This window comes from Melozone crissalis, unplaced genomic scaffold, assembly GCF_028551555.1.
Source record: "Melozone crissalis strain CALT ecotype California unplaced genomic scaffold, PUWL_Pcris_2 ptg000088l_1, whole genome shotgun sequence".
NCBI classification, from domain to species: domain Eukaryota; kingdom Metazoa; phylum Chordata; class Aves; order Passeriformes; family Passerellidae; genus Melozone; species Melozone crissalis.
The window spans coordinates 450,077-520,644 of NW_026535865.1; the positions used below are offsets into that span (position 1 = coordinate 450,077).

General features: G+C 50.0%; 3 protein-coding genes across 3 annotated transcripts in view; all 3 read right to left on the minus strand.

The window, feature by feature from the left end:
• Positions 1-1,590: 1,590 nt before the first annotated feature.
• MARCHF2 (membrane associated ring-CH-type finger 2) lies at positions 1,591-34,204 on the minus strand. Its single transcript, XM_054291075.1, has 5 exons — positions 34,161-34,204; positions 21,559-21,778; positions 17,879-18,074; positions 4,952-5,161; positions 1,591-1,859 (listed from the first exon to the last, which is right to left on the minus strand). The coding sequence occupies exons 2-5, from the start codon at positions 21,732-21,734 to the stop codon at positions 1,701-1,703; spliced, it is 741 nt and encodes a 246-aa protein (XP_054147050.1). The 5' UTR covers positions 21,735-21,778; positions 34,161-34,204; the 3' UTR covers positions 1,591-1,700.
• Positions 34,205-37,622: 3,418 nt separating this feature from the next.
• RAB11B (RAB11B, member RAS oncogene family) lies at positions 37,623-54,105 on the minus strand. The gene is made up of 5 exons (XM_054290972.1): positions 53,999-54,105; positions 48,378-48,573; positions 45,730-45,923; positions 43,728-43,808; positions 37,623-39,438 (listed from the first exon to the last, which is right to left on the minus strand). The coding sequence occupies exons 1-5, from the start codon at positions 54,036-54,038 to the stop codon at positions 39,293-39,295; spliced, it is 657 nt and encodes a 218-aa protein (XP_054146947.1). The 5' UTR covers positions 54,039-54,105; the 3' UTR covers positions 37,623-39,292.
• An 11,777-nt stretch (positions 54,106-65,882) lies between these two features.
• The window catches only part of ANGPTL4 (angiopoietin like 4), a 7,994-nt gene continuing 3,308 nt past the window's right edge, over positions 65,883-70,568 (minus strand). The window contains exons 4-7 of the mRNA XM_054291041.1: positions 68,106-68,219; positions 67,929-68,024; positions 67,366-67,641; positions 65,883-66,826 (exon numbers count right to left, since the gene is read on the minus strand). Coding sequence (XP_054147016.1) covers positions 66,645-66,826; positions 67,366-67,641; positions 67,929-68,024; positions 68,106-68,219 — 668 coding nt within the window. The 3' untranslated portion in view covers positions 65,883-66,644. The remainder of the gene's footprint in view (positions 66,827-67,365; positions 67,642-67,928; positions 68,025-68,105; positions 68,220-70,568) is intronic.

Sequence of the window (70,568 nt, forward strand, 5' to 3'; positions counted from 1 at the left end):
GGCCACCAGCAACTTCCAGCTCAGGCTGAGGGAACACACAAGGAAACACATCCTGCTTTGCAGCTAGAGAGGAGGAGGAGGAGGAGGAAGTGCACATGGTGCTTTGAATTCAGGAAATTACAGATGTCCATCTCACAGGGCATTGCACTGACCCACTTGCTTTCAGCAAAGGGGCAGAGGGACATAGTGCATGACCACCACCACCCAGTGCAAGGACACAGGCCCTCAGAGCCTGCCTCTTGCCTGCTCTCTACCCTCACCACCACAGAGCCAGAGCCCAGGCTCCAGCAAAGCAGCTGCACACACCTCTGGAGCACCTGGCAGGGCAGCATCACAGCCAGTGTCCTCACAGCCTGTGCCACTCAAGGCTCAGGAGAGATCAGCACCAGGCACTGTCTGGCAGGGTGAGGTGGCAGAGGCAAGGACCAAAGCCAAACCAGGGGGACTCTTGGCAAAGGGGGCACTCTGTGACAGAGGGCTTTGAGAACTGCAGGTGCTGGAAACACAGGTAAAAGGAGGAGGAGACGGAGGAACACTGGCCCCACTGGACAAGGGACCCAGAGCCTGTTCTCTGGGACCAGCAAACTGGGGGGTTTCACTAGAGGACACAACAGGCAGGCAGCGCTACCAGGGATGAACCCAATGCCAGCAGCTCCTCTGGAATGTGCAAATAAAGCGCAGAGACAGCCAAGAGCACCTGCGTCCTGCCAGGGCACGGCCTGTCCCCTAAGGTACGTGTGAAACTGATGCTACAGGAGGTCCAGCCTCAAGCTGGCAAAAGGACATCGGCAAACAGAGACTCCAACTCCCGCCTTCTGGGGTCAGGAAAGCTCCTTTCTCACTCTTTGCAAAGCAAAAGGCAGTGGTGGGTTTAGCTAGTACGGAGCCATCTCTTCCCACCCTCGGATCCTCCATCCACCTTTGCCAGACAGACCAAGGGCTGAGTGCATCCGAGTCCTGGGGATAAGCCAGGATCTCAAGGAAAGCATTTTGTGAGATCATGTCTGCGCCGGAAAAGATTCTCTCACTCTGAAACTGATTTTGAAATTCTCAAAATTACAGTACTTTACAATACAAAATGTCTCCATTCAGTATTATGTCATTTTACTCCTTCTAGGATTATAATAATTATTAAAAACACTCAACTTTCTAGAAAGGACAGAACACCACAAAAGAGACCAAAGAGTAACGGGAAGGCTGCTGTAGTATATCAAAACCAATTTAGTGCAAAGGAGAAGGGGACTTTCAAGAATGGTTGATGAAAAGTGTTCCTCATACGCTCATTTGGAGAAAAGGCATCGATTTAACCTCTGAATGAGATCAGATTGCCAGCTTCTATCCTGAAGCTTAGAACATCAACACAAAAGGACTGTAACACAATATGCATGGCCATTAAAAAATAATATTATATATAGATATATATATATATATATGGAGAGAGAGAGAGGGAGATGTTTTCCATGTATGGTATGTCATTATAGGAAAGTGTCCCTGCAGACAGGCATTTTCTGCCATCAGGCTCTTTTGGGCCATTTCCCCCACAGATGTTTTTAATGTGTCTCTTTGCGAAGGCCTAAAGCACGTGCTGAGGGCAGAGTGCCTTTGGGTGGGATGATTGTTTTCCAGTGCCCCCACAGCTGCCACGGTCCCTGGGCCTGTGGGGATGCCCGACCCTGCGCCGTGGCCGCCCGTGGCACGGCTCAGACCGTGGTCTCATCCGCGGCCTTCTTCATGAGCTTGGCGGAGAGCAGGGAGTGGGGCACGGGGTGGGGGCTCCGCGAGGCCGGGAGCATCAGCCGGACTTTCTGGTTGGTCCTTCGCCACTCCGAGTACAGCTGGCAGTGGTAGCGGAACGAGACCTGGCGGGTGAGAACGCAGCACTGTCACAACCCTGCCTGTGCTGTCACCAACCCCTGCCGTGCTGTCACCAACCCCGGCCACACTGTCACCAACCCTGCCTGCACTGTCACAACCCTGCCTGTGCTGTCACCAACCCCTGCAGCGCTGTCACCAACCCCAGCCGTGCTGTCACCAACCCTGCCTGCACTGTCACAACCCTGCCTGTGCTGTCACCAACCCCTGCAGCGCTGTCACCAACCCCGGCCACGCTGTCACCAACCCCGGCCACGCTGTCACCAACCCCAGCCATGCTGTCACCAACCCTGCCTGCACTGTCACCAACCCTGGCCACGCTGTCACCAACCCCAGTCACACTGTCACCAACCCCAGCCACACTGTCACCAAGCCCGGAAGTACTGTCACAACCCTGGCTATGTTGTCACAACCCCAGCCACGCTGTCACAATCCCAGTCACGCTGTCACCAACCCTGGCTGTGCTGTCACCAACCCCAGCCCTGCCTCGGAGCACACACAGGGACGCTTGATGCCCACACCCCTCTGCCTCCGAGGACCCTTTATCCCGAGGCAGGGACACAGCAGTGACCCCGGCACGGTGTGGGGCGCTCCGTGTCCCAAGCCTGACAATCGGTCCCTGCCTGGGGACACCAGGCTGAGTGGGCACAGCCAAAGGGGCCCTCGGGGCAGCACCAGCAGAGTTTGGGGTTTGCTCAGCTGCGTTTGGGTCCGGGCTGGTGCAGGGTGTGGGGATGAGCTGCACCTCACGCCTTCATCCAGCCCCGGGCTCCAGCAGCACCTTCAGTGAGCAACACAAAGCTCTGAACCCAACCAGCCTCCTCCCATCTCACAGACCCTGGGGACCTTCTTCGTCCTGCACAAAAACCTTCCCTCCTCTGTCTGCAACAACAGCACAGCAGCTGGACTCATTTTTTCCTGACAGCACCGTGGCCTGGGAGATTTGTCTACCCGGAGGGAGACAGGGGAGGATGCAAAGGCTGGAGGGACCCAGAGCAGCCCAGCAGAGGCCCGAGATGGCCCTGCAGTTTCAGAGCAGCCCTGCGAGGGGAGCTTTGAGCTTGGCCTAAACACTGAATGCAGTCAGGCACTGACCTAAACCAGGCCTTCTTAAGGGAAGCATTTAGCTGGCAACTGGGACGTAGCAGGAAGTGCATCTGACACAGAAAACTCAGTAAAACTGAGTTCTAGATGGGTCTACGAGACATCTTATGAGAAATGAAGCTGTGCCACTGTGGCACTGAGGTAACTGAGCTTACTGATCTGTGCACACTCCTCCTTCCTGTGGCAGAGGGATTGTGGCAATAAGACATTTTGCTGACAAATTCATGTCCCAGTTTTCAGAGAATAGGAAGTTAATGATGGGAACCTCAAAGAAGGCTCCTGTTCCTCACAAAGGAGCTGCAGCCTTGGCTACAGCCTCTCTCACAACCCTCACACTGGTTACAGCCATGAACTCCCTCCCACATGTTGTCCTCTTGGACTGCACCGCCCAGGGCTGAACAAGCTGAATATAAATAAAAGGCCTTCACCTAATGTCCTCCTCTGCTCAAGGAAATGTGAAACACAGCAGAATTAGAGCCATTTTAGTCAGGACTTGTTACTGCACAAACATTTTTCCATTTCCTCCAGGTTTCCAGCTCCTCCCCACCAGTCCTGAGATAGAGGAGACGGAGACACTTCCTCTTAAGGTTTCCAATTTTAGCTTGGCTTCCTACAGAAACAAGCTTCATGCAGGAACATGCAGCATGGAAACTTTCCTGCATGGCTCCCATGCAAGGAGTGCCTCCAGCTTTGCCCCCAGGCACTCTCACCCTCAGAGCAGGGGCTGCTGCAGCACCAGCTCATCCTGCCCTGGTTCCCAGGTCTGTGAGAGAGATTGTAAGGAGTGTCCAGCCCCAGAGGAAGGGGTTACTCTGTGAAATTGGAAAATGGCATGACAAGGAAATGGACTGGGGAATTTCTATTGCCCACAGGACTCCCAGCTTTTTGGAGTCCCACTATTTCTCCTGCATCAAGTGCACTTTTTCCCTTCCCAAAATGATGTTTCCCTGCAAGGAGTTGGAAAAGGGCATTGACAGGGCACGAGCACACAAAGGGCTTGCTTGGAATAGGAGAGCCAAAATCAAGATCCAAACCCAGAAATCCACTCAGCATCACAAGACAAAAGAAGTGAATGGGAAACAGAGGGAAGTCCCTGGCCCAGCAGCCCCTAGAGAGAGCAGCCCTGGGGCCCTGGGGAGGGACCAGGCAGCCCCACTGAGCCTCCACTTGTGCCACATGCAAACCTGCATTCACTGTCCTGCCCTTCTCTGCTCCCTGCAAAGATGCAAGCTCCTCGCCCCCTAATTCAGCACGCCCAGAAAAGGCATCTGCATGAAGCTCTCTCCCGGCAGGGACCAGTTCAACCCCAGACTGGCTCAAATGCAGGTTCCCAGCAATGCCCAGTGCCCCCCATGCAGCAGTGTGCCAGGGCCACACTGGCTACCAAGCCTTGACTTGGGGCCGACCACACAACCCAGCATCAGAGCAGCCACGGGTTTCCCCAGGGCCAGAGAGTTCCTTCCACACACCTTAAAAATACTGTGCAGGAATTTGTTTAGTTGTGGCCAGAGACCCCCAAGGCCAGTCTGCACCCCAGCTGGGCACAGCTGGTCTGCTCTGAGCAGCAAATCACAGAGGAACATGGTGGTAAATTATTTAGGCATCAAATGTGTACCATATTTTACTTTTCCCCTGCACTGCCCAGGTACCAAGTCTGTGCTTTTTCTTGAACCACAGATGGACCACTGCCTGACCCAGCCCCAAGCCCTTCCCTTCCCACCCAGCCTCAGCCCCATGCCAGCTCTGGCACATCTGTGGCTGGTTGGGCTCTGACACTTGGGGAACACAGTCTGGAAAGCAGATGAATGACCAGCAGGTGATTTTCCATTCTCAGCTCGCACATGAAGATAACTAAATGGACGTCAAGTGGAAGAGCCCAAGGTGTTCTCACACAGGGAGGTAGAAATAGCACTGAAGAGCTGTGAGCCAGTGCTCCCAGCTCCTCGGGAGCAGGACGCTGGCAGCTGCCACTTACCAGTGTCCAGAGGACGTAGATGGTGAAAAGTGCTATAGTGAGTGCTATGAGTCCGATGGCCTCCAGGCGGCTGTTGAACTGCAGGTGGTCCTGGGCGCCGCGCAGGCACAGCCAGCCCGAGATGGCCGCCAGGGGAGTGATGAACAGGAAACACACCATGTCACAGAACAGCGTCCTCTTCTCATTGCGGGGCCCGGGGTCCTTCAGCCACTGCGGGAAGGAGGAGAGGGATCAGCCTGGGACAGGCAGGAGAGCCGGGAGCTCTGGCTGCACTGTGCAGTCTGACTCACACCAACCTTCTCCTAAAGGGAACCAGAGAGTGGCAAGTCTAGGTGTTGGGAATTTAGCTGCTAGAGAATGGAAAAGTACAAAGCCGTGGCTAATTCCAAGTCCTGCACCTGTGAGATAGTGTGTCCTTGGGCCTAGCTGTAGTAGGATAACAAACAGTGAAAGAGACATGAGGAAAGAGAGATGTAACCCCTAAAGAATGAAGAAGAGTTCATGGTATAGTTTAACCAATAGATTGCTTAACTTACAGAATATTCATAAGCTTATTATTTGCTGTATAAGTGTTTGATACTTTCTTCAATAAACTAGACCTGTGATGAACCACCTGGTGTCCTAGTCCCCTTCCTACGACATCTAGGTTCAACAATTAACAAGGGAAATGGAAGAAACAGTTAATGAACATGTACAGGGAAAGGCAGTCATGAATACAGAAGCTCCTGGACTCTCCTCTGGAGTAGTGAGGAGCAGGCACTGCAGGACATCAGTTCAGTAAAACCTGGCTTAATATGGATCTGACAGGTCTTGGACTAAACTTCAACAGAAACAGACCCAGGACTCTCAGTGGTGAAGGGGCTGTGGGAAACAAGGGCACTGGGTCTGCAGCAAGGCCAAGCTATAACAGCATCTGTCCCAAATCTAGCCTTGGGCTCCTGTGGGAGAATCACAGCATTTTAGAGTTTCACAGGCAATCTCCAAATGTTTCTTTCTTTTGGGCGTCCTGACTTGCTTCCAGTGTGGGTTCATTTTAGATACTTCAGCAACAGCAATTGTTCTATGTTCCTAGAATTATGCTATTTTCAGCCTTTCCTTTCCTTTTTTAGAATAGCAAGAAGCTGTGGTTCCTACAGATACCAAATTGTTACAGCACATCTTTACTGGGATCTGTGTGTGCTGGCCTGCAGATTCTTCCTTCTTCTCCTCACAAACATGACTGCCTCATTCAGGATTTTTTGAATTTTATTTTTAGATAAGACTTGGAGAATATTATTGAAAAGGCACAGGCAGAGCAGGGAGGAGACTATCAGGGTCTGGGCTGTCAGGCCAATCCTGCTGTATGGTACCTGCTTTGGAACAGACAGCTTGGGCAGGGACTCATCTGGGAATTCTGCACACAAAGCTCCTTTCCTACTCAGAATCCACCCTTCAAGGAGCAACACAGAAGTGGTGGTGACAGGTCTGCAAGAAATGATGGGATCTCAGCAGAGGTGACCTGAGGTCATGGCTGGCCAGAGGCATGCAGGCCAAGAGGGAAGCAAGACAGGGGGTACAGAGGTGAGGGCAGATTTAACTGCAGCAGGGATGTTCAGTGAGACAGAGCAAAAGGGCAAGAATGGGACTGGAAGCACAGCCAACTTTTGTGGAAATGGGAAAGAGAAGGGGCAGCTGGCAAACCTGGGCATGGAACAGGGGGGTAGCTAGGCTGGTTAGAGCCACAGGAACAGCAGGTTCTGCAGCACCTGGGACAGGACACTGAGCTGGCCATGAGCAGAGGAGAGGATGCTGCAGTGACAGGAATGAGCCTGGCCTGGAACTCCAGCTGGGAGGACTCATAACCACAGTATTTTAGAGATGTGACCTGAATCATTTGAACACTTCACTGGTAACAGTCAAGGAGCATTCATTGATTCTAAAGCCATTTGGAGCATGACTTGATGGGCAGACAGCCAGGAGAAAACCTCAAAGAATCACAGAATCACTAAGGCTGGAAAAGACTTCAAGATCATCAAGTCCAACCATCAACCCAGAGCCACCCCCAAACCATGTCCTCAAGTCATCCACACACTTTTTGAACACTTCAAGGGATGGTGGCTCCACCACTGTCCTGGCAGCCAGTTCTAATGCCTGACAACCCTTTCTGTGAAGAAATGTCCCCAGTATCCAACCTAAACCTCTTCTGGCACACCTTGAGGTTGTTCACTCTCATCCTGTCGCTTCTTCCCTGGGAGCAGAGCTCAACCCCACCTGGCAGCATCTTCTTATCTGTCAGGGACAGACAACAGAAGGTCTCCCCTGAGCCTCCTTTCCTCCAGGCCGAGCCCCCCAGCTGCTCCTGGTACTCCAGACCCTTCCCCAGCTCTGCTGCCCTTCTCTGGACACACTCCAGTGCCTCAGTGTCTTTCTTGGACCAGACAGCCACCCTGGGACTTGAGGGGGGGGCTCAGCAGTGCCCAGCACAGGCAGATGGCCACAGCCCTGCTCCTGCAGCCACACTGTGGCTGGTACAGGCCAGGTGCCATTGGCCTTTGTTCAGTGTGTTGCAATTTCCTGGTTTAGATTTCCCAGTCCCTTCCCAGGTGTGGCAATACCTCTCTCCCTTCCCCCTCGCCCCCTTGCTGAGTGAGTTCTGTCAATCAGTCAAAATTCCAGCAAGGCCTCGTGTGGTTGGTCAGGTTCAAAGGATGCAATTCACGCCTGGGGTCATTGGCCTGTCTGGGTGTCCCTCGTCCCCTGAGACCCTCCTCCTCCCACCTGGTTGCTGCTCACCTGTCCCTTCCCCTCCCCCTGTCCCTGGGCTTCAATTGATCCAGAACCATGTGCTAGGGATTCTGTTGGAGCTGTTACCAAGATTCAGACATCTGTGACCACGGAATAAAACTCTGGATATAAACCCTCCGACAGAATCCGTCTTCTTTTCCTCCTCACCCTAGCCTGAAGCCTTCCCACCTGAGGTAAAGTAAGTTTCTACAAGCCTGGGTTTGTTTCAGTGCCCAGCTGCAACACCCAGCCAGCCAAAAGTGTCTCTGAGGTGAAACACCACAGCTGCCGCCTTTGGCCCAGCAGCAAGGGTCAGACGGGCACGGGCACAATCTACCTGGTAATATTGGGATCATATTAAAATACAGACCTTCTTGGCCATCTGGCTCACATTCAGCCACTGCTGACCAGCACTACCAGGTCTTTTCCAGTGGGCAGCTTTCAGAGCAGGCAGAACTGTCATTTGGACAGCACTGGGAGAAGGGAGGCAGACCTGCAGCTCCCCCCTGTATGGCTCTGCAGAGCAATCAGTGTGAGCAGCTGCATGGGGACAATCAACACCACACATGCAGTCTGAGCAGGTCTGGGGGGAAGTGAGGGTGGACAGCAACTCACTGGCACAGGAAAGCTGCTCCCATACACAGGGCTCAAACCCAGCCCTGTGTCAGGCTCCCCCCAGTCCAGGGCCAGGACACAGCACTCAGGTGAGTGCCACATCACCCTGTCTGGACCAAGCCCCCTCCAGCAGCAAGCCCAGAGCACCCCATTCTATGCAACAGGACATGTTGGAGCACTTCTGACCCTTGTACAGTAAGAAGCTCAGGCAGATAAGTATTTCACTGCATCTTAATTCTATTTATATTCCTTGTGACTTTTGAAACCCCTTCCTCCTTCCCAAGATGGGAGACAAACATATAAAGGCAGGAAGCAAATTAATTTCCTTTTGAAGCAGTTGATTTACTTTGCCAATATGCACTGACACAGTAACAAAATGGAAAACAATAAGTCACTCTAAGGGTGCAGCATTTCTGGCACAGCAACACTTTGTTGCATACAGGACTTTAAATAAACTTTGCCAACAATCCATAAAATGGTCAGGCAGATTAAACAATTTTTGTAGGGAAAACTATCAAGTGAGCACGGGAAAGCAACAAAAGCACAACTTGGTCTTCTTCTAGCAGCTTCCACACTACAATCATGTCTGAGACTGAAAGGAAAGAGGCAGGGGTGGCTGCTTGCTGCCATTTGGGCTATGAGCTGAGCCCCAGATCCTGCTTGCAACAACTTCTCTCTGCTTGTGTGACAGAATTCTGGGTATAACCATACTTCTTTGTCCTCCAGCATGATCCTGAGGCTTTTCCTGATACTGGGATCAGCAGGGTTGTGGAAAGGAGCTCATTTCTTAGAGCCACAGCAGGGCTGTGGGATGATGAGAAGCTGACCTTTGGGTGCTGCAGTGCCCATGAAGCCTGGGTGAGCCCAAGGGGATGGGAGGCAGGAGGAGAGCAGGCAGTAAAAGGCACCAGGACATCATCAGCTCCTCTGGAAGCCAAGAGCAGAACTCAAGGCATATCAGAGCAGTCTCTCACCCATCCCAGCACCTGCTGCTCCATGTATCTCAGGGATGGGCTGCATTCTGCCCCTTGGGGCCAAGGGGGGTGGACACAAGAGGGACTCTCCCAGCAGCACTCAGCACCTTGCAGTCTGTCTGGAGGCTTAAAAATGGGTGCTTTAAAAACTAGCTTTCATGGATTCTTAGAGCTGACTCACCTTGAGGGGCTGAATGTGAGCTGTCAGCTGTCTCATGACCACATCCCATGCAGCACTCAGTGCAGCACAGCACTGGGGGGACCAGCAGGTGCTCACATCCCTCCCTGCCCTGCACTGGACCCCTCATTTGGTAACCATGAGTCAGGAGCAGTGTGACCTGCCAGCCCCACCATCAGCCCTGCCAGAGCTCCCCACGTGCTTCACAGCCACAGCACCACACAAGCATTTGGCTGCATTACAAAACATCCCACATGCTTTCTGCCCACCAAACAGTTACCCCCTGGCTTCTCAGGTGCCTGCTGATTTTCCTTTCACTGCTGACCTGGTGCCTGGCTATAAAAGCCAGAAAAAAAATCACATTAACTTGATCACATCAGCATTATTAGTCCTGTACATGTACTGGGAAACATGTTGAATCAAATAGTACAGCTTCAGATGAAGGACTCTCATATCCCTTCTCTGGGCCTGCACCAAAACCTTTCTGCAGGCCACTGTGCTCATGGGCCACTGTGCTCCATTCAGCCCCAGCAGAATGGTCCTGTCTCCTTCACCAAGGTGGGAAGGGATGTTTTCTGACAGAGTACCCAGAATTCAGGAAGCCAAGACCCAGAAATGCCCCTAGCCCTGCAAGCAGAGCAGTTAAATGCTGCACAAAGCTGCCCCTCTGCAATGCTCCACAGACCTCCACAACCCAAATCTCTCCTTGAACAGCATGAAAGCCTTCCCTACACCCTCAGCCACTGGGAAACACAGGGCTCTGGGCTGACCCAAGGGATTTAGGAGCACTAGAAAGGGTGGACAGGAGAGGAACACACCCAAGCAGTGCTGCAGGTCACTGGGACACTTTCCTCCAGAGAGAGCAGCACAAGCTCCTATGGTTGGTGGCACCATGGCAAATGCCACACCATGACATGTGCCAGTATGGGATCACAGCACCTCAGAGAAAGCTCACTGGTCTTCTGGATCAGCACAGCACAGACTGGGCTGGACAAAGTGCTGAAGAAGGACAGGTAAGGAAGACTAGTGCTGGTGAGTATCAAGAGTGCAGGGGTGTTTCCTGTTTTGGCCACAAACAGGCCATTGCTTTAGGCAGAGCAGTGCCCAGGACTGCACAGAGCAGTGCCAAGAGGATCTCATGTTGGACCTGTGACCAGCATCTCCAGACAGCAAGCTCAAGTAAAGAGAGAAAGGAAAAGATTAGAGGGGTGGGAACTCAGCTGGAACCAAGAAGGATTTGTTTTTCACTAGAATCAGGAGTGTAAAAGAGGGGTGCATTGAGCAAGAAGAGAGGTGGGCTGGGGAAGGGCAGAGGAGCACTGATCACACAACAGTGCAGTGAGTTCAGCAGAAGAGTTCGAGGAAAGCAAAGGGAAAAGTCTGTCTGCAGGGAAGATAAGGCTGGAGGAAGGGTGGGGCAGAGCTTGTATCACAGCTCAATTCTCCGAACTGGAGGGGGGACAGTGAGTGCTGAGGCAAAACTCCTTTCCCTAGTAACAAGCAGGAGTAACATCACCATTCCTGCCTGCCAACCTCCCTTTTCGTGTTCCAGGGACATCTCTGCAGCACCTCCCACAGCCACAGAGGTGCAGGAGACTCAGGAGACCAAGCAGAAGGACTGCCTGTGACAGACCCACGGGAGGTGTCCCCCACTCTAGCGTAACCTGCAGTCAAGCAACTCCTCAGAGAATTTCAAACACATTTCCTTGTGTGTGACATTGTGTTTGAAAATTGTACTTTCAAGAGACAAAAAAATAATCCACTGACCTACATAAAATATCCAGTTTAAATGAACCAAAAATGTTAGCAGTCATTGAAAAGTAATCATCTTTAATCAAAATTGCACCATAAACTCCAAGAAGAACAGCAGGAGCAAAAAACTGTAAAGCTCCTGTACAGCACAGCACTCTTGGAAGGAGGAGCTGTTTTGAGGAGGCAAAGGAGCACACCAGAATCACTAAAGCAGCCCATTTATAAATAAAGTTATTAAAACACACACTGCTGGAAAACACCAGCAGAATTGAAATACGGAAGCAGAATTTTCTTGGGACTCCATGATAAGATTTGCTTGCAAGGACAGAAACAGGGAAACAAAACATGTGGCTGGACTGCTCCAACGGTGACTGGTTCACCAGAGAAATCTTTTTTGGAATTAGTGAGATGTCTTAAATGATTTTTGCCTCAGCAAAGGAATTAAATGCTTGCAGAAGCATTATGACCAAGTCCTGCATTGTACTTGTTAGCTTTCACCATGAGGGTATGCTGACTTTCAACCTCCCAGTAATTTTAGCAAAGCCAGAGACTTTGGTCTCTGCACCAGCAGTCTGTGTCCTCTCAGAGCAGAGACCTGGAACTCCTGGCTCCTCTCCCTGGGATTTACATTATGTGTGAACAAAAACACGCCCTTCCTGTGGAGTATGGAGTGATTTTTGCTGGGACCCAGCAGCTGCTGCTCTGACACCTGCCTGACCTGCAAGCCCAGGACGCTTCTGCAGAGACCGGGGCTGGCAGCACAGACCTGACCCGACCCCTCCCCATGCCAGGACTGGCCTCAGAAACCACAGCTGGCTCACAGCAGAGGCACAGGGCCCCAAACAGGAGTCTTTGGGCTGCTGAGGTGGTGCTTCTCTTCAGCCCAACCAGAAACACTCAGAGGGGACAAAATTAACAACAGCTTGAAGCTTTAATACTTTACAAGAGGTTAATGAACAGAAGAGAGAAATGAGAGCGTGGGTGCCACAGCAAAACACATAAAACAAGAGAAAATACCTTTGCTGGTAACCTGGGAAAGTAAAAACGGGCAGGAGTGGGCTCAGGTGCACCAATACAGACCAACCCACACAGCCCTGTCCCTCTGTGGGCAGTGGGCTGCAGCCAGGGGAAGGGCAGAGCTGTGCAGAAGGGCTTGTGGCTGCACAAACACAGCCACACTGTCACCCTCGGCACTGCTTTCTGGAAATACACAACACATCCAATGCAGTCCCAAACACCTCCATCCACACAGCTCTGCCTGAAATCCCAAAGGGCAAACTATCTCCAGCAGGAAGATCACTTTGTAGAGAAAACAGGTTTGTGATGGATTTTACCCCAGACCAAAGAGAAGAGCTTATGTGGAAGGGAAAGCATTAAGGACAGAGGCAGGGGAGGCAATATTTTGACTCATACACAAGTTGCCTCGTTCTCCACAGGAAGAGGCAGACTCCTCCAGGCAAGCTGACACACCCTAACTCAGCCTTCTAAGGAGGCAGGAATGAATTGATCACAAGAGTATTCCCTTCTCCATACACTATATAGGACTTTAAAGAACAAGGTCTGGGTGAGGCACATTTAAGGCATGAAAGGTTAGGACAAATAAACTCAATCATGCCTAGAGAACTGTATGATCACCTGTGGCCTGGGAGAAAGAGCTGCCTAGGCTGCAGCAATCCCTCAGGTCCAAAGGCCTGCACTCCTCCTTCTGCCATGCTCTGGACACCAAAGGTACAGATACTCCCTGAAGAAGAATCCTGGGCAGCAACTGGGCATTTCCTGTGCATGATATCATTAGAACAAAGAGGAAAGTAGTTCCTCCAGGAAAACTGTGTCTGGTGTAGCTTACACTTCAAATACTTCATCTAAGTATCAAATGACAAAATCTTCCAGGGAAGACAGAAAGTATTTTGCCTTTTTTGACTGTGCCATGTTGGCTAGAGTGTCCTGGAGTCAGATCACTTTTCTGTAAACATATGGAGGTCCATTAAATTAACAATCATACAGGAAAACCATCCCTCTCTGAGGCTTGGCCATTTTGTTCTCTGCTGGGGACATGCTCCTCACTCAAGAACCCTGGTCCACAACTGTCTTGTGCTGGAGACCACTTGAGAGCCAAGCAGGGCCTTTCTGTCCTCTCACACCACAGGCAGCAGTGTCCTGCACCTCTGACTACAAAACTCTCCACTCAGGGCTGCAGGTCAATTCTCCATCTCCATCTCCAACTCCACCTGCATGTTCAAAACATGCCCCCCAAAACATGCCCCCACTCAGCCCAGTGATCTCACAGCTGGACAGTTTTCCAAAGCCTTTCATTTTTTTTTAGCTTTTAACCATCTTGTTAGTTAAAAAATGGCTCAACTAGGCTGGACTGCAGGAGATATTTCCATCACACCCATGGGCCAGCCTGTGGTTGCCAGAGCTGGCTCTGGGCTCAGATGAGTCTCTCACTCTGGGTTCAGAGATCAGGCATGCTGGCAGTCAACACTGTCACTGTTTTTACATTGAACAGACCACAATATAAATCAATGGCTGCTTAAAGAAAACAAAAATATAATTCTATTAACAAATTATCTTTACTTCATACTGGACAAAGTTGACACCTGTCCTCTGTAAAAGAGGCTGCAAAATTCAATTACTGTTTGTGAAGTGCTTGGATGTCACAGCAATAAGTATCCCAGAGAAGCTTGTGAGAAAATGAATAGTTTGGTCTTGGTGAACAAGGACATAGCAGGATTAATACAGTTAGCTAGTGAGCATCTTCCATCCATGAAGACCACACTGTAACACAGATAGACAAGTGGCATGAAGTAAAAACTAAGGCAATTTTGGTCATGGCATTTCCTGACTTCTAAGAAATCAGGAAGTTTACACAGAGGCATTTCAACTTGGCCATGTAGCTTCCCCTCAGTACTCACCAAAATGTCTCCTGGATCCCAAAATCAGCCTCAGAGCCTTTCCTTCTGAAGGATCTCAAAACCACATGACAAAGCCAGTTCTTAATGAAGCTGATGGTGCCTTCCCAGAGCTGAGCTGACCAGTGACTGCTGCAGCCACTATGACCAGCTCTAAGCTTCCCCAGGCTGGAAAGGCAGGACATGGCAGAACCAACAGCAAGAGCTGCTTTCTCCTCAGAGGCCCAGCAGCAGCAGGTACCACATTACCAAATTCCCTTGTGGCCAGGTGACAGCAAAGAGAGCAAGAATGCTTGGGATAGCATTTCACACATGGGGCAGACCCTTCTGCCATGCAGCATGCCCCTGCACCATTCCTAGTCCTAGTCTCCAGCCATTTATCCTCTGCTCTTAATTTCTATTTTGATTTCACAGCTTTACTTAGGAGCAGTGGATTTTTATCAGGGCTCCTCAACAGCACACTCACCACAAACATCACTTCCCCCAAAGTTTCAAAACTCCCCACCCCTCCTCTCAAACAACCAAGAGGCACAGAACTTCCCAGATAAGGTGGCTGGGGAACTGTGACATTTTTAAATGACTAAGCAGCCTCTTTCCCAAGCCCTCTTCTCAGAAACAGATGAACAACTTGGAGATGACACTTCCCAAAAGTATTTGGTTTGGTATGGGGATGAGATTGCACCAGACTGCAGGCAGAGTATTAATGACAAGTGCCAGCCAGCTGGCCCAGGGGTTATCAGCTCCTCCCAAAGGGCAGAGCCTCTGCTACCAGCAGGAGCTCCCCAAAGTGGTCACACTTGGTCAGTTGGCCTCTAACCCCAGCAAACCTCATGGGATGAAGCACACTCACTGTCATTGCCTCTGCCCAGCAGATTGCAGTGGTGCAGGAGCTCAGAGTGGCTGTAAGAGCTCCCAATGACAATGAGAAATTGAACTCCAGGTCGCTTTCCCCAGGCTCCAGGCAAGGATCAGAGGGTTTATAGCGTGGTGGAAGTAATACAGCAAACCCAGGTGGCCTTTCAAGCCAGGTGAGCCATTCTGCTCCAGCAGGAGCCATCCAGCCATGGAGTGCCAGGCCCAGGGCACAGGTGCTGATGAGCACGTGGGGCTGTGCAGGGCCCCAGCACACCTGAGTGCAGCCACAGCACATTGCTGGAACTCCACCCCTGCACTCCATGCTGGGGGATGCTGCCAGCCCTGGAAGAGGGGCAAGAGCAGCCCCTGCTACCATGGGCTGTGCCAAACCGGGCTACATGCTGCTTCCCAAGCCAGGGAAAACCTTTCTGCCCCTGAGCTGTGGCAAGGGAACTGCTCTGGGGCTGCAGCATGCTAGGCTCTGCTCTGCAGCGGGGATCACTCTCAGCAGCCACCTGGTGACTTTCATCGTGTGCTTACCAGCCTCCAGGCTCACAAGGCACTTCAGGCAAGCTGCTCCCCAGCAGACACCTCAACAGAGTAGATCATCTCCTTCACTGTGCTCACAGACAGTCCAAATACACCAGAAGTAGTAGTAAACCACTGGAATCCCAAAGCCTTTGCCAGCTGGCAGTAATGGCTCAAGAAGTCCATTCCTCTCTGAAAACACAGTGGCAGTTCTCCCGTGTTTGAGTTCATTAAATGCTGCCCATCCATCACCTCTCAGCACTCACAGTTTGTTTGTTGATCACCATACCCTTATAGGCTCTAGTCCAGAGGGGCTTTTCACAAATTTCAACAGGAACTAAAATTGATTGTCCTGGAATGCTCATTCACCCACACTGAAATACAGACAAGACTTTTCTGTCCCACTCTCCCAGCAAGCTCCTCATACCAGATGGAGGCACAGAGTTGGTGTCACAGGAAAAACTCCTCCTATACACACTAGCCTTTCAGCTTTTATTTGAGTGTGCAGTTTTCCAAGCCTATGCTTGTTACAAGGTGCCACAGCATCGTGAAAGATGGCTGAACACACTCCCACGTGTTTGTTCCTGGCTACGAATATTTAATACTTATTAACCAGCTCTTAAGCTAAAACATCTGAGACCTGCACTCACAACTTGGCCTGCATAAGCCCTAGCAAGATCACTGCCCCTGTGCCTGCACTGTGTTCTCAAAGCCAAGGTACAGCCTTTCCTAAATGTTTTAAAGCAGTGTTTTGCAACCTCTGAAACCACTGTTTGAGAGATATTGGCCAAAGCACCAATTTATATGTCTGAGCAGCTGGGAGAGAAGCAGTAAGACCCAGTGGTTACAGCAGTAACCACTGAGGTAATGGTCACACAAATTACTGTGCTAGATACATGGTTTGGGTTAGCACTGCAGGCTAAGGCCTGCTCCTGTCTGGGGCTGTCCAGTCCATGGCAATCAGTTGTAAGTTAAACAGTCATTAAAACTTAGGGTCTACTTTGCAAACTAAAGCTTGAATGCTTCCCCAATTGGTGGACTCTTTTCCACTCAAAGGTTCACTAGGAGAAGATGGGAGTATGAGAAATACATCTGGGGACTCTGGAAAGGAGGAGGGGAAAAATAGTTTCCAGAGGGAGGTGGGAAGAGAAAAGAAGCAACCTCTGGAATTAATGGGAATGGAAACAGAAATGCGGAAAGCAACTTAGAACTCCAGTTGTGACTCAGTTTTGACCTAACTGATGGGGCAAGGGGCAGGAGAGAGTGGACAAAAGCAGCCACCACTACAAATCTGAAATAACCTGCCTCCACACATGCTCTGGTAGCAGGCAGTGACAAATCCCTGACAGCTGCCAGCTAACAGGAGTGTGTTGCTAAGAACCAGCTCCCAGAGCTCCCACTGGCTGAGGGCTGCAGGAACCTGGGACTCCCAGAACTGTTCCGTGGAAATGCCCAGCTGCAGAGTGACACTTCTCCGTGTTGAAGGAACCCCTGAGCCAAGGCAGCAGCACACTGACACAGCAAAGCTCACTCAAATGCAGACACACTAAACCATCTCTAAAACAAATCCTTAAGCCTTTTGTACTGTACCTCACCTGTTTACTTATTCCTCTTTTGGGGATGTACACTTGAACCCTGAGGTCAGACAATGGCCTGGTCCATTTGTTCCCAAAACAAAAACCCCAACACACCAGGCAGAGCCTGCATTGTGTGTTCCAGCTCTGGGAGCTGAGGGACTGATCCCCTGTGGTCGACACAGAGAGGAACATGAGGAGCAGCTGAGCCCTGTCCTGTTTCCTCCTTCACCTGGGAGGAGCACAGAGCAGCAGGAAGGAGCAAAGCCTGAAGGAGCACACATCAATATTAGTCATGGGAAGACAGGTCTTTTACAAACAGTATCAACAATCACCACATCTCACTTTTCAGAACAGAACATGACAAGGAAGGCACATGCAAGAGAGCTGCACTAATCTAAGAATGAGATAAGATTAAAACCAGGAGCAAAAAAAAAGAATATTTATGAGAACTTATAATTCAGTCAGTCATGTTGTGACACCTGCAATTTGATGCTCAGGCATTAAAGCACAGCCAAAAAAGCACAGTGCTTGCCACTGGCAGGTGGCATGTGGGCAGGTCACAGGTAGGAGCTGCCCCAAACACCACTACTGCACGTTTGCAACTACCTCACTTGGTCTGACAAGGGACTTGATCTCTTCAAATAGACTCTTTTTGTGAGTACAAAGGTACTGCAAGGAGGAGGAGACACCAAGAACTACAAGAACAGCAGGGCAATCAGTCATTTTCTCTCAAATTATATGGAAATAAAAATGAAGCAGGAAGAAAATTGTACCTCTGTCAAGGGTCTTGGTCTTCTTTCTACAACAAATTCAGTGTGGCAGAGCTCACAGTAACTTGTGTTGGAGGAGGATAACCATTTTTCCAGGCAGCTCTTGTGCACGGTGCCCAGTGTTCCTGTGCAGTCACATGGGGAAAGCAGTCCCTCCCCATTTCCACCTTCATGACAGATTCGACAGATGGGACCATCACTAAAGAGGCAGAATGAGAGACAAACAGAATGAAATCACAGTCAGAGCAGGCAGAACAACACTGCCACAGGGTCTGGTCCCACCAAGCCCCAGAAAGGCACATGAGCAGCAGGCAGTGTGTGGCACAGCATGCCAGGAGCATGGTGCAGCATGAAACCACTCTCAGGGGACAATGGAGGTGCTCAGGACATTTCAGATAATTTAAAATCTGGAGGACCCATAACAACAAGAGAAGATGGCACACCAGCCTGGCCAGCTCAGCTGGCCCCAGAGGTGAGTGCAGTGCACATCCTGCAGTCTTCAGCTCTGCCCACAGTGGGCAGGGGCAGATACCAGACCCAACACCAAGCCTGAAGCACTCTTGCAAATCCAGACACTCACAGCAAAGCCAAATGACCCACACCAGTCACAGCATGCCCCAGCCACCTGCAGCTACTCAAGAGGCTGGCAATCAGGTCACATTTACCACATCACCTACCCACTCTCAGCCCACCTCAGCCCTGCAGCCTGGGCTGAGCAGGAACTGCAAAAGGAACAGCAATATTTCAGGAGACAACTGAACTGACCCTGGAAGCTCACCTCCCCAAGAATACAATGTATTTCACAGCAGGCATGCACCCAGAGCAAGGTCTCCAGCATACAAACCCTCTGCCCATCACTGCACAGTAACTCTCCAGCATCCTGTGGGCACACCCTGCCCAGACAACAACTGCCCTGCAGAAATGCTTTGGTGCTTCAGGAACACCTCCTTGGCCACAAGTTCCAACTACAGAATCACACAGAACCTCACAGAACCACAGATATCTACCAAAGCAACTAACAAATATTTTCAGAGACACTTGCAACCTTCCCCACAGGAGGCCTGAGCTGCTCATCACACTGAAAGCATCCATCTGTTCCCACAATATTCCTCACACCTTCAGCTGGCACCACTGACTGAACAATTAGTGCTACACCTTTCACTAGATCAACTTGCTCAAGGCCCCAGCCCACCTGGCCTGGAACACAGACAGAGATGGGGCATCCCAGCTGGCACCCCAAGGCACTGGTTTGCTAGCAGCCCTGTGCCACACATGCCAGCCCCATGATGAGGATATTCTGGGCTCCCTGGGAAGCCCCAGATGGCTGCAGACACCACAGTTTGCTGTTCTCAGCAGTTCAGTTAATTTCTTCAGCATTCACCAATCACTGAGATCATTTAGGAAGAAAATGCTGGACAGCAGAGGCCCAGGGCAGGACTGCCTCCCCTGGACCATGGAAGCCAGGCCCTCACTAGTATCTCATTTCCCACCTTCCAAACAGCCATTTCTTTCATACAGTTTTCCTCTTACATCCACAGCTGCTCAGATTTGGGGGTGTGAGAGGGGGTGAAAAAGGAACATCTTTGTTTCAAAGACCCTATTGTAGGTTCTCTTGAAATCCAGGTGAGTGGTATCAAATATCTCCTTTTCCTAGGTACTGCTGTCAGAACAAAAAAAGCCATACTGAACCCATATCATAGTTCACACTCAACTGCTATTCTGACTTCAAAAAACCCCCACCTGACTGCAGAAGTTTGTGGGATTGCAACACAACAGCCAAAGCCACCTTCAAAACCAGCAGCACCACCTCCCTTAGTTTGCATAGAAAGCAAGAGTGAGACATGGAAGCACAGTTCAAGGAAAAGGAGCACACTGGGGAAAAAGGTTGGTGGGACATAAGGGAAAGAGAAGAGCCAGCAAGGAAGTGCATGTCAGCTCACTAAAGGAGAAGCAAGATTCCTCAGCAGATCTCTACCACAGGAGACTTTCAATTCAGTATTTAGCTGAATTGAATTGATGAATACAATTCAGTATTCATCCCAATTGGACTTCTATTCATATTTAGGGCTGCAAAGCAAATTACCCAATGTACACCATCCCCTTCTCTCTGCCAAACATCACTGGTGAACCTCCTTTTTACATGCCTTTTATTGAGGGGATTTCTTCAGCCAAGACAATCCCTGCAAAAGGTGCAACAGGAGTCTGGGAAGGAGGTGGAAACTTCATCCTCAAAGATCCTGGAAACTACATCAGACAAGACTCTGAGCAGGCTTGTTTGAAAGGAAGCTGGACCAGACATCCTATGGAATTCCCTTCCAATTTGATTTATTTGATAATTGTGCAACATTCATTGCCATAAAATGCTGTACCAGAACAGCATGCACACACAGCCCTAGTGACACAGACAGACAATCCCCTACAGCCTCCAGTGCTCTCATGCATCTGCCATTTCCTAAGAAAAGCATCTGTAAGTTATTTCACCCGTTCTCTTCCTGTTTGTGAAGTTTCATATTTCCAGAACATTACTATAACCTTGGCTATCAATAAACAACGAAAAATGAAAAAAATTGCTGACAGTGTGTGAAAAGAATTCTTATCAGACTTCATTTTCCTTCCTTCCTTTCCCCTGCCGGGTGGGGACCCACTCACACTCCCCCCATGATGCACACTCAGACACAGTTTTCCAGCAGCCTGAAGTCACCTGGGATTGGTAATTCAACACTGCAGCGCAGTCACGCTGCTCTTGGCTTTGCTGTGCTAAGTGCTGCTGACAAGGAAGACACTGAAACCCACTACCACAAGAAACAAACTGGTGTCCATGTAGAAACATAAGGAATCATTATGGGTTGACCCTAAACATTAAACCCTAAAAACATTAGGGTTTTAAAACCTGTTTCCAGGCAGTTTTCCCACACAATTATTACACCCCCACAAGTTCTAAAGGGTTAAACAGCTTCTCACCCTGACTATCTACTGCCAGAGAGCAAGTCCAGTTACTTTCTCATTTTTATTGACCTGCTCCAGGTTTGCTGCAATTATGTTTGCCTCTATTCTCATCCAGCTTCCCTGCATCCCTCCCCCATGTCTGCAATCACTGCTTTTGTATCACACAAATGTTTGACCAAACTCAATGAAACAAGTAACAGCTGTTCAGACAGGATTTCTGAACACAAAATGTGACAGCTCTCAGTAGACGGACTGAACAATGCTGCCAAATGTCCTCTACTCTGGAAGCGACTCAAAATAAATGACAAGAAGTCGCATCAGGAGGAGTCTGAGCTAGTGAAGCTGCCACGTGTCCCCTCTAGCAATAGCTGGATGCGGTAGTTAGTTCCTGCAACACAAACACCGTCCCCTCCCTACGGCCGAAGATCAACACCACGCCTTCGCTCCATGGACGCTCCTGAACGAGGGCTGCGCTCCCCATGCCCGGCACAGTGCCCGGGAGCACGGCCCGGGCTCAGCCCCGAGGCCGGGAGCGCAGCGCGGCCGGAGGCGCTGCCCGCGCCCTGAGGGCGGCAGGAGCCGGCTCAGGGCCCTGGGAGCGGCCGGCCCCGCGCAGTCCCGCCCGCCATCAGCGCCCCGCAAACTCCTTCACACAACGAGACTCTGCAGTCTCCCTGCCCCCGAGCCAGGGGAAGGGCCCAGCCGCGGCTCCGGGCCCGTCCCTGCAGCAGCCTCACCTCTGGGCGCCCAGCGCCTTGATGACGGTGGAGAGGAGCCGGCCGTCCTTGGCCGTGACCTGCGTGATGTACTGAGGGCGGCCCATGTCCGACTCCTCCACAGACTTGGACAGGGCAGCGCTGCCCGGGCAGTCGCACAGGGAGCCGGGGAGGTGGCAGCAGTCGCCTGTCGTCATGGCAGCTCTGGGCCCCGCTGTCCCGGGCCCGGCACCCGGGAGACCTGCAGGAACAGCACCGCAGTCAGATCCAGAACCCCGAACCCCCAACCCCTCACGGTCCTCCAGCCCCGCTCGCGCCAGGAGCGCCCCAGGCCCCAACACACGCGCGTTTTGTGAGTCTTCTGTCCCCTTTAACAGGCTTTGTGAGGCTGCCTTACCATAACATTAAGGATCCAAGTGTTCTACTTACATAACTTACCATCAGAATTGCAAATCTGCCTTTCCCAGAGAGAATTCCTGGTAACCACCCTTTAACCTGATGAAGCCTTTCAAACTGAATGTGCTGATACAGAGATGGGGAAGGCAACCAGAAGCCCCATGGGCCTGTGCTGCTCTGGCGACAGCCATTCTGAAAACTTACATTCAAACTCTCCATAAATACAGCAAAGTTTCACCTGAACAGGGCACCTAAACCAGTTTAGGTGGCTGGGTTCAGGAGGCCCTTCTCAGCTGCCTTCAGAAGCTTCCTGAGCACTTGAAGGACTGTCCAAGCCCATAAGGCTCTCCCATCCCATCTTTAAAGTTTTTTCTCCTTATTTCATTGAAGAAATACACATGCTCCCATTTCTATATCCGCTGTGGTACATCCCAGCAGTGAATGTGTGGACATGGACATCCCAAAACCATCAAAAATGCTCCTTGGGAAGGGCAGCAGGCCAGCCTGACTCCTTTCCCTTTCAACTGTTCAGACCAACCATGACTTTCACAAGAGCCACTTGCAAACAGCAAAGCACACCAGCACATTTTCAACATTCACCCAGCAAAGAGAAGACACGGAACAAACAGCAAATGCAAAAAATGGAGAGAAGGTGCAGAGAAAAGCCCAACATGGCAAACCAGGAGCTGGCTCTGATGAGCCACATGTGGAAATGAGAGCTCTCTGCCTTTGAGGTAAGGCAGCAGCTCACCCAAGCTGCCAGAAACAGCCATGTTCCTCCCTGGCAGGGGGTATCTCATCCCCAAAATAGGGTATGCTCTGCAGATTTAGAAAAATCCTGGTTTTGCCAATCGCCTTTAACCTGGTCGTTGAGAGGCAGCTGTGCAGAAATAAAGAGCTGAGGTTACAGTGAGTCACACTGAACACAATCCAACAACATTGTACTGCTGGTAAAACCAAAATCCCTGTGTCTGTAAACAGGACTGCCTTATGTAAGGCATGCACAGTAATCCCTGTGCACCAGCACTGCTGGGATCAGAGCTGGAATGCTGCCTCATCCTGGTGGCTGGATTTCAAGATGAAATAAATCCATAAAAGAAGTTCAAATGAAAGCAATAAAAAGGAAAAAAAGGGAGGAATAAAAGGAAATAAAACAACCACAGCCCCAAATAAGAGATATGAAAGCAATTAGGTTTGTTACATTTTGGGGGAGTGGGGGGAATCGGCAATCCTTGCCTCCTGGGGGTAGGAGCAGGCAAACAAACCTTCACCATCCCATCCAAGGAAAGGCTTTTGTTTTGAGATCTCTGAGCACAACAGGAGTCAAACATTCTCATGAAACGGCAGTTCTGTCACGTTCAACTAAGCCAAAATCTAACAAAAATAACTAAAGAAAATAAGGGCCTGTTCCTGGCTGGAGGCTTGGCCACACTACAGAGGAAAAAAGCCAAAAAGCTGGTACAAGAACATGATGCTTGAAGCCCTGAAAACACTCATTTGGGTAAGCACAAGTGCTTTGTCATGTCTTGGAAATTGAGCAACTCACACAACCAAGGGCTGCATGTGTCAGGACAGCTTCCTTCACCTACACGCACTCAAGAGGGAGAGAGCCCTTCACTGGTGTCTCAGAACCAGATCCCAAGGATTCTCTCACTTTACAGAACAGTTTCTCATTTCTAATAGAAGACTTTCTAATCTCTTTTTCAAAGCTGCTCTTGATAACTATCTGTAATCCTTCCTTCGCATCTGAGCAGGAATAAGCTTGAGCTTGTGGGCAGGTCAATCCTCTTCAACATGAACTTGAATCTTTTCATCAACTTAAAAATTAACTTGATAGACTCAGCCTCTCTCTCCACCTGTGCAAAGAACACACAGAGTTAGAGCTACTTTTCTTATTTCTCCTCCTCAAAGAAAAGGCTACAAACTCTCCAGCTGCACGGAGCAAAAAGTAAGATGATAAATGCTATTGGAATTACTTAAGTCAGCTGTCCCACAAATTAAGGAGTTCTATAAAATTAACAACCTCTTACTGAAACAAGCATGAGAAGATATATGCTTTTAATAAAAAGGTCAGTTCCATTTGTTTAGCCAAAATGTTGTTTATTTTAAAGTTCAGAGGAAAAAGTCCATTCTGCATACTGGAATAAAACTGCCCTCACTGACTGTGTCCTGGGAGTATTTATACTGAGGCTCTTTGTGCTCCACATCTGACAGACACAGGCAGCCCCATGGCCTTGCCCCAGGGCTCTGTTGGGCTGGAAGGGAATGGCCACCCTGCTGTTCTTCAGGAAATGCACAGGTTTCTGTTACGAGTTCTTTGGTGTTTCCTTGTCAGGGTCCAGCCCAGGGTGGAACCTGAAGTCACTGCTTTAATATCTGACTCATGCCATTCAGCAAATATGAAGGAAAAGCAGCAAGATTTTCATGGTTAGTAAAGAAGTAACTGAAATCCAAAGACAACATCTGCAGTGCACTCGGGTCCAGTTGCATACCCAGTGGAACATGAACCATAGTGTACAGCCAAGTCAGTCCCTTTCCTGATCCCTGAAGGATCAGGACACCAACACACAGCCTTCTCTCACAATTGTCAACAGCTCATCCAACCCAAACCCAGTGTTCACAGAATCCTTCAGGTTGGAAACAGCCTCTGAAATCATCTCGTCCACCTGCTCCCCCAGCACTGCCAAGCCCAACACAAACCCATGTCCCCAAGTGCCACATCCACAGTTTTTACTTTTAATCACATCCCTGCAGGGATGGTGATTCCACCACTGCCCTGGGCAGCCTGTGCCACTGCCTGACCACACATTCCATGATGGAATTTTTTCAGCCCAAACCTCCCCAGTACAATTTGAGGTTGTGTCCTCTCTTCCTGTCACTCATTTCCTGGGAGAGGTGAATGACCCCCACCTGGCTGAACTCTCCTTTCAGGGAGTTTTAGTGAGCAAGAAGGTCCCCTCGAACTTCCTTTTCTGTACAGTCAGCTCCCTCAGCCGCTCATCATCAGATGTGTGCTCCAGCCCCTTCCCCAGCTCTGTTTACAGCAGAAACATCAAAATCTCAGTGTGAGAAACAAGACCCAAACAGCTGGCTTGAACCACACACTGGTTTTTTTCTAAGCACCTGTGTTTTCTGAGCCCATTCCTTGGGGATGCATTTCTTGCACACATTTTTTTAAAAAGTCTCAGAGACACTAGGTTTATTATCAATATCCCTTCTGCTGCCACAGTTAGACATTAGCAAATAAATGGGAAGGCTCTTCTCAGCAACATTTTGCATCCTCAGCTTCTGAGCAGATCCAGAATATAAAGGGCTGAGTTTGTAGATAATTACTCAAACTGAAAGAAACCCAAACCCTGTCTGTGGAAAGCTGTCTCAGAAGAGTGAATTCTGCACTAGAATTCCAAAACTAACACGTATGGCAAAATGAGTCAGTCCCTGAAGAGCAGCTCGTGCTCTGTCACTCCCCAAGGCAGAGACCAGGCTGGTGCAGGATCCTGCTCCATGGCTTAAGTGAAACACACCTGCAAGATACTCTCCCTTGCCAGTCCCCATGCACTGCAATGAGATTTGTAATCCAGTCTATATCATCCAAAGGGCATTGAGGTGCTCAAAAGACTGCAGAGATCTGGTCGGACCAGTGCTCTCCATGCAGGAGATGTGCCCAGCAGAAGTAAGCAGCAGTCAAGGAGCTAAAAGGTCCCCCAGCTCTGCTCTCCATATTTGACTTTGAAGATGGATGAAACAGTTATTTCTCCCAGACAGGGAAACCACAGCACACCAGATGAACATCTGGATCAAAGCCACAATCAAGATGAGAATGACAGTAGGAAAGGCTTCAGCCAAATGATGGCAGTAATGGGGACTGTCAGGGGCAGGTTGTGGCCTGTCCACTATGAATATCCCAACCGGTGGAAAGCCTTGGAGCAATCCTGTGGCTTTGATAGGATCCAGAGCAAACTGGAACCAGAGCCAGCTCCCCCTGCTCTGGGTGCAGAGTGTACACACCAGCTCCTGAGCAAACTGGCTTCCCTGGGACATCTCCACCAAAGAACACCCAACACTGAGGCTGCCAGCAGCCAGCTCTGCTCTTCTCACTGAGCAAGCCATTGCCCTGACTGCTGGAACCCAGCCCTGGCCCCTCACCCATGGTCCCAGAGAGATAACCAAGTCGTGCAGCCAACACCACCCACCCATCTGTACACAAGGACTTCTTTTATTTTTAGCAGGTAACCCATTCACTGATGGCAAATCAGAGCTCTGACCCCTGCTCACATGAGCTGATGTTTAAGCCTGGGTGCAAAGCTTCCCAGCCTGCTTTCCAAAGCCCTTTTAGCCACTTTGGGCACACAGACACTGAGTTTTCTAATCATATGATCCTGCAAATGTCACCAGTGAACTGAAGATTTTCAGTTGCTAAAGGGCATTTCCTAACATTAGTGCTTTCCTTTTCATCACTAAAACTGGATTTCCCAAATCCTGGGCCCTACAACCATCTGAACATCCCTCTCCATCTCGAGGGAGACCGTACAAAGAATTGCTTGCTGCACACATCTGAGCACCTGCTCTCACACACCCCATCTCACACAGCTAATGCACATTTCCCCACGGCCCAGGTTCAGGCCCAGGTGTGCAGCACATCCCCAGTACCAGTTCAGCCTACTGAGGCACCAGCCTCACCAGGGTACCTGTGGCTCTGTGCTCTGGCTTAGTGGCAGGGCATCCCCTTCTCCACATCTGGCCTCTACACCCTCACACCCAAGATCACACACCTAGGGCTGCCACCAGAGATACACACAGATGGGATGAGTGGCCTGAAGTGCTCCCTGGTTCTGTTCAAAGGTTGTGTAAGTGGATTAATCTAAAGAAAACCAAAACAAAATAAACAAAACCAACTGACCAACCAAACAACAACAACAAAAACCAAAACAAAAAAACCCCAAACCATCTCCCCCCGCCAAGAACCAGACCCACACTGGGCTTTGTTTTCAGTTTTGTTTCTTTAAACATACTTTCTGCTGAGGGTTGAAAGCCAGAGTATTATTTTGTTTGTTATTAAAAATACACTATTTTATACATCAACTGACTCCCCAAAGTCACCCTGCAGGTCTCCCATGTAACACCTTAACAGTAGTCAAAAAGCAGCTCAGGATCTACCCCCAGCTGAGCCATCAGCAACTCTGCCCATCACTCAGGGCCTGGGAGGAAATCTCATTATTCCTGTGCTCAGAAGTCACATGAATACAACAGCCCTAAAGTCAGGGTGCAAGGAGCCCTGTCCAGTGAGAAAAGTGACACAGCATTTTATGGCATATGCCTCAATATTCAATAAAATATCTGATGCCATCTGAAGCAACAGCTTCTAAAACATCTTAAAATTTGGTAAATAACAAAGGGGAAAGCATTTCACTCCCCAGGAGCTTCTCTATGTCTGCCCTGCCTGCAGCATTTGGCTGTCAAGTTTCAGCTGAAGGAGATGCTGTAAAATCTTCAGCCACAACTTGCTCTTCAGAGGATGCCAGTGGAGCAATGCTGTGAGTCAGAGCCAGGGGACAGCCCTGACCCTGGGCTCAAAACAAATCCCAAAAAGCAAGGGGAGAAAATAAGCAAGGCACAGCGTTCTGGGAGCCTGGGAACCTTCTGATAAAACTTCACACCAGGAAACTCCTCCTACACCTCCAACAGCAAAAGCTTTGGGCTGACTCCAGAGGCTCACCTGCCTCATCCCTGGGGCAGAGTTTAAAAACAAATGCTCCAAGTCTAACCCTGTAAGACTCAGGAGGAGGCCAGAAGCTCAGAGGACACAGCCTTTCTGGACTCCTGTGTTTGTCACATTGGTACATGACCACAGCTCCCTTGGCTGGGCTGCCTCTCCACTATTTCAAACACTCACTTGCTAACTCAAGGCTTCCCTCACTGGCTGCTGCTGCTGGCGACAAACAATCCTAACTTCTCTATATCCAGAAACTATTCAGATATATTCTAGAAGCTCTCTGAAGTCTTGATTATTTAGATTATGGCAAATGAGTTTGCAGACACTGATGAAGAGACAGTCTTCCACTTCCATTTTTTTCTGAGGAGACATGCCAGCATCTGAGCTCTATTCCCCAAGCTAAATACTGCAGCAAGCCTTGGTGATCAATAATTGCTGTTTTCCAAAACCAACATCCACACACACCCCTCCTCTTCAAAACATCAGTACATTGGATTCACTTCTGCAAGAGTTTCACTTCATCTCCATGTCCTGAAGCAATGGAAAACTGTTGGCTGGCAAAGAGGAAGGTCCTGAGGCACAGCTCCTGTGGGTCTTGGTGGGGCTCCCAGCAGGTGAGAACCCCAAGCTTTAAACAAGGCCAAAGGCATGGGTCTCATGTGGACACAGCAGAACTGAAACACAGCAGAGCTCCCTTCATTTCAGGGTACCTGTCATGTTGTTCACCCACTATTCTTCAAACAAGTTTTCTTCATTGCCTAATAAAGTTTCTCAATATTCAAAAAGAAGCAAAAGGTTCAAGCTTAGATGTTGAGGAAAAAAAATCAGTATAAAAAGAGGAAGCCTAAAGGACGATTTTTTTCTTGCTGTGCTTGAGAACAATTAGGCTGTATGCTACAGCTGGAATGCCAAAATGAACAAAGTTATCTCAGCTCTTTTGAGACTTGCTATCTGCCACAAGGCCGTATGAAAGGAAAGTTTACTGCACTTTGATTACCAACATCTGCAAAAACGAATTGCAACATTAGAAGAAAATTCTTTGCAGCGGGTATCTCCAATCAAAATTCAGTAATTTTAATAACAAGTTTCATAAGGGAACAACCAAAAACCAGCTGGGGCATGAGGAACACCTGTGACTCCTCTGAGGATTCAAAAGACATCAGCTTTTAAAGATGAACAGCAGCACAACTCACTACATAATGCAACTGCAGAGTCTCTGCACCCACATCCCTCTGCATTTTATCACTCTTTCCAGGGAAAGAAAGATGCATTAAAAAGACTTGAAACTGAAACCATGAACCAGGGTGGAAAAAAATGTATTATCATGCCTACAAAACAATTCTTGCAGAGGGCTGTCCATCACTGGGGACAAGAGCCAGCCCAGCAGACACAAGCACAGCCCTGCTCTGCTAAGGGACCATAGCTGTGTGGCCTCTCACATCTCTGCACCCACATGCTTTACAAAACACCAGCAGCAGACACTTCTGTTCCAGCCCTACTGCTTCAGCGAGCTCCTCTTTAAACAGAGGCAGCCTCTGCAGCAAGGTCAAAGCTCAAGTGCTCCCCAGACCTGCACAGTCCCTTGCCAGGCAGTTGCAGTTTGTTCAGAACAAATGGATTTTCCAGCTGTGTGTAATACCTCAGGAAACAGAATTTTGGTGTAGCAGTAACACATGCACCAGATCAAGACTGCAGTGCCCACAGAACTGGTCAGTCCCTCCAAGGGCACGACTCAGGAGGGTGCGACACATTATTTCAGGACTGGGAAGCCCAGGTCAGAAAGAACCTGCATTCTCCCCAGTGTTTTCCTTCTTGGTTTATCAAACACCACTTACACTGCTGTACAAATAACAGCACTGTGCTGGGAGATGAGCTGAGCTGAACAATCCACAGCAAAGGCCGGTGCAGCCCTGCCTGCCCCGATGCTCAGGGAGCCACTGCACGAAGCCAGGCACACACTCAGCCCCCAGGAGACATTTCATCTGCAATTTACCTTCACTATTTCTATTTTTCAACCTAGCTGTATCACAAATCTCTTCAGAACGTTCAGCTTTCAAAGAGCTTTCCAGCAAAGGCACCAGCAGAGGCAGCGTGTGACTCACCAGCCGCCCTGAGAGCTCCAGAGCAGACAGACCCCAGTGAGAGCATGGCCATGGCCAGCCAGAGAGGAGGAGCCACTGATCCCAGCCAGCAGCACCCCTGCCTCCCTCCTGCCCACTCCTTACTGCTGCAGATTCCCTCCTCAATCCTCAAGTGAAACTTCAGAATTGCTATCTGTGCTGCAAAACTCTCTCAGTTCAGTTTGCAATGTTTTGCTTAGGCTGCATTTTTAGTTTTTCTGGACACAGGCCTTGTCTGATTTGTCTGCAGGGAAGTACAAGAAAAACTGGGAGGAAATAAACTGAAAACAGTCCAGAAATGAAGTTTACCTTTCCTCTCCCACCACTCTCAAATCTAACCCCAAAAAGCTTTCAGCTGAAACAGAACTGAAGCTCTCAATGCTTTGAACAAAGAAATCCCTGTTCAAGCCAAGACTACATGAGCTTGGTGTGTTCTCCTTTTTGCAGAAAAGTGCTTTAGAAGATAAGTTTGATTTGCTTGTACTTTTATTTCCTGAGCCAGTGCTGCTCCCTGTCCCTTGTTTCCTTTTTTTAGGAACTGGAGGAGAATGTTTCCTTCAGCTTTGATCACTAATTTTGTGACAACTGATTATAATTGCAACTGCACTTACAGCACTTCTGTCCTTGAGGTTAACCACACAAAATCATGCCAGGTTCTGTCAGGAATTGAAAAGTTTAGCTAGAATTGCTACAAAAAATCTGGAATAAAACTTACAGATGCCTATCTATTTGAAATGGGGGCAAATGACAGATTCCAAACTGTAACACCGTTCTAGAGCGGGAACGGTGGGAAGGGCCAGGAAGTATTTGCAAGGCAGATGGGCAGGAAGAGCTGCAGGTCAGCACAGCTCCTGTTGGGCTGCTCCCTTCACTGGAGGATGCACAGGGTTCAGTCCCTGCCCCAGGACATGCCAGCAGTCCCTGCTTTCAGGATGTTGTCATTCTGCACTTTGCCTTCAGTGCTTAGGGCTCTCACAGGCTGTCACTGCCCAGCAGGAGAGGCACATTCCATCCCCAGGAAAGTACACAAGACCCTGAGACACTCAGTAGTGACTTCCCTACTTTCACCCAGTCAGATGAGCCACCAAAAGCTCTCCCAAACCAGCTGCAGTGGGGAACCCCATCTCCCAGCTGAGCTGCATTGCTGCTGCATTGAGCTACAGCTGAGCTGGTCTACTTACAACAAAGATGGCACAAAGACACAGGTTCCAGGGAACAGCTGCTACAGCTGGAGCTGGAGAGAGAACAAGACCAGGACTGGAGAGGTGGAGATCCTGCTGTTTACGTGCAGGACATGAACTGTGCTGATAAGCCATGAATTTGATAAGCCACACTTGGTAAGGCTCAGCACAGATTAATGCGTCACTTCAGCAGCCAGCAAAGCTGACAAGTACAGATTGGTGGAGACCCACTGGCCCACCCTGGCTGGGTGCTGCACTCCTTCCCTTCACAGAAAGGAGTCCCAGGGCTTTACCTCATGGCTTGTGTGCCCAGGTGTCACTCACTGAGACGCGCCCAGAGCGCTTCCAAGAGGACAAGAGTCAGTAACTGAGACCATTTCTCTCTTGTGGGAAAGGCTGGAGCTCAGAGCAGGCAGAAGCATAAGGTTAACCTGAGTAAATTAGACTGGGAGGGAGAAGAGACCCACCAGCTCAAACTTCAGTCTAGAAGGGAAAACAAACTAGTTTGGAAAGAGAAACTCTGAAATCTCCAAATATCCAAAGCTAAGTCAAAGGCAAGTGGAGAAAAAATAAACTTATCATGTAGTTTACAGTTCACAATGCTGGATTCCTCCCTTCATTCTCTAAGAAAAGCTTCTGTGGTCTTAGTGTGAAAAATCAAGATATTTTAAACAATAGTGAAACAAGTCTCCAAGTGCTCATTTTGCTTTGTGCCTCTACCTGCAGAAGTACTACAAAGTCCTGTCCTGAGGACTTGCAACAGTCCCTCAGACTCACAGAGTCTCAGAGCCCACACCAGGCTCAGCTTGCCATGGATGCATTTTGACTTTGCTGTTTCAAGGAAACAGTGCTTACTTCTTCCCAGGGAAACATGGTGTGCTACACTTGCTTGATGCAGGCCAGCATCAATCAGCTGGAAGAGGAAAGGGCCTCTCCCAGCATCCAGGAAGGCAAGAACTCTGTGGGAAGCTGCTCACAGTCAGTACATTTAGCCCTGCTCATCTCATGGGCCCCTTGGCGTCCAGCACAGCGTGACCTCACCCTGCAGCCTGTGCAATCCACAGCAAAACAGAGCAAACACATCCAAAATGAGGAACATTAGTTCTGATGCCATTTTGTGTTTCCACTCAGGCAGTGGTGCTGATCAGCTAACCATACACAGACACCCCAGCTATACAGCTGGTATAGAGTGTCCATGAACTACACTTTAGGGCCACACTTGGCCATTCCCTGTGCCACCTGCTCTATTCTTGGCAGTTTAGACTTCCCTACTGGTGCAGGCTGCCTGCAACGCTCCCCTGTGTGTGCTTGGGGGGAATTAGACCTTCTGTCCCCAACTAGAATTATTAAATTCACTGTCACCGTGCATATGACAAAGGGATTTTAGAGTCCCAGCTCCCTTCCCTTTGAGCCTCTGTTTCTGATGGGTGACACGCCATCACAGCTTCAAACACACCTGAAAAACCAGGGCACTTCCAGCCTCCAAGCACTCCCCTGCATAATCCTTTGGAGATGCAGAAAAGTGTTCAAACACTTTAGCTTTGGAAAGCCAAGACTAACGTCCAGCTGTTCAGAGGATTGTACTGTGCTCGTGGGAGTGGCAGCCAAGCAGGGCTTTATGTCCCCACAGCCAAAGCAGCTGGCCAACCACAGTGACATCTCAGGCATTCTCAACCAGAACCTGGAAAAAGGTCAAGAAAGTGCCAGAAACTGCATCAGAAGGGAAAGACACACAGATAAATGCTTGTTGGAAGGAGTGTTGAGCAAGAGAATGAGAGTGCCAAGGAAAATGAAGGGCTGGTAATAGAGAGGGTTAAGAAAGGAATAGAAACAGTCTCTTAGGGATGAGCAAATAAAGACCACAGGGTTGGATGAGAATCACATCCCCACTGAGAGATCTTCATCACACACATCAGGGCAGGGACAGAACACTGAATACAAACAAGCAGAATAAAAAGCCACAGCTGCCTTGGATAACCCTGACACTTCCAGCTCACCATCATCATCCCCAACAGGCAACACCTCACCTGCCTGCCTGTGAAATTCGAGCTCTGCACAGCTCCCTCCAACAGGACAACAGCCTAAACTCTCCTCGGTCCAGCAGCACCATGCAGTGCAGAGCTATCACCCCATGCCTTGGTGGCACCATTTCTGAGGGCACTACATGCAAGCAGCTTCACACTCCAGAAGCCTCCAAGACCACTGCATGGCGTTCTGGTTTGTAATCTTGGTTCCCCCACCAGTTCTCGATACAACAAGAGCAAGTGTTTGAGACTGCAACAAAAACACTTCTTATGTCACAATCACCTTCCTGTACAAGAGCCACAGGCTTGTCCCTTGGATAAATCCCACAAACCAGCAGTTCTGGCCTGTCACAATCGGCTCAGAAACCTGAGTTTAAGCGAGACAGAAAGATAAAGATTGCCAGTTTATGAAAAGTCCATTACAAACCCTAAGCTTACACCACGGAGAAAAGCAGCTGCTGCTCCAGCACAGGACTGCAGCAACTTCTTCAGCTGCGCTGTGACACCGAGCTCATTCTCTTGGGAAGTCTCTGCACACGAGGCAGCGTGGCTGTGTGCTCGGGAGGCAAAACAGGCACCAGAACGCTCCCAAACATGTGAAAAAAAAGGTACGGGAGCCCAGAGGCAAAGAAAACTTTTCCTAATCACTGTTTATACCCAGGGAAGAAGAATCTAATGAACAAACACCGCTTCTCAAACCTCCGGCACTTCTGCCGCTGCTGATGTTTGTACGCGACAGCCCCGGCGCTCCCGGGAGGCAGTGGCAGCCCGGCCCGGCCCGGCCCGGCTCGGGTCCGCCCGGCCCAGCGCAGCCCGGCCCGGCCCGGCCCGGCAGAGCCGCGGCTCAGCGCGGGGGCCCCGCACAGCGAACACGGCGCAGTCCGTACCGGTGGCAGCGTCTCGCACGGGGCCCGTGCGGGCAGCGGGACCGGCGGCAGCCGCTCCGGGGGCGAGGCCCCGAGATCTGCAGCGCGGCTCCGGCTCCCGAGCACGAACGGCGCCGCACACCGGGGCCACCCCTCGGCGGGGACACCGGGAGGGCTGTCAGGGCTCCCGGGCCCGCCCGCCTCGGCCCGGCCCGGCCGGGACGCCGCTGCCGCGGCCGCAGCCCCGCGCCGGAGCGCTGCCCGGGCCGGTGGGCGCGGCGCGGGGCGTGGGGCCGGCCCGGCCGCCCCCCCCCGTCCGGTACCTGCGCTCCCGGCGCCCGCGGCCCCTCAGCGCGGCGCGCGCCGCCCCAGCGCCGGCTGCGGCGGCCGCCGGGCCCCGCCCCCCAGCGCTCGCCCGCCAATCCCCGCCCGTACCGCTCTGACGCAGCTCCCGAGCGTCCAATGGACTGCGGGTAACCCGCCAGCGTAGCAACGCGACCCCGCTGGCAACAGCCGGCGGCCAATGGCGGCCCTGCGGCCACGCCCCGCCCTTCCTTAGCCCCGCCCCGCCCCTCGGGCCCCGCCCTCCCCCTCTTGCTCCGCCCCCAGCGCAGGGCCCGCCCCCGCCCTGCCCCCCGCCCCCAGCACTGGGAGGGCTCGGCCAGCGCCGGCCCCAGAGCGGGACAGAGGGACAGGGGGACACCGGGACAGGGGGACACGGGGACACCGGGACAGGGGCACCGCGGGACACGGGGACAGAGGGACACCGGGACAGCGGGACACGAGGACCGCGGGACACCGCCCTGCGGCAGTGCAAAGCCCCGGGGACAGCGGGAACCCCGTCCCGCCGCTCCCGGGGCCCTGGCAGGGGCATCCCCGCCCCATCCCGCGCTCTGGCTCGGGAGCCCCCCCAGTTCATTCCGCAGTTGTCTGGAACAGAACTTTACACAGACGGTATGATTTGGCAATCTTTATATCCACAATACATCATAACCATGCACAAAAATCGAGTGGTGTGTTTATTTACAAAGTGAATTGCACTTAACACAGGAACCAGGAATAAAAGTAAATGAAAGGAACCTCTCTTCTGGGTTGCATAAAGGCCCACTACTATTTATAGCCTACAAAGCCTGATAGTCAACACTACCATGCATTATCTGATCAGTGTAAAATAGGAATTGCTGTTATTTATTGAAACAGTGCAGCCCTGGAGATACTCATTCCATGGAAACATTCCATAAATCACCAACTTCATTTAAGAGTCTGCAAAGTAAAGAGAATCCACCCTTCAGCCCCCACTTACTGTGCTTTACTTGAAGGACAGTTCATCTTAACCTCCAATTGTCTGATTTTCCTTAGCTGAAATTCAAGCCCCTACCTTTAACACTGTTTTAGTTTTTTATGGAGGAAAAAATCTTCCCTAGGTGACTGAGCCACTTCCCTGGGATCTTCTTTTCTTCTATGGAGTCCAGAACCTCTAAGCAAGTTCTTCCTTCTGCTTGGAAGGGAAATGAGCACCAAGGCTTGGTAAGACTCACCCACAGACAGATCCCACCCCACCTTGTGGAGCAGAACAGCACGCAGGGATCAAAACACCAGGAGCAAAAATACCTCCTGTACAATTCTCCAACAGCTTGTGTTAAGTAACTGGTTCAAATAAAGGCTCAGCCCAAGCCCCACCAGGGCCAGCCAAGAGCTCTGTGCTCACACGAGAGGTCAGCAGGGAGTCACAGGACAGCACCCAAACGGGGCATCCCTGCCCCCACAGAGCTGGCCTCCACAGCACTCACTGAAATCTTTGTAACTAAGTCGCAAGCCATAACTCATCAACTGGATTTTTAGATTTATACAAATATGGAGCTTTAAAACTTTCCTAGGAACTAAACCTCCTTGTTCTGTGCAGGCTCCAGTGAAGATCCCAGACTAACTCCCCTGTCTGGAAGCAATGACTTTGCAGGAAAAGAGTCTGCATTGATCTGATCTGCCCAAGGAATTCATTTTACCAATTCACTGTTCGTGTGCTCAGGACCAAGTCACTCTTATGGATGCATTTTGGCCTTCACCCTCCCCATCAGTAGGAGAGGCAGCACGACAGACTCCTGCCTAATTCTGCATTAAGGAAGCTGTTCTAGACAGCAGCAGGAGCCTCTGTGGTTATGGCACAGGTGGCAGTACTCAGGGCTTTGTAGTGTTTTCAATAGTTAAAGGAAAGTCAGCCTCAACATCCAAGTAAAGCAAGCAAAGCACACATTCCTTCTTTTCACAGGCAGCTTTCCTGTTATCAGGAATTTTACAAAAGCCAAACTTAGCCCTCAAATCCCTTGGGGCAGATGGAAGAGAGCTGTAACCTTTTTTTTTCCTGACAGTAATACTGAGAGACACACAGCCAGCAAAGCTGTGGGATGAAGCAGTCAAGTTGAGGTTACATGTAGTCTGTAATTTCCACATCAGGAAAGCCTGCTTAAGGAGTCTGGGATATTGCAGAGCTTCTCTGAATGTCAGACAGCTCTCCCAGCATTTCCAGCTTCCTCAGGATTCCTCCAAGTCTTCCCCTCAGTAATTCCAGCACAGTAGAGGGCTGGGTTGTGTGGATGCAGTTTCTAAGGAGCACACAATGCTTCATCAGGACCCCAGGAACCCCAGACCACAAGCCTTGTCCCCAGTCTGTGCACAGGAACATGGCCTAACCTGGCACAACTGATCCAATGTCCTTTTTCTATTATCACACACAGCCCTGTGCTTACTCTGGGCAGGAGCACCTCAGACCCACAGAGGGGCTGCGGCTCTGCCTGGAGAGCAGCACAGCAGCCTGGAGAAGAGCCTTGTCTCACAGGGAGGGACCACAGCAGGTGAAAGCCCCCAGCCCATTCCCAGGGCTCCCAGGAGCTGCATGGGTGCAGGTGGGCACACACCCACTGCCCTGTGTGCCCCAGCACAGGGCAGGAGACCCTCCCTGCCACACAACACAACAGAATGGTCCAAGGTCCACCAGTGCTCAGGGGCTTTGGACAAGGGAGTTGTTCAAGAGCTCTTCAATACCCATAAATTTAACTGCACTTAAGCCCTAGACACTGACCTTTCACTGGGACTCTGCAGCGAAGTTTAAAGCCTTCCACAAAGTCAAAGACTAAAGAAAATCTTTGAAGAGACAAGCAAGTAACTAAACTGTTTTCTTGACTTCTCACACCAGGCCAGACTGATTCTAGAAACTTCATGTTAAGAGCAAGACTTGCAGAGTAAGCATGTTAATACATCACGCTGAACTAATGAGTCTTCTTAACAGTACAATTTCTCCTCATGCTGTCCAGCTGATTTCTTTATATAAAGTTTGTTCAAAAATTAAGGAACCCACCTCCACCAGTGTCCACTTGTTCTCAAATGAAATATTTTCAGTATTTCAGAATTTTCCATTCTCTCATTGCCAACTGTCTGAACACTGACTGCATTTCATGTTCTGGTCTTGGACCACCAAAAAGGAGATATCCCAGTTCCCACCTTCTCTCAACAGAATGCTAGGGAAGCAAATATCAAGTGTTGAAAGTGCTTCCTGAACTGGAACTCCCTTAGGACAGAGCCCTGTGATGCCTACCAAGGAATTCATACCCTCATTCAATGGGATCAGGCTGCAAGCATGCACCCTTGAACCTTGAAGGGAACCTCTAAACAAAGCTGAAGAGTAAAAGTGCCAGCACCACGTGCATCCTGTGCTGTGAGCTGGAGCCCTCTCAGTGCATACAGTACAAAATTAAAGGCATTGGTCTGGAAATCTTATAAAAGAAAAACCATCAGCGTTAACTGCCCTTAATTTTATTACGTAACCAGACAGAACAGTTGAGACTGGAATGTCAGATTTCCTCTTCAAGCACAATTCACAGTTTCATATTTGCTTTGTATCAGTAAAGAAAAATCAACTCACTAATATGCAGCTGGGATTCATCCAGTGAGGTACAGGCTCAGAATACAGAGCAAAAACTCACTGCAAATGGTGCCACAAGCCTTCAGGGAGCAGCAGGTGCTTTCCAGCTCTTCCTTTAGACCATTTCACCCAGTATTTGCCATCAGAACATTCAGCGGATACCAGAGGGGATACAGGTGTGCAAGAGCTAGTGAGTGATGAAAAGCCATCAGAGATTTGCACAAGCAAGCAAGAGACTGACTACACAAAGTTGTGGTAACATTCTTCCCATTCAGCACAATGAAGAATTACAGTAGTTAGCCCTGCCGATGACAAATCTGTTACATCAGTGAAGTACAATCATTTAAGAGTTACAGTCTGCAGTTCAGTAAAACGGTAAGAAGAAAACAACAGATTAGTAGTTATTATGTGAAATCCTAATATTATGCATTTTAGTAGAGGTCAATAGTGAAAGATCATGAAGAGAAAGTTCCAGATACTATGGATCTGCAGAAGTTTTACAAAATGTATAAAGTATTGTGTTTCTCTACAACAACCAAAACCCTTACAAGTGCAGGTATATATGTGACATGAAAATATTGCCTCACTCACTCAGACAGGGGCAGGAGAGATCTAGAGAAAAAGCAGCATGCAAAAAAAAACCCCTGGAACTAGCGCAGATCCTGCTTTCAGACACTGACCTACAGTACAAAAAGAAGCCTACTTGTACAGGCTGCAAAAGGTTTCTGAAATCAATGTGCTGGCACTTACTGTACAATAATGTTAACTGATTAACATAAGCCATGAATAAATATTACGCCACTTCATAAAGCCTGCACAGGCATTCATGGTGGCAGAGAAAGCAATGCAGACATATTTCATTGTTCCCAAATAAACAAGAAGAGAGAAAGATTTCCCAAGCAGGAAACAGTAAACTACACAGCCAGACTAACTGTATTAGGGGTAATTACAGAATAAGTAATGTTATTTTCAACAGCTTTCTTATGTGTGTGCAGCCACTAAAATCCTCACTGTGAGACTTCATCAGGACAGAAAACAGAGCATTTGGCAGGATAGCTAGTTTAATTTCTCCCCCATGTTTACAGAAACACAAGAAAAAGAGATATCTGATTATGGGAGGAAAAAACCTTGTCACCTAAATATAGTTATTTCTTCAACTGGTAGAGTCAAGTCCCATTGTTCCCCTCCCAGAAAATAACAACAACAACAAAACCAAACTGAAAAAATCCTAGCAAAACCAAAACAAGCCTATTTGATAAGAGTGTTTCATGGGATAATATCCAGCAGCAGATTTTCCAACACAAACATGTCTATCAGATCAGTGACTACATTTCAAGCCCAGAAGTCACCACATGGAAGGGGTTTCAGAGGCAGGAGGATGTTAGCCCTACAATTAAAGCTCTAATATGAGAGGGGAGACTTGGGAATGGAATAAAGGAGGGAGGAGGGAGTCACTGAATCACAGGAGATAGGAAGTGCACACAAGTTTCTAAATGAAGCACAGACAAAGTGGAGGGCACAAGAGTCATCTAGAGAAGGTCACAGGTTCTGACAGCACTGGAGTTTGTTGGATTTCTGTCCGTCAGTGGTTGGCGGGACGCTGATATCCACCACGTTGTTGCCTGGAGACTCATCGTGCGCAGACCGGTCGGCGATTTGCTTCTGCGACACGATGCGGTAGATCTCTGCAAGGACAGCACACGGTGAGAACATGCCGGAACTGAGAAGGAGATTTCAACTTGAGGGCTCTGAAAGGGAATCTAAGCTAATCAGATGTGGTGTGATGTTGCGGTGTGTCTTAAGCTTCCGGGTCCATTACCCAGGTGTGCCTATACCTCTCTCCCTTCCCCCTTGCCCCCATGCTGAGTGAGTCATTCAGGCTTAACATTCCAGTAAGGCCTCGAGTGGCTGGTCAAGTTCAAAGGATGCCCCTCAGGCCTGGGGGTCATTGGCCTGTCTGGGTGTCATCCCCCCCTGAGACCCTGCCCCTCTCATCGGGTTGGTGGCTCACCTGTACCTCCCCTCCCCCTGTCCCTGAGCTTAAAAGGTGAATCAGACCATGCGGCCGAGATTCTGTTGGAGCAGTTGCCTACATTCAGACCTCTGTAACCATGGAATAAACCTCTGGATTAAACCCTCCAGCAGAATCCATCTCCTTTTTCTCCTCACCATTCGCCTGAAGTCTTCCTCCTGAGGTAAACGGAGTTCCTAACAAGCCTGGACTTGTTCAGTGCCCAGCTGCAACCACCAGCAAGCCAAAGGTATCTCTGGGGTGATTACACCACAGTTGCTGCCTTTGGCCTAGCAGCGAGGGTCAGACTGGCCCAGGCACAATATAACTGGAAATATTGGGATTCATATTCCAATAGTGTGTAACATCTGGCTGGCATTCCATCTCTGGAATGAATACATCAGCTCTGTCTGGAAAAGTTATAAAGACAAGAGTCCTCACTGCCTTCCACAATAGCACTTCCTATCCTGTTCTCTTTCAATGATTCCATGAAAATGGGGATTATTAAAAGGGTTTTGTTGCAGCGTGTTGCAACTTCCTGTTTTACTTCCCAGTCCCTTCCCAGGTGTGGCAATACCTCTCTCCCTTCCCCCTCGCCCCCTTGCTGAGTGAGTTCTGTCAATCAGTCAAAATTCCAGCAAGGCCTCGTGTGGTTGGTCAGGTTCAAAGGATGCAATTCAGGCCTGGGGTCATTGGCCTGTCTGGGTGTCCCTCGTCCCCTGAGACCCTCCTCCTCCCACCTGGTTGCTGCTCACCTGTCCCTTCCCCTCCCCCTGTCCCTGGGCTTCAATTGATCCAGAACCATGTGCTAGGGATTCTGTTGGAGCTGTTACCAAGATTCAGACATCTGTGACCACGGAATAAAACTCTGGATATAAACCCTCCGGCAGAATCCGTCTTCTTTTCCTCCTCACCCTAGCCTGAAGCCTTTCCACCTGAGGTAAACTGAGTTTCTACAAGCCTGGGTTTGTTTCAGTGCCCAGCTGCAACACCCAGCCAGCCAAAAGCGTCTCTGAGGTGAAACACCACAGCTGCCGCCTTTGGCCCAGCAGCAAGGGTCAGACGGGCACGGGCACAATCTACCTGGTAATATTGGGATCATATTCCAATAGGTTTTCAAATGAGAAAGGAGCAAGAATGCTCATTCTAAAACAGGGAATCATCATCTTTCTGATTAAAAAAAAGTGAGCAGCATACTCTAGAAACACCAATCACCAGGGTGCTGGGAAACCTGCTGAGCAGCAACAGGTTACCCGATGCCCACCTCCACTCCTGGCAACCTGCTGCCACCAGGTAACAGCAATGCTCCTCTGCAACACATCAGTGTTCTTACCAAGTAACAGCAATGCTCGTCTGCAACACATCAGTGTTCTTACCAAGTAACAGCAATGCTCCTCTGCAACACATCAGCTTTCCTACCTATGACAGTAAAAGCTGCATGGGTCCATAAAGCCCCAGACTTCTCCAAATGAATTTATTTGACTCAAACTAACTTAATGCTTGAAAGCATACAGATCCACAAAGCTGTAACCACTGAAGACAGACTGCCAACTTAAAAGCTTTCACAAACAAACTGTTTCAATTGCATACTTAGCAGAAGTCTAGTAAGTGGAAAGGTTTTTAAGTTAAATTATTTCACTGACTATAAGTCCTTGTTCCAACTTCCCTCCATTGTGAAACAGGAAAAGGGCAAGTACTTTCCTGGAAGTCTGTGGTAAACATTATGGTCACATTCATACAGCCACAACCCCAAAACAGCAACACCCAAAGCCTTTAGTAAGGATTAAAAATCACAGAGGACTTTGCAGGATTTTTTTAAGGGGATTTTTGGTGGTTTTTTGGGGTTTTTTTTTTAAGAATCTGCACAACATATATTTATGTTGTTTAAAATGAAAACCTTTAACTCAAGGCCAATCTTGTTGCCACTGGCTACCAAGAGATCTTTGCTAAAGGGAGGAGGGTTGTTCAGAGGCTGTCACACCTTTTTCTTTCCTGCTCAGTACAGTATTTGAATTTCAGCTGTTTAGAGTGGTTGCCAAGTCCCCTTTGCTTTGGTGTAGCATCTCTTTGGGGTGCTTTGTGGTTTTTCTTTTCTTCCAGTTGTTAGTTATTCCTCAAACAAGTGGCCAGTAAGGAAACTCCTGCCCTGCTGTTCCCATTCTCTTCCCTCCACCAAGTCCCCTGTGGTGGTTCCCAACTCACTACTCTACACAGCACATTTTCCTAGGTTCCTTCTCTCTTAGAAGGATGATTCTCCCCCAGGTGTAATCACTTTAGGAATAACCTTTTCAGGACTTCTCAGTCTTATTATCCATGTGCCTATGCTACCTCACCAGACAAATTCAACACTTTTGGGAGCCCAGGGTGCTGTGAGAGAGAGGGGTTTGAGTTCAGTTTGCCTGGGCCTGACCTCAGATTGAGGTGTTACAGCACTGTGGCTCTCCCAGAGTGGCCTGAGGCCAGCATCTCTAACCAGGGTCAGTCTCAGGACAACACTGCAAGGGAAGACAGGATGGATGGTGACTGTTTAACTACACTCAGAACACTAAAATAAAAAATACTCTCTCTAAGTGCCAGGGAAGTTGCTTCAAATCCAGCCAAGTGTCCCAGATAAGCCACAAATCTGCTACACAGTGCAAGACCAGCCCAGCTCCAGCTCTGGGCAGTCAGCTCTGCCTCACACTCCAGATGCTTCACTAGTGGCTCTTTAATAACACAGATCTGCTGGGCACCAAATACAGCCCATTCCTCATCTGTCAGGCTTTTACCTATGGGGGCAGCTTGGCTACCCTTTATTTCCTGTCTGCCTCTTCTTGGGCACCTTGGAGCCAGAGCTGGGGTTGTTCAGTCTGGAGAAGAAAAGGCTCTGGGAAGATCTTAATGCAGACCACCAACAACTACAGTGCCCCAAGAGAGCTGCAGAGGGACTTTGGACAAGGGCCTGGAGGTACAGAACAAGGGGGAATGGCTTCCCACTGCCACAGGGCAGGGTTAGATGGGATAGTGAGAAGAAATTCTTGGCTGTGAGGGTGGGCAGGCCCTGGCACAGGGTGCCCAGAGCAGCTGGGGCTGCCCCTGGATCCCTGGCAGTGCCCAAGGCCAGGCTGGACAGGGCTGGGAGCAGCCTGGGACAGTGGGAGGTGTCCCTGCCCATGGCTCACTGTCAACTTGACATCCTCCAGAACCTCCAGGTCCTTCTCTGTTAGGAAATTTAGGAGACTAGAGAATGGAAAAGTACAAAGCCATGGCTAATTCCAAATCTTGCACCTGCGTTGATAGTGTGTCCTTGGGCCTAGCTGTAGTATAATAACAAATAGTGAAAGAGACATGAGAAAAGAGAGATGTAACCCCTAAAGAATGAAGAAGAGTTCATGGTATAGTTTAACCAATAGATTGCTTGGCTTACAGAATATTCATAAGCTTATTATTTGCTGTATAAGTGTTTGATGCTTCCTTCAATAAATTGGACCTGTGATGAACCACCTGGTGTCCTGGTCCCCTTCCTATGACACTTTTCTGCAGAAGATGTTGTTGGTGCAGTGCAGTCACCACCTCTGCTATCAGCTGAGACTAAAAGTTCAGTAGTCCGAAAATGCTACCAGCCTGCTTTGGTGCAAGAGAAGATACTGCAACATTTAACTTCCAGCATGGCTGGGGCTTCACTGCTGAGATTTTGTGCAGGCACAGAAGTACAGTTAGCAGTCCCTTTACAACAGTGCTATTGCAATAGCTTGAACTTATGGAATATCAGGAGATAGAAACCTCCAGGAGACAGAAACCCTCACCTGGGACAGAAAGGGGTGTATGGGGTGGGAGGCAGAACACAAAGCTGAGATCAGAAAGCTTGCAAAGCAACCACTGTTCCCATCACTCATTTCCAAAACATTCCAGAAAACTACAGACTATGCCCATGAAGAAGATCCACCACCTCAGCTGCTCCTCTGAATCCATAACAAACCATACCTGTAAGGATGTTCTTGAAGGCTTCTTCTACATTTGTAGAGTCCAGGGCAGATGTTTCAATAAAAGATAAGTTATTTTTTTCTGTAATAAACAAGAAGTGGTTCAGTTAAACAAATTAACGACACTTTATTTCACATTTACTTTGAGGTTTTTTAACTTTTACTTTAGGCCAAACCAGCCAGGGTACAGTAATTTTTTCTCATTTCCTTGTTGCAAAAGGAACATCTTGGTGCTGGAGTTCAGCAACATTTCCTTTGCCCAAAGTGCAAGAACATTTTCCCCACTGCAGCCCTTGCTCAGCCAAACAACACAAAATACCATTGTCTTCTGGCTACAGATCACACCCAGAGGTACCTTGAACAAGAGCCCCAGCAAAAGCACATCAGCTGCTACAGAGACACAATTCTCCTCTGCAATCCCAAGATCAAAAGACCTACATTTCCCTAATCAGACCCCACTTCCAAATAACAATGACCCCCTGAAACAGTCTATTTTCTTCTTTCCTCTTACAATGCAATTTTTAAAAATTATTATTAAAAAAAGAAAGTGATTAGCACTCAAATATCATACCTAGAATGGTTCTGTATCACCTGCCCAGGAACAGGCAAATTTCAGTAATGGAGCTTAAACAGCAACAATTAGAGCATCACTAGCAATTTAAAACAGCCTTAGGAGGAAGTCCAGGGTTAAAAAGTGAGAAGCTGAATCAAGTGACCGAAGTAAGAGACTATCTGGGGCACCCACCAACTTGTTTTGCTTCTTTTACATAAATGTCACTTCTCCTCCATCTGAAAACTTAAAGTGGCTTTATTACCCTCAGGGTACTTGCTTACCAGCAAACTTCAGAAAGTGTGTATAAGCAAGCCTTGGTAACATTTCTAGAGGTATTTTACAAGTTGTACATTTACAATCCACCTCCAAGCTTGACAGCCACACAAAAGCTGAATGTCCCCAGGCCTTTCAGGACAGACGAATATCTGACCAGTGCTCTGCCAGGTAAGGAAGAGAGAAGGAATGCAGTGGCAGCATCTTACATAACTCACTTGACTTCTCCCAACAAATGATAATTCTCAAACCTGATGATTGCTGCATTAAATGAGACTAGATGACACCACTACATGCATCAGTGCTCTAGAGCAGCAACCACCCCATCTAAGAGAAGCTTCAGCATTCATTTGTAGCTGTCCACATTGATATCTACTCAGCAGAAGCAGGTCTCTAGGAAGGAAGGATGGACATTTTATATTGTGATTTTTTTAATTTTTATTGTGATATTCTCTCTTCTGAACACTGCTTACTGTTTCTAGCCTTGTTAGAAGAAGTGTTTATTCTTCAGCTATCAGGCAGCTCAAGGACAGTGCTTCAAAAACATGTACTACCACTAGATTTAAAAAACAACAGAAAACTGCAAACTAAAAATGGCAAAGAGAATTCTCCAAAAAAACCAAACCAACCACACATGCCAGTTAATAAGTCAAGATATTTCAATATAAAAAAACCAAAAACTAACAAAACATCTCAAATGCCTTTTTTAGGGTCCAAACTAAAGCTGGAGGTGGGAGCTGAGCACTGGCCAAACGGTGAGATGCCAGCAGCCCCAGCCATACCTGTGGAGAGCCTGGTTCAAGCATGGCTCAAAGAAAGAGGCCATGAAGGTATACAGCTGAGGGAAAAGTAAAAGGTAGCTGTAAAGCAGCATTTCCCAGGCTTGAATCTGTAAATAATTAGGTTCTCAATCTCAGACAGTCTTCCCATAACAGGCAAACATTCTGTCCTTGGGCTCTCTGAGAACACTGATCCTGTTTTCAATAAACAAACCACAGGTATTGTAAACAAAAGGAGGGGTTAGAGTTTTCTCTGTAGCCTATCGTGAGCTCAAATTTTGCAATATGCATGAAGTCAATTAACACTGTTATAAAAAGTGGCTGATTTGATCAATAAATCGGAGTCGATGCTGATCAACAATAAAGATGGGTCGGCTCCCTTCGCTTTCAGCACATACCTGCGAAGGCCCGGGCCTCGTCGGTGGGCACGGCCCGCAGGTGGCGCAGGTCGCTCTTGTTGCCCACCAGCATGATGACGATGTTGTTGTCGGCGTGGTCCCGCAGCTCCTTCAGCCAGCGCTCCACGTTCTCGTAGGTGAGGTGTTTGGCGATGTCATAGACGAGCAGAGCCCCAACAGCACCGCGGTAGTAGCTGAAAGCAGGAGGCACAGAGGCACGGCCCTTCAGCAGGGCTCTGTCCCAGCCACACCAGCACCTAGCCCATCCCGCCTTCTGTAACACGCTCCTTGTCAGAAAAAGCTGTGCTGATGCAGGTACTCTTGTTGGAGTGGTTCTGAACCCTAAGACTGTGGGATCTCAGCACATCAGTCCTGATGTGCAGAGTCACCGAGATAACCCTTGGGGGGCTCGGAGGTCCTGGAATGTTGCCAGAAGTGTCTGGTGGCTGCACTTTGATCCTGCACAGGAGACGACACCTGTATGAGGATGGGAGGATCTCACTGGGATAAATGGTGAAGGGATAGGTTAATTAAAGTGTGAAACACAGGTTTTAGAATCTCGGTACAGGGGGGTCAAGAGAAGCAAGATGGAGGAATTGGGGCGTGTCCTGTCCTTCTTCTTCTTGGCCTCCATCTTCTGTGGTGGTGGTGGCACTTTGGGATTGGTTCTTACTAAAAGTGCACTTGTCAATAAGGGTGAAAGGCATTGGGGAAAATAGGTAAATGTCTTATACGTAGTTTTGGGTATAAAGATAAGTGACCACCCCGAGGGCTCTCAGTGTGCTCATGGCTGACGTGCTGTGCTCTGTCAGGCCAGGAGAAAATCTTGTACATAAAAACTAATAAACACTGAAGACCAAGAAAAAACCTGAAGACTCTTTTCGTCCTTTGGAGCGCGGGCTGTCCCAAGGCCATCCCGAGCCTTTCCAGGCCATCAAAAACAGCCGAGAATGGGACATAAGACCAAGTTCCAAATGCAACGCTTTCTTCTAATAGCATTTCTAAAAAAATCCAGTGTGTGTACCAAAATGCTGGAGAGCCTCCAGAAACCAGGACTGAAAATGTCCTGTCTGCTCCAGCTGTGTATAGGAAAACTCACCATTGCAGAATCGCTGCAGCTGGGAGGTTTTTGTGAAGTTACAACCTAACTTTCTCCAGGAAAACAGCCCTTAATAAAATGTGAGTATTTGTTCCTGATCCTTCAACTATCTCCTGTCCCTCCTACAAATTAAAGAGGGGACTCTGGACTATATTGTCACTATCCACCAACCTTTAATCCAGGAACAGGGTTTGCCTCCTCAGCGCAGGTTTGGGCCCATTTCAACACAAGCCAATCTGTATCAGCAATCCTGTAACATCCGTATCTCTCTTCCACACAATCCTACCATTTCTCCTCAGTTCTGCCAGCACCTGTCTGACATGCTGTTGAACTGAGTCAGGGCACCAAGTCAGCAGAAATCATTCTCTTTTCCCTGATGTTTGGCATTCTGCTGGCCGAGCAGGCTGAACTGGCTGAGTGATGTGTCAAGCAGCAACAAGTGCCAGCACAAAGGAGAGGCAGGATCACAGGACTGCAGCTGCACTAACTCCCAGCAGTAAAACCTGTTGTTGTTGACCCAGACTAGACTAGAAGTTTTTAGAGCAAGAGCAAGGGTCACAAAAAATTTTCTTTAAGTCACACTAAAAATTCCAGAAAATATTCAATTTGAAATCGTCACTTACATCTGCTTCTGCATCCCTTTCCGTATAGACTGCTCCCTTTGGGCTTCAGGGTCTCCTGGTTTTCTCCCATCCTGACAAAATTCCTTTTACCTTGAGTTTAATGGCTCAATCAGTTCGTGACTCAGAAACATGTTTTTACCTTTAAAAACTGATACACATCTGTAACATAACAAAAAATCAACTCACTGATCAAAAAATGCTCTGGAGAACCAGGTCTGACCAAAGGATTTGCTTTTTGTCCTCTGCAGGATACTTTTGCCAGCATAGAAATAGACAGAGCTCAAACCACTCTGCAGATTAACAGGGTGCCACAGGTGAAAAAGCTTCTCACCTCCAGGGATTGTGCCTGATGTTGCACAGCCTGCACTACCATTGTTCCCTTCCTACTTGCTGGCTATTCAGTGTCTGCGCTCATGTATCTAATTTTCAGGGCTGTGACTAATTCTAAGTCATTGAGATTTCAAAGGACTTTGTGGCTGCAGGTTTTCCTAAAAATACCCTCAGTCTCAAGACTGAGGAGGCAGTGGAGACCAGAAGCCATGGGTGTTACAGTAAGCCACCATACCTAGACCAAAGCTTGATACCAACAGTACCCAGCTTCCATCTGAAATGACACTCGCTCCACATAATGAATGCAGCACATTCAGCACAGACAAAAAACTAAATCCCAAAACTCCAACAGAATTTCCCACAGTTTTGATTTAAGCTGTCATTTGTTTCCATAACCATAACATGAGACTCTAAAACGTACTTTCATTATATTAATCAAGGGAACACAAAAGTATTTGGATATATGACTTGGATCCACACTTAAGCCTGTCACAATGACATGTCATGTGTGCCAAGTGTGTTTCACCCTCTACCCATCCATTTATCTGCAGCATTTATCTCTCTGGAATCCCATGGAGCACAGGCAGGGTACTCACGCTGAGGTGATGGCTCGGTATCGCTCCTGGCCCGCAGTGTCCCAGATCTGGGCTTTTATCGTCTTCCCATCCACCTGGATGCTCCTGGTGGCAAATTCCACCCCAATGGTGCTCTTGCTTTCCAGATTGAACTCATTGCGTGTGAAACGTGACAGAAGATTACTTTTCCCAACTCCAGAGTCTCCAATCAACACAACTGAAAGCAGAGACGTTATTTTCACAATTAATTTCTCACACCAGCACAAACTCCAGGCTGCAGTGAGGCCTGGCAGGCAGCACCCACCAAAAATGAGTCAGATAACACAGGAGAGACAACACAGACAACACCACAGTCTTTACTATGCACACCTTGCTTCTCCAAGCCCAGGAGAGCCCCAGGCTGTTTTGTGGGAGCCTGGTCCTCAGAGATGAAAATGAGAAATTGCTACAGTGACTCTCAGAGTCAAACAGTGCTTTGGAAGCCCCAACCACTGCAGCAGGCAGAGGTAAGACATGCCCCTCACACACTCAACCTTTGGCACAGGAAGGCTGCAAGCCACATTTTAAGAAACACTACAGGCAAGAACACGGCAACAGGCCACTTGTCTGCCCAACAAAAGCCTTTGTACAGTGTAAGTGTACTCTATTTTTATTTTAAAAAATAAAAAACATGGTAAGCAAACAATCATTTGCAGTCCCTGTTGGAGTCATATAGGGTATTCTAATTCAATAATTTAATTAATAAATCTGTTCACCACAAAAAGGGGAAAACAGGAGATATTTGGTACTACAAAAAAGATACAAAGCAAAGCAGAACTTCATCCAACAAAACAAGTTGTAGTAGACTGCATGAGAAGTAAGAGATGAGCTAGAAACCTCTGCCCCCACACATGGTGTTGCCATGATAACAGAAAAATGTAAGTGCAGAGATCTTCAGCACACAAAACCCAGCTTTCCTGAAAGGAATTGTGAAAACAAAGGCACATCTTGAGGCAGGAGGTTCCCTCTACTTTTTTGCTTATAGATGAGAGCAAGAAACAACAGAGAGAAACAGAGCTGAAACAGCTGAGCCAAGCTCCCTTCCTCTCACAAACACTCTTATCACATACCCTTTGGAATTCAAGTGTCCTGGCTCAAGCAAAAAAGGAAGAAAGGCAGCCAGCCTCTGTGAGCTTCTTTAACCTTGGGAATATTTCCTACTCCAGTTCTAAGCACAGATTTGCTGATCTTCCTCATTCATGGACAAAAAATAGTCTCAATTTCCCCCCAGCAACTACAGAAGAACCTTCTCATTGCACACTCCCAGAATGAGCTCACCAGTGTTTTCCCAGGGCCAAGGATCGTACTTGTCTTTCAGTGGTGCTGCAGCTTTTCTCTGCTCAGGCCATTGTTGAGGATGGAGCCCTGCTCCAGCTCGCTGCCATCCCAGCCCTGAGCACATTCCCCGGCTGGTGCTGACCCTGGCTCTGCTGCACAGGGCCATTGTTGAAAGGCTGGAGAGCCCCTGTGCAGCTCATCTGCCTGAGAGCACAGCAGACAATTGTGCTGGCACAGCTGAGCAGGCAAACACAGCACAGCAGGAACGGGCAGCCCGCACAGCGTGGCAAGGCACCACAACTCCCACCCAGGAGAACCTCAACCAGCTCCTCACAGGGCTCTGCCTGCCCTGGCAAGCAGCCTCAACCACTTTTTAGGGTATGAGAACAGATAGATTAAAAAAAAAAATATTTTATTCCAAGTTATAACTCTAGGATTTTGTCAGCTTTATTTTCTGGACAGTTTTCCATCACTAATTCCACGGGAGCTTCCAAGAACAGGCAGAGGTCACCCATCCTGCCCAGGGACCTGGAGCTGGAGTAGGCTCTATCCTACAGCAAAGCCCCGGCCAGAACCAAAAGTAACAATATCCACCACACAAGCTAGACCAGATTGGAAGACCCCTGAGGCTTCCAACTGTTTCTGAAGGGAGCTATCTTCCCATGAGTTTGCAGCTGGAGAAAGCACAGCCTTTCCACATTCTAGCCATCTCTCAGGCTCTGGCATTTTAAAAGTATCAATTTGGGGCATAAACCATGCAAATGGCTCCCAGGTCATTAACTCCATCTGTCACTGGAAGAAAATTCCAGGGGTCCTGTGCTCCTCTGGCTGGTTATTCACAGGCTCCCTTCACCGTGCTGCCCCACACTCCAGCAGAGCTTCTAGGAGAGCCTTTTTCAGAAGTCACAGGAAGGCAACCAGATCCCAATTCAATAAAGAGCATTCCTAGAGTTTCCATGTGCTTCCTATTAATACCCAATCTTGAGCAGTAAAATGACATTTTCACTTTCAGGAGAAAGATGCCAAGACTGGGGGCCCTACATGCAGAGAGAGCTACAAACTTATTTTCTACGGGAGCTGGGCAAGAACCTTCAACATTCTGGACTAAGTGATTAGATCTTGGGAAAGTTTCTAAATTTGGTAACAGACCGCCTCACAGTATTGCCTGTTCAAATTCAGAAGTCATGACAGAGAAGGAAAGAGTTCCCAATGAGAGGTTAAGAGTCTGAATACTCTCTAAACACATCTCACCAGAACCGAGGAACTCGCTCTCAAAATGCCCCTAAGGGCCACACTGGAGATGAAAAGATCCTGGCAGTGACATGAACCAATAACCAGCACCAGCCACCTTCAGATGGCCCAGAGCACACAGACAAGCCTTGCACAGTGCCCTGTTTATATCCTGAATCCTGCTCCTTCAGTATTTCCTGATTTTCCCTCTCCTCCAGCACCCACTGCCACTCTGTGGGTTATGCATCACCACCACATCACCCATCCATCAACTCAGTCACCACCTCACTCTGCCTCCTGTGTCTGCAACACCCAGAGCTGCAGCACAATCCCACCCCAAACACCTGCCCTGGATGCTGACATCCTTGTACGCAACAAGCCAAAGTCAGAATGGAAATTGCAGTGCCATACATCACTGGTAAGAAAGAGGAAATAAACAAATCAAGTTTATGACACAATTCTAAAAACACTCATTTATCAATCTGGGGAAAAGAATATATATTTTTGAGTATATAAGAAGATTAAGACTCCCTCTAGCAGAGACCATCTAATGAGAGTTTGTGATAAATCTGAAGTACATAAGGTTGCCAGATATTGGTGACTAATAGGATACACATTTGTTGTTAAAAACCACAGCCTTAGCTACACAGAGACTAATCAGAGCAGTCTAAATTCCCACAAAAGTAAAAGAATGCTCTTTTGCCCTATGGCTGATTTTTCCTGCCTTTTTCATGAGCCAGCACACATCTGCACAACCTCAGATTTAATTTTTAAAATAAACACTGATAGTAGCTAATCTTGGGAGCAAAATTAATGTGCAGCTCACATTTAATAGGTACAAGGCTTCCAACATTTTTAATGGCTCTTCAAAGGTCACGAATTCAATTCCAAATCAACGCATTCAAAACACATCCTGAAAAGTCCCTGCTTTTTCACCATTCCTGCTACAAAACTAACTGGGAATAGAGGCCAGGACTGCTGGCTCCACTTGGGTCACATCCCTGAGCACAGGCACAAGCTCTTCGCAGTCTCACACCCCACGCAGCCCTGCACACACAGCTCAGCTCCTTCCCCCAAAGGCTGGCTTAGGCACTTTGGTAAAGAGTAATATTCTGTTGTGATCAATAAAATAAACAGTTCTGCTGGGATGCACGCAGAAAAAAAGGGAAATTGGGAACAAAGAAGCAGTAGGTCAGCAGAGCAGATCTGACTGTAATCACTCACAATCCCAGACTGCTCCCAAACCTTGAGTAGTCATTGCCTGCCACACGCTGTCCTTTGGAAACAGGTGGCAGGGGAAACAATCAAGCTTTAAATTTAATCAAAACAAACCTTCCCTGACTTAAGATCCTCCTACATCATTATTTCTACCTCTAACTACTACACAGACTGACAGAACATAGTTCAAAAGTCATCTGTGTAGCTAAGAAGGGGCTAAATCACAAACCAAACTGAGTCCCGGACATCATTACAGCAACTGCCCTTGAGGTTTAATTCTACTATTGAAGGAGGCAAAAAGTAGGAGAGTTGGTCCCACAGCAGAGCACTCACCCCACTTGGTCCCATTTATATTTTTTTTTGTCTAGTCCCAAAAAGCCTCAGAAGAAGGAAAAGATAAATAATCAAACCCACAAAGAAATCCTTCTCTATCTATTTTTTTTTTTTAGAAATCCACACAACAACCCCTCCCAAAAGATGCACAGAAAAGGACAATTCTCTCACCCATTTTTTATGAAGTGCTACAAAGTTTGCCAGCATCACCACAGCACAGATCCTGACCAAATGGCTTTAGGTTCAGTCTCATTCCAAATAACATTAAAAACGCATTTCAAAGCAAGTATTTTCAAGATGAATGCATTCTCCCTAGCTAATTGACAATTCAGAGCAAGAAAAAAATAAGTACAATTTTTAGGCTTTCAAGTTCCTGGCTATTAAACCACCTGGGAAACAGACTTCAGAAGGAAACTACTTTAGACTCAGACAGTTTAGTATATTTTTACAGGCTGGTTGTCTGCTTTATAGGCAGAGAAGAAATAAGGGCTTTTTTTCCCCCATTGTCTTCAAGATTCAACCCACTGTAAAACAAATAAAGCAAATGGGCAAATATATTTATAAAATATTTCCCACAGATGAGTAACTGTTCTTTTCTTTGCTCCACCAGTTCAGAAGCACTGCTGCCCTTGTGAGCGTCCAGGTACAAAGACATCGAATGCCTGGGAAATTGTCACAGCAGCAGGAGACCCCCAGAGCCCTCACAGTCCGCCACAGCACCGCTGGCACTGCCCCTCCCAAGAGCGAACTCTGGGGATGGAAATCAGCTTTCAGCCACTCTACCAACAGTAGATCTAGTGCAAAACAGGCTAGGAAACCAAAGCCGAGGGTGCTACACCCACCTGCACTGCTCCTCGGGCCTCACAGGCAGAGCTGTGGGCTGCTCCGGGAAATTGGGCAGCTTGAGCCCCTGGACAGGCCGGCCTGGGGAAACACCCACGGGACAGAGACCCCGCAGCCATCCCACGGGATGACATCCCCCGACTGTCCCGGAGCCAGCGCAGGAGGAGCAGCACCGAGCCCTCACAAGAGCCCTGGCCAGCCCGACATGCCACAGGAAGGGGCAGGGCAGGCGGCAAGCACCCATCAGCACAGCCAGTTAACGCTGCTCCGCTCCCAGGCTCCCGGTACCGGCGCTCAGCGGGGACCTGCGAAGGAGCCTCCACCGAAGCTGACGGTTTGGCAGCTCCGACTCTACACCAGGCGATCTCCACACAGCCACGGGCACGGCTGGGCACAGCCCCGGCCCGCGGCCCGCCCGCTCCCCGCCGCGGCTCCGGTCGCCCCCGGGGATCGCAGCCGCCCAGCTGCTGGCGCACAGCCCACGCGGGCCGGACCGGGCCGGGCCGGGGTGGAGCGGAGCGGGCAGGCCCTTGCGGCTCTGCCGCCGCTCCCCCAGCTCTGCCCCGGCTCCAGACCAGGCCGGGGGCCCACAAGGCCGTCCCGCGCACCAAGGCCGCGGCGGACGCCCCGGGCCCGCGCGACCCGCTGGTCCCGGCCGAGACCGGCGCGGTGCGGCGGCCGCGGCCCTGCTGAGCACGTACCTTTGAACAGATAGTCGTACTCGTCGTCGCGGGTGCCCATGGCGATGGCGGCGCCGACCCTCTGCCTGCCCGGCACCGACCGCGGCCCAGACGGGGAGGGGCGCTCCGGCACCACCCAATCAGCGCCCGCCAGAGACCGCAGGAGGCGGGCGCTGCGCCAGACCCATCAACAACAGCCAATGAATGACGGGAATTCTGCTGACTGGCGGAGAACGGTGCCCAATCGAAGAGAGGCAGCTGGGGAGGGGCGGTGCTTGGGTGCCCGAGCCGGGACCCTGAGAGACGGGGCGGGGTTTGTGTGAGGGCCGGGGCGGGGCTCCGGGGCGCGGAGCGGGGGCAGGCTGCTCGCGGCGGGGGCTGCACCGGGTGGAGGGCGGCTCTCAGGGCCCTGGGGACCCTCCCGGTTTGAGCGGGATCGCTGGGAGAGAGGTTTCGCCCCGTTTGAGAGTGACCCCCGATCGCTGGGGCATGGCGCCGGCTCTGGGCGGGGGAGAGAACCGGCCCGGCCCGGGGGTCAGCGCAGCAGCGGAGCCGGGGAACCCGGCGGGGGAGGCCTTCAGCAGCGCGGCTGCCTCCCAGAGCCCCCGCCCCGGCCCCCTCGCTTCCCCCTCGGGCTGCTCCGTGCCCCGCTGAGCGCTCCCGGCCCCACCTTCCTGCTCAACACCAGCTGAAAGGCCGTTCTGGCGCATACATGCCCTCACGGGGACACAATTGCTCGAGGAAAGCATTTCCCCTTCTTTTTCCTGGCACGGCTCTAGGCAGTTTCCTGAGCGGAGCAGTGACGAAAGGCAGAGGCTGTGGCCGCTCGGGCAGTGACGGCGGGACGCCCTTCGCCTCGGCTTTGCGGGCTCCAGGTGGGACATCCTTCATCCTTCACCTTCCCGACGGCAGAGCTACAGCAGCTCACGCTGGGAACGCTGCCCGGGCTGCAGGAGCAGCCTCTCGGGTGTCCTGCTGCCCTGGTGGCCCCTCCTCGTGACCCCATACAACCTATGTACACTTGTGTCCCATCACTGGACTGACACCTTTGGTTGTTGTTGGACAAACCCTGGCAGGGAAGCTGCCGACTGCCTCCCCTCCTCTGTGATGTGCAGGGAAGTGGCTCTGCTCATCACACATTTCCCTCTGTGCTGTGCTCCTCGCAACAGGTCTGCCCTACTTCCCTGGAGGAGTGTTCATCCAGCTAAAGGATTAGTGCATCTGCAGTATCACAGAGGGAGCAGCAGCAAGACTGAGACAATGGTGAGGAAAAAACTCTGGCTTTGGACTTATTTTTGCTGGCTTTGGGTGATGCTCAAAGTGGGAGCCATGTCAGGGTGGGGACAGATTCAGACCCTCCAGGCTCTGTGGCTCTGAGCTGCTCTCAGCTTCCCCCAGTTGTGAACACCTTAGACAGGCAGGACCATGGTATCCAAGGGATCCCATTTCCAAAAATAAGTGCTAATGAATTAATGGGGGCAGACAAAGAGGCAGCAGCCTCACAGCTTGGCTGGGTGACACCCAGGCTATCAATGACCCAGGCTCTGAGAATGGGTGACAACCAACATGCTGCAAGCACACTACGATCCCACTGCCAAGGTGTCCCTGTTGCATATCAGGCAATTGAAGCAGCAGGGAAGGAAAGCCAAAATTTCACAGAACCTGCAGTCTAGGAAAGATGCAGCTCCAGCCTAGCAATGGTTTGAGCCAGTTGTTCCTCTGTGACAGGCAGCAGTTGCTGAAGGAGTGGAGAGGGAATCTTTTCTTAGGGGTTTTGGTGCTCACATGCAGCATGGAGCATCAGACTTTTAATCCTTCTGATGCCAAAGGGAGTTTTAACACCAGGATCTACAGGAAGGTGTTACTACTTTCTCCTGTTGATGCTGTTCCTGTTTCTGCAGGACCCCAGTGAAATGCCTTGGTGGGTGATGACTAGGGCACATCCAGGGGTTCTAAGCATCCAATGATCAGCATTCAATAGCATCAGGAGGAACAAAGCTGGAACATGTTGGATGCAGAATCTCTTAGGAAGGGCTATTGTCCCATGCTGAGTTTCTCACTGCTGACAATGCTGCAACCAGTGAGTGGCTATGTGACAGGAGGGAGAGGAGGGTGACTCCTTGCTCGTCTGCAGAGGGGGCCTTTACTTCCCTGATTTGCTCTGCACAGTAGAAGTAAAACATCTTATTTTCATTATTACAAGTAACTTTTTTAGTTCTGAACTGAACACTTATGGAGGAAGGCCTAAAAAACCACTAAAGCTATTTTTTATTAGTTTGGATGGAAATCACTTTCTTCTTTTCTTCTAATGCCTGGGAGTTCTTGCCAAAAGTTCTAAAGAGCAATACATAATGGTGGTACCATTGTGAGTGCCTTTCAGCTCCAAAATCCCCTGGGACTGGTTTTTAACATGGGCTGCAGGGAATGGAGATGATGACTTGGTGTTAGAAGAGGGATGCTGTCTTGGGGCTGTGTAGGGTTAAGCATGAGCTCGTAGTCCCCACATTCTTCACATCCTGGAGTTCCCCCAGCTCGTGGCATGTTTTGCATTGGAGAATCACTGTCATGTCACCAAAACCAGCTATGTGTCACTGATGGGGTAATGCAATTGCAGAACCTTCCACGTGTCCTCAAATTGGCCACAGGCCATAAAGCTTCCAGGGCAGTGGCCTGAGGTCCCACCTGGGTCAGCAAACTGGTGAGGAAACTCCCCTGTCACCCCTGTCAGACCATTCAGCTGCTGCTCTGGGGTGCCACTGTCAGCACACTGGCACTGCTGGGGTCACAGCCCCTTGGCAGCAGAGGCTGCAGTGACCCCACGGGCCCCGTGGGGGTCCCTGCACCCCCCACAGGCCCCATGTGAGTCCCTGCAACCCCACAGGCCCCGTGGGGGTCCCTGCGCACCCCACAGGCCCCCAGTAACACCAGCTCCTCTCACCAGCTCAGCCCCGCGTTCCCACAGCACAGCCCCAGTTCCTCTGTGGTGCAGGGACACAGAACAGCTGAGCTGGTGCCCTGGGGGGACCCCAGACAATGCCCCCCAGGGCTGTGCCCATCCTGATGCTGATGTTTAGCCTGGCTCCTATTCCTGGCTCCTGCAGACTCCCAGAGCCTTCACGTGGCTCCTTAGGGCCCCAAACCCTTGGTCAGGCAAAGGTCAGTGCCAGGTCCCAGCCCCTTGCTGGGGGCTCTGGCCATTCCCCCCACTCTGAGCACAACCTGCAGATGTTGCAGCTCCCTGAGCTGGGCACTGGAGCATCCCACAACAGCCCTCCCTTTGTTTTAGTGGGGCACCCTGCTAATATATTGAAAGGAAGAAAAGAAAAAAAAAAACTTTCAAGATATTTGAGTACTGCCCTTATATACAATATTATCACAAGTAAAAAACATAGCAGAATTAAGACCAACAGGGTGAAGTACAATATAGACTCCTGTGCACAAATACTTCACAAAATCACAAAGGATTCTCAGAAGGCAGTTATTTATCAACCTGTTGATCACAGAATCACAGAATCATTAAGGTTGAAAAAGACCTCTGAGACCACCAAGTCCAACCTGTGATCAAGCACCACCTTGTCCACTGGACCAGAGCACTGTGCACCACATCCAGTCTTTTCTTAAACACCTTCAGGAACAGTGATTCCAACACCTCTCTGGACAGCCCATTCCAGTGTCTAATCACCTTTTCTGTGATTGTCCTTCCAAATGTCCAACGTAAACTTCTAGTGCAGCTTGAGACTATCCTCTTGTCCTGTTGCTGGCTGCCAGGTAGAAAAGCCCAACTGCCACCTGGTTCTACCCTCTTGTCAGGAAGTTGTGAAGAGCAAGAAGGTCCCCTCTGAGCCTCCTTTTCTCCAGGCTGAGCCCTCTGAGCCCCCTCAGCTGCTCCTTATCAGACACTTGCTCCAGATCCTTCACCAGCTTTGTTGCTCTTCTCTGGACTCAGCACCAAAATGTCCTTGCTGAACTGAGTGGCCCAGAACTGCACACAGAACTCAAAGTGCTGCTAAGTTCAGAAGAGGAATCACCTCCCTGGTCCTGCTGGCCACACCTTGGCTGGCACAGGCCAGGTGCTGTTGACCTCCCTGGCCTGAACACTCCTGGGCTCGTGTTCAGCTGCTGTTGACCAGCATCCCCAGGCCCTTCTCTGCTGGGAGCTTTCCAGCCACTCTACCCCAAACCTGCATCACTGCAGGGGATTTTTGTGGCCAAAGTGGTGTAGGAACTGGGAATTGGTCTTTTTGAGCCTCGTGCTGTTGGTCTTGGCCCATCAATCCAGCCTGTGCAGATCCCTCTGCAAGGTCTTCCTACCCTCCAGCAGATCAACACTGCCACCCATCTTGGTGTCATCTGTGAATTTACTCAGGGTGGGCTCAATCTCCTTATTCAGATCATCAATAAATAAACTGAACAGAACTGGGCTCAACACTGATCACTGCTCACTACTAGTGAAACTAATTGAACAGATCATCTACTGGTTGTTTGATGTGAGAAGAGTATATCCAATTTTTCTTACCCATAACTTTAACAGCAAAATAGGAACACAGTAAAATAGCACATGACCCCTCCTTTTCTAGGTACTAATTTGGATTTTCTAGAGAATACCTTATTTAAAATTCCATCTCCAGGCTGTATATCATGTAGCTGTATTTCAGGGGATTGAGTTGATAACACTGAGCATACTTTGTTCTTTGAAACCTTTCTGAATATATATGACACACTGAGTCAATCTCCATCCAATAAGCTGGGATATAAGATCCTGGCATTGCTAAGTGCCTTCCAAAGAGAATTTATGTTCATGTCAGCCCTATAGCTTATCACAGAGTATTCTGAGTATGCCACAGAGCCAAATGTAAGGCTTCTGGACATTTCAGATTAGTGTACATGCATCTTTTCACTATCTTTTCTTTTAATGTTCTGTTAATTCTCTCTACTTCTCCTGAAGACTGTGAGTGATATGGTATATGTAATTTCCTTTCTCTCCCTAAAGATTTGTACAGCTGATGGATTATATTTGCTGTAAAATGAGCACCTCAGTCTGTTTCAATAAGCTCTGGAACCCTGAGTATCAGGTACAACTTCCTTTAGCCAGGCATTTACTACTCCTCCCGTGTCAGCCCCTCATGCTGGAGAGGCTCCTGCCCAGCCTGGCAGCTGATCTACCTTCACCAGCCACTCCTGTCCATAGCATCTGTGCAGCCACTGGAAAGGGAAGCAGGCCCATGGTGACCCTTCCACCTCTGAGCTTGCTCTGTAACATCAGAGCTTTGGGCAAGCTGCACAGCTATTAGTAATTTATTTTGCAGCTGCCTGAATTCCTGGAGCTGCCCACAATTTTTGTCCCTCCATGGGCTTTACCCTGAAACCATCTGACCACAGTTACTAAACATTTCTTTGGCAGACCAGTTTTTCTCCAGCTGACCATATTCCATCATCATTTTGAGTTGCCTCCCACTTTTCCCCTCTCTTTCCTTCTGTTGAGCCATCTTTCTCTTAGATAGTTTGAAATTCTGTCAAATTGGGCCTTTCCCTCTCAACAACCATTAGGCAGAGTCACAGTGCCCCATCATGCCAGAGGCTGCCTAGCTGTGCCTTCACAGCTGCATGGGCTGGGACACTGTAATGCCTCTAGTGTGGGCTGGACAAGGCACTCCAGCAGTTTCTGCAGGGAATTCTACAGCTTCTAGCAAACTGCATATTTCTTCTCCATTGGATACTCTGCTGATGTGAAAAATCCCTGCCCTTTCCATAGCATTCCTGCTGCATGACAAACACCAAAAGCATAGCAAATATCAAATGTATAGCTGTTAACTCAGTTCCCTCTTCCCAGATGTGCAGCAGGAGCCAGGGCTGCTCCCTGTGTGCTGCTCCTTGCTAGGAGTGGTTCAGCTTCTGTTCCCTGTCCCTGGCATCCCCATGGGTGGCCTACCCAGACCATCACTGTCCTTGCAGGTAGGAAGATGAGCCCAGAGGTAGACCTTGGTTATGTGAGGGAACATCAGTTAATGGAAATCTTCATCCCTTGCTCAGACTGGAGATGTGCTTCTCCATTGTCAGGTACAGGCATTCGGCTCACTGCATTCGAGGTGTTGCATCTTTTTAAGAGTATCTGCTGTTAGGAGGATTTGTTGTGATGGAGCTGGGGTTGGATACTGTTTCAACAGTATCTCCACCTCCTGTGGGACCTGGACTGTTGCAGGATGTGGGGGGGTGGCTTTTCTCTAATGTTGCTGCTGTTGCCACCACAGATTTATGACAGGCTGGTGCTCCCCCTGCAACTGGATCCAGATGAACTGAGGAATGTGTGACCAGTCTGGTAGGGTCCCATTTCCAATGTTGCTACTCCAGTGGCCGTTTCTTTATGGTTATGTGCACACACACACACACACATATATGTAAATATAACTTTTTTTCAGTAGCAAAAATCTTTTCCTTTTCACTAAAGGGAAAATACAAAGCATTTGGAATGGAACCAGTTTCCTGCTCAGGCAGGACTTTTTGCCCACTGTCCTGGAAGAAAATGAAAGTTTTCCCAAGGTAATAGAAATAATATTAGTGTAGGAAGCTTTTCTGGTGCTTTGCACATGCCACTTGTCGCAGCCATAGGTGATGCCCTCCCTTCACGAATAGAACACAGCAGATCTTCAAGAACAGCTACAACAGCTCTCCTTATTCTGAGGGAAGTCTTCAAATATTACTTGTATGGTATGTTTATCATCCCTTCACCTAATATAAATGTACATGGAGAAAAATGTGCTTTTATAAATGTTCTTTTAGAAATATACAAAAATAGCAAAGTTATGAGCAAGTGCATGTCCACAGGGAATCTCATATACATACAAAAATAAAGTGGTAGTTGAGCTGACACACACCTGGAGAACATGTTCCGTGATATTTCTAGTCTACACCCCAACAATCCATTCAAATAGTTACAATTAAATCTGAATTCACAAACAATTCAAGTTTTCCAGGAAAACTGACACAAGCAGTACACATTTTGAAGCTGAGGTACCTCTGGTTGCGGATCTACCCGAATCTCCCATTTTGAGGGGGCTCTGTGTGCACAGTGACCCCGAGGGAGCAGCTCCCTCTGCAGATGTTGGTGCCCCAGAGATGCAGCTCTCCTGGGAGCTGGAACAAAAGCTTCCCAGAAGCGCACAATTCTTTTTTTTTAAATCAACTCTTAGATTAAAATGTCTTGAAGGAATCACCAAACCTAAATACTGTTTCTAGCGCATGATTTTTACTAGGTTCTCACTGTGTCTTTTAAAATGCTTCAACCACTCTCCCTCAGCCTTTTTTCCTCCGAGCCCAGCTCAGCCCAGCCCACCGAGTGCCCTCAGTCCCCGCAGGGCCCCGGCTCGGCAGGTGTTACAGGGCTTGCAAGGGTTTTCAGGGTGAAGAGAGAGGCGAGAATCTTGACTTCATGTTCAGAAGGCTTGATTTGTTATTTTATTATATATATTACATTATTACTATGCTAAAAAGAATAGAGAGAAAGTTCTCAGAAGCTAGCTAACTTCAGAATAGAAAAGGAATGAATAACAAAGTTCTGTGTCTCAGCACAGAGTGAGATGCAGCTGTGCCGTGAGTGGTCAGTAAATCCAAACATTCACCCAAGACCAATCACGGATCTACCTGTTGCATTCTACAGCAGCAGATAACCATTGTTTACATTTTGTTGCTGAGGCTACAGCTTCTCAGAAGGAAGAAAAATCTTAAAGAAAGGATTTTTATGAAAAGATGTTGGTGACAGGCAGAGCTGTGGACACGGCCCCGGCCCCACCGCGCTGGTGCCGCTCCCGGGGCCGGGGATTGTTCTGCACAGCCTCGGCCAAGGGCGGCTTCTTGTCAGTGCTTCTTGTCCCAACTTTTCAAGCACTAAGAGGGGCTTGAACCACCCTTTTACACGCTAAAACAAATACACTTTACCACCTTCTGTGTGTGCCTCCCGTGGGGCTCCAATCCCCGCAGGAGTGTCACCAAATCTGAGCAAAATGATGCCCCAACAGAGGGGCCAGGTCCACCCTTATCATTTATATTGAATGTGCTCAGGGAATTTGAACAGCCATGCTCAGGCTCCTCCCTGCTCCAAAGATGCAGATGAACTCACCTGGTAGCACCGTTTGGGTGCTTGGAGAAGGAAGACTCCAAAGGTAGTGGGTCCCACCTGGACTGACAAACTATTAAGGAAACCTTTCTGACCGGTCTAATGCCCCTCTGGGCATCCCACTGAGCCACCTGCTCTGCCTGTGCTCCTCAACAGCCAGCGGGGGTCCTGCTAGCCCCAAATATTTTAAACTCTGCTGGGGTCCACACCCTGAAGAGCTGTCTATGCCATCTGCTTCTTTTTTGAACATGATAGAAACTTGCCCAAAATGATCATGTGAGATGCTGAAATTTGTCCTGAGAGCCTCAACCCCTGCAGTGTCCCAGAAACACAGACACCTGCTCAGTATGTTTGAGCCAGGATTTCCCCTTCCCACCCTCTTAGTGGGATCTGAACCCCTAGGAGTCCACGAGCACCCTCAAGGAGCCGCCCCAGAGCACTGTGCTGGGGAGGTGTCCCTGGTAAAGGTGCAGGGGCAAAGCTCTTCCTGGCACGTCCACAAGAAACTCAATTTGTGCTCAGTGCTGCTGAGCTCCAGCAGAAGAGATGAAGCTACTGGGAGGACTGGGAGGCTCCTGGCTCCCCTGCATCTGCCAGGCACCCTGAGGCATTGGGAGCCAGGGATGCCTTTGAAAGTGTGGCCCTTGCTAGTGCTAGTGAGGCTGAGTGCTGGGCTGGGGGTGGCTGGAGAGTGTTGGCGGATGGGGAACTTTTCTCTTGCTTCCAGTTTGCTCTTCCTTGGCTGTGTGGCAGCTCTCTGGTCTCAGTGGGGATTTGCCATTTTGCCTTTTTTGGGTTTATACCCCTGCTGTGGTGCTACACTGGTGGTGGGGGGCTCAGGTGATGCCTCTGGCTTACTCACTCCAGCACCTTGGTGCCGTGGATGCAGGGGTTCAGCCTGCCCTTCCAAGCTGGTGCAGCTCTGTGTGCACACAAACACCTTCCCTTTTTGCCAAATAACGATTTGGTTTCCACTGAAGAATGAAAAAGAGCTTGAGGCTCTGCTGTCACATCTCTCGATGGCTGTTGTTACTGTCCAGAGGGAGCTCTGTGCAGCAGGCTGAGCCTATCCTCACTTTTTGGGGCCGCAAACACAGCTGGCTCGAGATGTTGGTGCCTGATGTAAAACTTCATCTTGATCTAATGATGCTTTGTGAGAATCTCGGGACAATCCGCTTCTACTGACGGCTCCAAGCTCGGCACTGAGGGGCAGGCACGCTAGCTCAGTGCCACCCATTGGAGCACAGCCCGAGCCTATCCCACAGTGCTGCTGGCCCCAAAAACCCCATCCCACCATGTCCAGACCCTGCAGCCTTTGGTCTGCACCATCCCCACCTTCAGAAGCAGCCCTTAGACCAGCCCTCACTGGGGTTTTGCTGGGGGCTCCTGAAGTGCCGGCTGGCACAGCGGGTCCCGGCCCCTGCAGGAGCACGGCTGCTTTGGGAGCAGCAGGAGCTGAGCTCGGGGCTGTTCCTGCCGGAGCTGTGCTCGGAGCTGTGCTCGGGGCTGTTCCTGCCGGAGCTGTGCTCGGAGCTGTGCTTGGAGCTGTGCTCGGAGCCATTCCTGCCGGGGCTGTGCTCGGGGCTGTTCCTGCAGGAACTGTGCTCGGAGCCGTTCCTGCCGGAGCTATGCTCGGAGCTGCTCTCGGAGCTGTGCTCGGAGCTGTGCTCGGGGCTGTTTCTGCCGGCGCTGCTCTCGGAGCTGTGCTCGGGCCGCGCTGTGCGGGGCTGGCGCTGGAGGGAGCCCTGAGGCAGCTCCGAGATGCTGCCACGAGCTGCAGTTGAAGCGGTTGTTAAAAAGCAAAGAGGTGGGGGATTTTAGATGAAAACAGATCCAGACCTGGCTTCTGCAGAGGGAGCTTGAAGGGGCCCGAGGATGCCACATGCTCCAGTGTGGCACCGATGGCCCTGGGGCATGGATGGCACCGACACTGATGGAATGTGCAGCAGAACAGGCAAGACTGAGACACACAGAAAAGGAGAAGCTGTGATCCCTAGCATAGGCAAGATTTAGAGCATTTAGCATTTGCCCATTTGGCATTTACTAAACCCTGGACGGTGTCTGGTACTGGCTGGTACCACCCACCAGGCACCTCCTGCAGATCAAATACATCACAAAGACTCGGGGAGCAAACCCCAAGTATGCAAAAAAACTGGCATTGCAGAAGAGCTCTTTCACCAGCTTCTATTTGATGCATAAATCCCACCTCAGTCTCATCACTTTAGCATTCAGATTAAAACATGCACTCCAGTATCTGCTGCTGCACTCAAGGACTAAGCAGGTTTTGAATTAAGCAAAGAGAATATTAAAAATGCATTTCTGAATGCAGGAGTGAGCTCAGAGCTGGGCATAACGGGCTGTTTGCACAGTTGTGTTTGGAGCTATCATCAACCCTGGGATTTCCCCCAGGGAAGCAGGACAGATGTGGGAGCTGGGGCCACATTTAGGTACGTGAGGTATTTATAGAGCTGCTCAGGGGACTAGACCAGTCTCATCTCCTCTTCCTTCCTTGTATAGCAAGCAAGCACCTAGGATTTTCTCCAGCTCTAGCATATTGGAGCTGGAGGAAAAAATATAGAGGGAATTGGGAGCACTGCTGGAATTTACCCCCATCACCTTGAAGATCCCTGCTCCAGCCCCAGCTCATCTCATCCCCACATCTACAATCACCCCCACAGAAGTGACAATAAATGCTTTTGGAGATGACTACACAGATGCGTTATGAGCAGCTAAAAGGCTGCTATTTAATGGGGCTTGCCCTGATCAGCTGATGGCCTGGATTTTCTTTGTTGGCCTGGATTATCCAGACTTCAGCCTCTGCTCATTTTCAAAGAGTTGGCACAGGCTTTTCCAGCCACCTCCAAGGAATGTCCCCTTCCTTCAAAGGTCTACCATCAGGGAATAAGAAAACCCAACACATCAGCACTTCTTAAAAAGCTGCTGCCCCACAGTCTAATTTCACTTCTTAAAAAGCTGCTGCCCCACAGTCTAATTTCCAGGAAGAAAAGAAATTAAACTTCAAGCAGATTAAAACCTGCTGCTGGGCCCTATACCAGCAACTTATCAGAGCTTCATAAGGCTACAGCTGAACACGGAGGCCAGAAGGGAGTGGAGTGCTTAGGTCACAATTCCAATAAAGTTTTCAAATGCAGACTCATCACAATGCTCCCACACACCTGCCACAGGTAAACCATCAGGAAAATAATCCAGGCAGGACACTTAAAGGCTTGTTTTTATTAAAAGACATCTTCAGAAAAGATATTTTAGTACAAAAAATGTTTAAAATACACAAACTACACTTGCTTTCCTTTCCAGCATCAACATTTATAAATTACACCACATTGTTATTAACACTGCATTTAAATATCAAAACAAATTGAAACAGAGAATTCATCAACGAGTCCAACATCCTACAAACAACTATGTACAGTATTTAGCAGCTAGGAGCTCTAGCACAGTAGTCAATATGACTTCAATAGGGTAGGATGCTTGGGAAGCCCCAAGACTGTAGCTTGGCCTGTAAGTTTTCAGGGACCTGTTTTGGCCACCTCTCCCCAGACACCCATCCAAAAGGCAGAGGTGATGCCATATATCATAGTACACAGCTAATCAAGTGTGGCTCTTGCAGAGAAACCCTGCTGTCCCCTGGCTTTGTAGTACTGGGACACACATGCAGGACAGGTCCAGTCACTCTGTGAGGTGTCTGGAGGAAGAGGGCAGCCCCCACTTCTGGGGCGCTGACAGTGCCAGCAAGGCTGGTGCCCCCCAGGGACAGCCACTGCTCTGGGTCTGTGCTGTCCCACTGCTGTCCCCACCACCCCCAGCAGCACGGGCAGGCAGAGCTGCCCAGGACCTGGCCCCTCAGGCAACCAGCTGCAGGATCTCACCCAACAAGCTCAGAGCTGGAAGCAGTTTTCCCAGCTCCCAGCAAATTCCAGCACTGCCAGAAATACAGGTCTTCAAAGGGAAGGCAAGTGAGCCTGAGGTCTCCCCTTCTGCACAGGTCACTCTCAGCTTTCCCACCGAGCCCTGCACCTCAGGGGGCAGGGGCTGCACAGATGGAGCTGCCTGAGCTCACTGCCCCCAGCCCCTGCACAGGAAGGAGCTCCAGGGGCTCTCACAGGGGGTACCTGGGACATCATTGGGGAACAACAGTGAAAGACAGGACATAGCAAGACTCCATACCCAGTGCTGTGGTCCAGGGCAGTGAGACACTTCCTGTGCCCCTCCTGCCCCAGGCCCAGCTCATCAACACAGTACAGAAATGTTAAGACAGGATAAAAAGCACCGGACAATTTGAACTTGCTGCAGCAGCACATGGCAGGTCAGAAAACCCTTGTGCATGCTCTGGAGGTGGATCTCCCTCCTGGGGCTCCTCTTCAGGTTTGGGAACTCCCATCCAGAGGTTCTGGAAATGTGGAGCTGTTTTACTTTTAGTGAGGAGCAGTGTTGTGCCTCTAAAGGGCTTCTAACCAAGGAAGGGGAGGTTGTTTTCTGTAAACACCGAGTGATGGAGCTCAGGTCCATGCTCCACAGAGAAAGTCTCAAGTAGGAACTTTAGGGCTCTGTTTCCAGTGCTGCAGGTTGGATTTTCATGATGGTTGACTTCAGGGGGTAGTACCTGCCCTTCCATGTCTTCCAGAAGATGCCCTGCTTGCGCTCGTGCCTCTGCCGCGGGATGGAGCGGAAATACTTCCCATTGAGGTTGGCATGGCCACAGGTGCTGAACCACCAGCCACCTACACAGGCAGTGAAGGGACAATTTTAACTCATAGAAATTCCAGACAGAAAAAACTAGGTTCAATGCAGCTGATGTCCCTATTTCCCCCATTTTTCTAGAACTTCAGGATCTTAAAAGACCGCCTCACGTACAGCCAAGGAGTCCCGTGCACAGGGAATCTCTCACAGATCTGACACAACTTCAGGCTGCGTCTGCAAATCCAGGCTGCTGCTCCTTGTGTGCAAAACCCCCTCCAACCCTTCAGCAGCCAGGGCCAGGGGGGGTCTCTGCTCTGCTTGAAAAGGTTCCATGCTAAGTGGCAGACAGCAAAGCTGTTATGAGCACAGATGCTTGGGCCAAGACCTGAATCATGAACCCTCCCTCGGCTTCAGCTTCCCTCTTGGATCCCTGCACAGTTCCTCCCAAAGAAGCAGCTGTCCCAGGGGACAAGAACAGCTCAACAGCAAAGGGGTCTAGAGCCACAGGGTCTGGGTCCCACCAGACCGTGGAGGGCTGAAAGGGAAGTGCACATACTGGGATAGAAGACCTCAGACTGACCTGAGAGGTGTTTGGCACAGTTTGTGTCAGCTTTAAGGTCATGGTCACGGTCCCGAGTGGAGAAAGGCAGCTGCCTGAATTCCCCAATGGCGTTTTCCAGCTCTCCAGACAGAGGCCCCAGCAGGTTGAGGGTGTAGGCTGTGCTCTCACCACCAAGACTGAAGACAAACTGAACCACCTGGGAATTCCCCTCCCAGTCTTCCAGCTCAATCAGGAGATTGTACTTTCCCTCTTGGACAAGGTGATGTATCTTCTCCAGGCCCAGCCAGAAGTCACCTGAAATAAGACTCATGACTTTGGCTGCAGGGACACAAACACGCCATGAAAAGCAGAGACACGAGCAAGCTCCAGAGACAAACGGGGAAAACCTAGGACACGGCAGGGTTTGAATCACTGTCTCACACCTGCAGGACACATCAGGAAGATCAAGGACCCCTGCTCTGCAAGCACTGTCCCACCCACCCTTCAGCCCACATCTGTGCTCCAGAGGCCAGCAAGGGGAATACCTTTGGCTAAGCTTCCCTTATCCCACAGTGAGAACACAGACACCACCATCCACCTACCACGAAGGTCTCCAAAGCCATTCTTGTAGGCATCCCACAGCTGGTCAAAGTCCACAGAGCCATCCAGGCGCCTCTGAATCACTGTCCAGCCACCCTCTGTGGGAAGGGAACACAGTCACAGGGGTTGCCATTCACCAGGCCACCCTGCCAAGGGCCCGGGACGCTGCACGGCTTTACCTGCAGTCATGTCACAGTAGACTTTGAAGGGCTGAGATCCTGTGGGCTGTACCTGGAAAACGCCACTGCTTCGCTGCCCAGCCAGGAAGAGCTGGTGACAACCCTCTGGGAGCTCTGCAGGGGAAGGAAACAGCAACTGAGGAGATGGCCACGAGCCCCAGTTCCTCAGCAGGTTGCTCCAGCACAGCCCCAGCACTTGCAGCCCTGGCCACGAGCCCGGCCAGCTGCGCTCAGCTCCGGACACGTGCTGGGGACAACGGCCCCTGACCTCAGCATCTTTAAACACTGTGACCCCACATCTTCCCTTTTATTCAAACAGAGCTCCTCGGGCTCTCATCCAAGGCAGAAGCCAGGCTTTGGGCCAGGCTAGAGTGATCTCAGCTGGAGAGCAGGGCTCCCCATCAAGGAGGGACAGAGGAGTTCCCAGGTCCCTCTACACTCACAGACAGGAGTGGCCCATTTGGGGTGGGGCAATGCCCAAGCATCCCCATCCCACACGAGGCTGAAGCAGGCAAAGACAAAGTCCTGACATCAGGAAGGTGGCTGAGCATCCAGCACATGACCTCTTTCTCCCAGCAGCTGTGGTGGCCCAGACAGACATCCTGCTGGGCAGCCTGCCACCAGCAGGCACAGCGCCAGGCTGGGGTGACCCTTTTTGCAAGACACACTGACTGAGCCAAGGAGGGGGGTGGACTCTGGGAGCCCCAGCTCATTGCAGGAGTGGATTGCCCAGGGTGGAGCCACACCCTGCTTCATCCCCCTCCATCCCCAGGGGCTCCCACTGCTCCTTCTGCCTCCCAGGGACTTTGCCCAGAGCTGCCAGCAAAGCACCATTTCAACAGCTCTGATAAAAGTCCATCCAGGAACCACCACCCCCGGCACTTGGGAGGGATGCGGCGGGGGGAACCTGTTACAACACCCGAGTCAAAAGGCCACAGAAGGATGTGCAGGGACTTCAGCCCCAGGCTGCTGCACAGTCAAGGGGCTCTTTGTCAGCAGGGACAGGTGCCCCAGTCACCCCCAGACAAAGGGGCCCTGTTCTCCCCGGGCCAGGGCGGATGGGCTGCAGCTTTGGCTACCCTGGCTCACAGCTGCTGCCAGCCTGACCCTGACACACACAAGAAACCTCAAGACAAGCCCTGGGCTGTGCTGGGTGCTGGCTCTGGGGGTCTCCTCACAGTAGCTGCCCCAGGGTCAGGGCTGACACCACGATCCAGAGCACAGCAAGGAGAAGGGCTTCCTCCAACAGCTGGGGGCTCCCTGGGGGCAGATGGAAGGGGGGATAAAGGGCCTTTGAACTGCCAAGAGCAAAAGCAGCCCTTGCAGAGCATCACCCCACCCCATCCTCACTGGGTGTGGGGAGTTCTTGATGCTGCATTGGGGTGAAGAGCAGAGCCCCAGCTGGAGGAAAGGTCAGGGGGGACCCAGGGGACAGGAAAATGACACCTGCCATCACCTTTCACCCATTTCCAACATATTCCTCTCTTTTCCTTCCTCTCTCCCCACAAAATTTCCCTTCCTTGGCAGGGGCAGCCCCTCTCCCACAGCCAGCACACCCCTAGGGCAATGCCAGGGCAGGACTGGTGCCACCACCAGCACACCACAGGACAAGCTGTGCCCCAGCCCTACCCTGAACCCATGACACAGGGACTGAGGGCATTGTGCATCAAGCATCAAAACCACACAGAGCCCCCCAGCAATGCAGAGGCTGAGGGCACCCTGGATGTCCCCACCTTCTGGGTGGGGAAGGGCAAAGGCAGGGAAGCAAACCAGGCTCAGAGGAAGGAACGCCACAGCCAGAGGCCCCTGCTCACAGTGCCACAGCAGGAAGGTGCTGGGCTTGCCAAGCTCCTCATCTCCTCTCCTCACTGCATCTCCCAGCATTGGTGGGATGGCGCCAGGCAGATGTTTAGTGGTCCCAGCATGCACAAGTCACCTCCATCCCTGCCTGTTTCTCATTTCAGGGCTCTGGCTGCACTCAATCCCTGTTCCCCTGGTGCCACAGGGACTCTCCAGCAGCTGAACGAGATGCAGCTGCTTGAACAGCCTCTGCCCAACCTTTTTGTTTGAGGAACATGCTTGTTAATTCCAGTTCACGTTGCACATCCAAACGGCACCAGCAGAACAAGCCCTCCTGACTGCTCCTGTGTTTCCTTTTCCCTCCCCCTTTATTTAGCCAAGCAACACAACAAGGCTGGATCTGCCTTAGGCTCTGTGTTCACCCAACAGGATTTCCAGCCATGACACAGGGGAGGTCACTAACCTGGAATAAACACCATCCTCAGGGACGGCAGGGCGTGCCCAGAGCTGCCTGCATTGCCTCCCCCTCTCCAACCCAGCCCCATTATTTTGGAGTCTCAGCGCCACGGGGAGAGCCTGAGCAGGGCTCTACCTTTCCCCTACTGGGCTGGCTGCCAGCAAGCACAGGCTCTGCCCAAAGACGTGATCCTCTTTCTGCAAGCT

Excerpts from the sequence above, each read along its gene's own strand:
- MARCHF2 (XM_054291075.1), bottom strand. The coding sequence starts at position 21,734 with ATGACGACAGGCGACTGCTGCCACCTCCCCGGCTCCCTGTGCGACTGC. Across the intron at positions 18,075-21,558 it reads AAGGCGCTGGGCGCCCAGAG|TGATGGTCCCATCTGTCGAA; the intron begins GTGAGGCTGCTG and ends CTGCCTCTTTAG. Across the intron at positions 1,860-4,951 it reads TCTACGTCCTCTGGACACTG|GTCTCGTTCCGCTACCACTG; the intron begins GTAAGTGGCAGC and ends CTCACCCGCCAG.
- RAB11B (XM_054290972.1), bottom strand. The coding sequence starts at position 54,038 with ATGGGCACCCGCGACGACGAGTACGACTATCTGTTCAAAG. Across the intron at positions 48,574-53,998 it reads GTACGACTATCTGTTCAAAG|TTGTGTTGATTGGAGACTCT; the intron begins GTACGTGCTCAG and ends CTCTGCTTTCAG. Across the intron at positions 45,924-48,377 it reads TACCGAGCCATCACCTCAGC|CTACTACCGCGGTGCTGTTG; the intron begins GTGAGTACCCTG and ends TCCTGCTTTCAG.